This window comes from Mixophyes fleayi, chromosome 11 (assembly GCF_038048845.1).
Source record: "Mixophyes fleayi isolate aMixFle1 chromosome 11, aMixFle1.hap1, whole genome shotgun sequence".
Taxonomy (NCBI): domain Eukaryota; kingdom Metazoa; phylum Chordata; class Amphibia; order Anura; family Limnodynastidae; genus Mixophyes; species Mixophyes fleayi.
In genome coordinates this window covers 59400109-59472197 of record NC_134412.1, presented here as the reverse complement: position 1 = coordinate 59472197, position 72089 = coordinate 59400109, and positions in this window count along the sequence as shown.

Genomic DNA, 72089 nt, shown 5'->3' with positions numbered 1-72089 from the left:
TGGTTAAAAACAATGAATGAAATGCTATTTTACATTGGTGAACTACAGGTCCCAGTAAGACCGGGCTGCCATGAACAGTTTGGGCCTGCTGGTGCTTGTACACTGGTGCTTGTACTACTGACTCCTCTAATGCAATGCATGATCCCCAAGAGGCATCCAATTGTCTCTGCAGTAAACATTTGCAAGAGCAACCAAGTATGACATGCAGCATCCTGTTGCATAGCAGATCCCCATGACAGATATGTGGATAAGCGGTAATGGTCAAACAAAAAACTACATGATCATGACAGCCCAATGGTTAGGTGGATCACCATCAATCTTTCAGCACAGTATTGCGAGCACACAATACCAGGGCAAGCTACTCTCTGTATTGCTGGTTTTATTAAGAAAAATACCAGTGTGATTCTGTTGGAAAAACTCAGGAAGTGATAGCAAAATTGCTCACCCTACTAAGAACGGATTCCTCATTGCCGATAATGAAGCGAAAATTGTGTGTGCATTACAACTGGGTGAATTTCACATACCATACTTTGCACACACAATAATCTGGTATAGGATTTCTTGAAAAATTAGACGTTAATGCAGGAGATGCTGTCTGTGGCCCATGAAATTTCTTGGCATTTTTCCACATTCAGTGACCACATGTATAAAATTGCCACAGCTGCAAAAAGAAATCATCTGGCATGCCACCAGCTGAAGCAAAAGGTAATAACAAGGTGGAGAGAGCATGACACAAAACGATCATTGCTTTATTAAATGTTTTTAAAATGCTATGCGGTTGGCACCTAGATATTCAAAAAGTCGACAACATTAGGTCAACAATTAATGTGTCGAAAGTATTATTATGTTGAAAATTCACATGGTCGACAGTATTAGTAGGTTGACAATTCAAATGTAGACAGTATTATGGTTAGGGATAGGGTTTAGGCATACAGTTAGGGATAGTGATATTATTGTAGACCTAATAATACTGTCTACATTTCAATTGTTAACCTAATAATACTGTCAACGTCATTTTTGTTGACCCTCTCTATATTAGGGTGTGCACCATATAAATGTCGATCATGTAACTGTTGAACCTATATATCACACCTGTGAGGGAGGGCCCAATGACAATTCCATCTTGCTCTATTTTACATTATGTCCTTGGGCTATCATCTTGTGTAAAATATCTACTGATCCCGCAGCTGTCCGTCTAATGACCGCTGATTACTGACTCTTTATTTTCATGATGCACGCTGTTTAATGTAAAATTATTGTGTCTGTTGTCTTACTCTCACAATTCTTCTTGTGGTTGCAACCCACCTTCACCTATCTACTTGTCTAAATAACTACTGATGCTGTTGTCCATCTAATGACCCCTGATTACTGCTTCTTTATTGTGTCCATGGTCTATTTCCCACCATTTTTCTTCTGGGTGCAGCCCACATTTACCTATCTACCTGTCAAAATAACTGTCCTATCAGCCAGTGCTCTGCCACTGTGTGTCATAGAGATTGTTGCATGCCTTGCACACAAAACTTGGTTGTTCAGAATTTCTTAAAAAATGAGAGGTCGGTGCAGGAGGCGCTGTCTGTGGCCCATAAAATGCCTGGGCATTTTCAGCTTTCTGCGACCACATGAATCTCATTGCAGCAGCTTCAAAATAAATGACTTGTTATGCCACCAACTGAAACAAGAGGCAGTAACAAGATGGAATTCCAAACTTTTTGCACACTGATGTATCACTGTTTAATAGGGATTGTATATTTTATTAATCTGCCATGTATTTGTGCTGCTGCTCTGTCACTAAAACCAGCCAGCTCTTCACAGAGTTTGCCCAAAATTGTTGGAAATTTTGACAGTTGTGAACAGATCATAAGAAAATAGATTGTAAATGACTGTAAATGAATGTTAATGCTATAAATACTAATTTAGGAACAAAAACAGCTCAAAAACAGATGATTTTACCTATTTTTAACATTTTTTTATGAAATCTAAATCCAAAACCAAAACCACATGAGGATTTTTGGGCAAAACCAAAACACTGTGGTCTACGAACATCTTTAGTTTACAGTGCTAAGCATAAAAGCATCAAAGTACATTAACCATACACAATCACATAAGCTTATCCAAACATGGTTGTAATATACATTTCCTAAGCAGAAATGTTTGTTTACATTTGTATTGATTGCATAACTCACATTCACTATTTGAAGTAATAACAAAAAAAATGATAACTTACCTTTATAGAACTCAAGTGCTAATCTTCTTTATTGCGTATGTAAAAGCCAATATCAAAAAAGTCACACTAACAAAGGCCACTAAATATAATAATATAGGCATAATAAATGAGAGGATTGCTATTAGCTGAAGCTGTCATTGCAGTCATCCAATCAGAAGCGTCTAGCTAGGGGTGGTGATCATTATCATCATTGAGTCTCGTTGCACCAGCCCTGAGGCCCCCATAAGATCTACGTCTCTTACGTTAGCCCATTCCTTCCCTACATCACTCTGCCTTTATAATTGCAGAAGTCAGATGTAACCAAATCTGCAAACACATGTATGAGCGTGGCTTTTTTGTACATGCGGAGTATGGAAAAGCACAGTTTACTCTAAACAAACAAGATTAGGTTCAGCACAGCATGAGTCCCAATATATATAATGAAACACACATATAAACATTAAAATTTGCCAAATATTTGTAGGCTTGCACTAACTACAAGAACAGAATAGAATTACAGAAAAATGTTTTTCCGCTTATTCTTCTATTACACACTAATGAACAAAAAATTTCCAATATGTTATAAACATTTAAAAAAGCAATATAATGTTCACTAAAATAGATTAAGCATACTTACCAACTTTACAATGTTGGTATCCGGGAGGCTGCGGGGGAGGTGGACTTCATGGGGCTCCAAAATCTGCGTCATTTTGGACCCGCCGCGGTTCACCAGGAATGTGACCTAATTCTGCCCACTTCACTAGGAAGTGGGCAGATCCGGGATTTTGCCACACTCGCTTGGGAGTCCGGGAGACTCTCGCAAAATGCGGGAGTCTCCCAGACATTCCGGGAGAGTTGGCAAGTATGAGATTAACTGATTAAAAGCTATTCCTGCTATCACTGTCACCGGTCATTGTTTACATTTAGCCTGTCCATCTAATGTGCCAAAACTGCACAGACCTCCAGCAGAAAAATGGTTAAAAAGAATCCTTTCTTGTCAGTTTACAAAGACTTTGAAAACTCTGGTTTTCTTATCCATTTTCAGCCACTGTTGATGAGAGGAACAGTTTAGCTATCTGATCATGTCTATCTGCAATTTTGATCAGAGTTGTTAAATGTAACAAGAAACCTGACAGATTGTTGAAAGCTCTCTTTTCTCCCTATTTTAGCTTTCATCATTTTCTTTTTTCTTAACTTTTGTTGGGCTTTTTGCAGTTTTATCAAGTCAACATTTTTGACCACTTTTGATTCTGTCACATCAATTACTGTAAATCTTTCATAAATAAATAATTTCTCTCTATATTACTGATGGGTGCATACTATACATATGACAAGTTCACAATAATGTTTAAATGTCAACTACATATGGTAACTCGACTTCAGTACTTGTACAATATGTAAAGGCCATTTATATTGTAAATGTGGAACAGTCAGTTCAGAATTTGCTTTTTAATTTTTGTGCTTCTTTTTAAATTAATTCTAGCAATACTTGAATGTCTTGATCACTTTAATTTGCTTTCTCCCTTTTGATACTGTGTTTTTAAGAGTAATTGCCCTCTGTGTCTGGCATTCTTGTCATTTGAAATGAAGGGCATCATTAGAAGATGTGTGTGTCTTTAAATTGTATTCAGTCCATTCATTACTATTTCCTTTGGCTGCCTAGAAAATGAACTCAACCTTGGTATAAAGGTTAGATTAGATTTGCAGTAAAGGGCAGAGTATGTTAATCAGTGTGACACACAAACACTTATCTCTGCTGTGATTTTGTTACTGTATGTGTAGGTGAAAGGAATTGCATATGATAACCACTTATGTACAGCATACTTTGTGCAGTGAGCATTGATGGCATGAATGTAAGGTGTGAATTGAAAGAAAAATACATTTGTATGGAATAACAAAATAGGACTAATAATACTATGTGAATGTGTTTAATGTTTTGTCCCCTAGATTGCTTATTAGAGAGGTTAGGCCAACTTTTTCTAATGCACTCCATAGGTTTATACTGGTGTGTATATATTTTTAAATAGTTAATAGTTCATATTGATGTAATTTATAATATTTTCTTTCTGCATATCCATTTTGGCAGAGTGAGATTATTTTTTGTAATTATTAGTATTTATTTTTACACTGAGTGGCCCCTTTATTTATTTATTATCTAATTGTTCAACTATTTGCACACAGAAAAGTCTATATTTGTTGGGCATGGCATTGAAAGTCTGGTTGATATCCCACATTCACTCCCAAAGCCATTACAAATTAACAGATGGGCAGAATTACCTGGTCCATCTCTTCGCACAGAAGCACAGTTGCATTGAGATGTGGTACCTTGATAGGCCACTACATTAAGCTGACTTTAGACCTTGGCCCAACCACATGGTGGTAGGGTTGATACCATGCCAAGTGTCTCCATACAGTGTTTGAACTCCATACAGCAATCAAGAGGATTTTGTTCAGTTTAGGTTATGTTAGATATACTATTATATTAATGTAGACAACTACAACATATAGATACAATAGGTAACACTGGGTAATTTCATTTTAAAAAAACATTATAGGTCAGTTACATGAGTCCCTACATTTAAATAGGATATTTTAGAAAAAGTCCCTTATACTTTAAAAAATACAACAGTTTTGGCATATCTATTACTCATAATTATTATCATGCCTGAGGATCTGTCAGTAACCAGACTGGGTGGCGTCTCTGGAGTTAGGCTGGTGACTTGATACACAAAGCTGGGTGGCCTGATTATGTTCCTTTGCATGTAGATGAAAGGACTGGTACAGGTGTTGATACACTAGCAGAAGAGATCAGGCAGGAACTGGATTGCAGAACCCAGAATGGAATAGGGATGGAACTGGAATGCTGGAACCGGAATGCTGGATGACGGAACCTAAATGCTGGAACTGGAATGCTGGATGATGGAACCGGAATGGAACTGGTAATGTTGGAGCTGGAAGGCAGATGGCACTTCCTGAACTGGAACAAATAAGAAAGACTGCAGACTGCAAATTGCTGGGAACCAGTTTGGCGTTTGGAAATACAACGTTGCACTGGCAACTGGTAAGGGCTCCAGGAAGTTCTTTTATAGTAGTTGTTGATTCCTGATTGGAGATAGCAGTCAGCTGAGCAAAAGCAGCACTGTGAGTTTCTGAGATGGATCAGACCATATCGAAGATGACAGATCCCAGGAACTGGTTTTGGAGGAAAACCTGAAGTGGAGGATGCTATCCCCTGATTGGCTGGGAGGAATCATGTGACCGAATGCAAGATGGCAGCGCCCATACCCGCCCATCCGCAGCGCCACAAAGTTTCTGGCGCTGCGGAAACCTTGTGGTGCCTACCACATAAAAGATAATAATAATAATAATAATAATAATACCCTGATTCTGGAGGGATCTCTGGAGTGGAGACAGACAGGGCAGCATCTTGCAGAGAGATCTGAAACCAGCATAACCTGAGGACCGCAGGGACAGCTTGGATAGACAGCTGAGAGGTAAGTGACAGTACCTGAGAGCCTGGTGTGTGACAATTATATATTATCAAGATTATTTAATGTTATTTACCTCTGTTCAAATTCAGACACATTACTTCAAGATTCTTTGTCAGAAATATAAACATAATATTTCTGTTCATAGATTGTATTATGATCTCTTCTCCCTGCAATGTACATTTGAAGAGTGGGCAGTTAATATGTAAGATTATTGGTAAAAAAAAAAAGGGGAAAAAAGGGGAGGGTGCATCATAGTATTTTCTTCAAATCCATGTTAATTGACCTATACTAGTTAGCACCTATTCTGTAAACTGTATGAGGTGCTGGGGACTCTTTGCTCACCATTTATATTTAAATATAGGACAAGCACCAGATTTGTTGTAAGTGATTTGGCCTTGGAACATATTATGTTGGCCCCCATAGGTCTGGGAGTGCTATAGTGTCTAGTAGTATGCAACACTTTCACTATTATGATGTTAAAAAATAAATAAATCATAAAATATTTTTATTATAAACATCTGAGTAAAATTTTTTAAGAGTAACAATGTATAAATAACAGTTGTACACCCTACAAAGAGGGTGTTATAGTATCAACAGAAGAATACAAGTTACAACATACAGCATGTACAGTAGACTGAAAATAGAATCTTCGGTTCAGATCCATGTGTCTTATTTGAAACAGGGGAAGAAGAGGAGAAAGGGGGAGGGGGCTCTTGAGCAATGAGATTACATCTAGTAACAATAAACCCAGAGGTAGTCACCAGAGTTGAATGGGGAGGTATCAAAACGAAAAATTATTTTTTTATAGTTGTTTTTAGGCATTTATAGAAAGCTCTATGTTGTCACTGCACATCTCTAGGTTTGATAACAGCAGAAGTATATACAGTAACAAAATCTCATGGCAAAGTACAGGGAAACTGAGCATATCTGTTAAAGACCAACTAATTATAAATTATATTAAGGTTTGCATTTAAATGGAAGTTCACTTTACAGAGCTTTCACCTATTTTTAATCTGCCTTGTGTAACAAATAATGAGCCCCTCATTACATGAAGCCAATTGCCACCATAGCCGAAAGTAATGTGTGCTCACAGTAAGGAAGTCAGTCCAATTCTCTCCTACAGAGCTCAAATAAGCTTCCTATTGATCTCTATTGGAAAGGAATAGCCAGATTCCCTCTCTCTGCACCATAAATACACAGACCAAATGGCTTGCAGTAACTTCTGGTGGGGATCCCAGTGGGGACGGAACCATCCCATTTGCCATATGGGGGAGGGCAAATCAGATATAGGGAAACTTCCACTTTCAATTTGACAAATTTTTGCCAAGTTAACTAGGATAAAAAAAATGTAGCCCAGGAAGCATAATTGACAGGTAATGCCTTAAAAACTGAGCTGTTAATCTTAGGAAAACTATTTAAAATAGAGTCTTAAAACTGTAGGGGGAGACTACTGTATTGTTTGGAAATATCAGAAACAGTGTCTGGGAAAATAAGGAGACTGTCAAGGCCTTACATGTTGTAAGGAGAGGCACTATCCAGGCCTTTTGACAGAGTGACGGATAGCCTTGTCCTCATGATGAAAGAGTATTATCAGCTGTATATGTAGTCCGATTATCCTGATCGCCATACATTAAATGCATCGAAGGATCTAGGACAGGACTAGGACACAGGTAGTGAATATGCAAGTTAAGAGTACAAATCACCCTCAATAACCTTCAAAATGACTGCAGAGAGTGCAGGAAAATCAAGATAAGAAGACTGTATATGATTTGTGTCATTCCAACTGGCAGTTTATACATCTGTGTGCGTATGTATTTATACAGCTCTTTCAAGCATTACATAGTGACTGACAGGTTAAATGATTAATCTGTCTTCATTAACCCCCTCGAGGTTCTGATAAAATGCACATTATTTGCAGTGTAAATACCCTAATTGCAATCCTATTAATGTGCTAAAAAACCTATGAGTTGGGGACAGATTGCCAGATGGTCCCTTTCCAATTAATCTGTCGCTGTGTCAGGCTGGCTCCTGCATACAGATACAGCAACTCTACATGATCAGGTAATTACCAGCTCACTATATACCTGGCGACAAAATGTCTTTGCTGCTGTTTTTCATCTCATCACATCGGTGGTTGTAGAGGTTACTCATGCAACAGCATCAGTGTGAACTTGGGGTAAAACTGTTCATAAAGGTAAGACGACATTAGGGGCGCATTTCTTGAATGTGAAGTCCTGGAAAGAAGGGGGGGGGGGGAATTCTAAGTAGGCTCTGTGTATTGAGTCAAATGTAGGTTATTGCCTTTTTTTATTTAAAAGTCGTCTATTTTCTTTTGCAGGCCTTATCCAAACTATAAACCATCATTGTTTAAATTTAGAATGTTATATAGTGCATAAGGTGAGCAAAGCATTAAAAGAGGATATTTAAAATTGCATATTACAAGGCTGCACCTGATCCCATTAACACTTTCTAGTGCAAACTTTGTAAATGTATCGAGGATCTTGTAGAGGTGGACACATTTGCGCTCCGAACATATGCAGTAAAAAGAAATATGTAAAAAGCATATTTACGTGCATACGTGACGTATCTCAAGATGCGTCCAGCTCAAAAATAGTATAATTTGCACCAGCTGTATGCATACATGTGTGTATATCTACACTCCATGATAGAGTGAAATCACAAAGAAAGCATAGAGCTATGGCTTGACAGACAATGGCACCTCTAGGTGTGGTTTCCAGTTGCCTAGAGCCCTCCCCCTCCCAATACTCCAATTACCATAGTTCTGTGGTTTATAAGGAGGAAACAGCTTCTAGGTACCTCCTTCCCCAGCCTGCATATAAAACCATAACACATGCAATACAATGAAATCCCCGGCGCAATTTGAACATGTGGGAAGGGACCTCAGTTGTGATAAATATAGGAGTATGGTGTAGTCACAAATGACAGGGTGCACAGCAAATAATGATAAATAGCAAATATTAATAAATAGCAAATGTCTATTTGCAAATAACAAAGTCCAAGAGCACTGGATACAATTAAAATACATACAAGATAATGGCTGGAATGGTCTCAATAAGTTCAGACAAGCAAATAATTACATGTGATAACACCTTGCTACAAATACTGACCTAGCAGTGTGTTACAAGATATAACATAGTGAGCAGTCCAGCCGTATAATCTCAAACCTCATGCTTCCTGATCTAACAATCCCTGATGAAGCCTGCAAGGGTGAAACGTAAAGGTTTATATCTACATAACCCCTTTTCAACTCATGAGCTCATGGACATTGTGTACGCTTCCACTGCATTACAACGTTGGACCGTGTGAAGGAGCTTCTATATTGCCGCTGATGTCCCGGTGGGCGGAGCTTGAGCCACGCATAAGCATTCCACTGCTGTTTACATGCGCCGAAGTTATGCGCAGATTAAGATATGAACTGGCTGTAAGCCAGAGTATTCTAACCAAAGAAATTGTCTCTCATATGTGGCTCCACAGTAAGTTCTTTGTTTGAACCTAAAAGACAGAGCAGTGAGTCATAATTGCAGGCCGTATCTAGTTGCGTGGGTGTGGCAGAGGTCAACCACTCCCATCTGAAGCAATGCATTATGGGTAAAGGTTTATAAGCCATTGTCGATTACACCACACACATACTTGGAAGCTGGGCACTTCTCTTACACCTGGAGCCCAGAGGACATAATCACTACCAGTAAGCTTCTGTCTGTAACTTTTATCTTCTTATATCTGTCTATATAACTCTCCTTGCTTGCATGTATTTCTATTAACTTTCTTTTGAATCCTTTTACCTTATATGTATTCTGTCTGCAACGTATAATTACTTTACTTGCACATATATGTAAAGTTTTCAATTTAACTCTCTGGATCTTTAAGTAACCTTTTCACATATACTTTCAGGAATGTTTGCTAATTACATTACAATAAATTCCCATCCCCCTCATCACTTTCACCCTTTATGTTCTGATCACATGTTCAATCTCCCTGTATCTCTCTTTATCTCTTTTATCTTATATCTTTCTCTCTCTCTTTCATTTAATCTTTCTTTATCTACCAGTTAAACATATATCTGTTTATTTACAGAATATATACTTACTTACCTGCAACTTCTAATCCCATCCCCCATCTTTCAAGACCACATGGCATACACACCTGCATTCTTAAAACACATTCATTCACATCTATACACACAACTCGATCGAGCAATACTGACAATATACTCACTACTATACATTTCTGTCTTACAGCATATACACTAGTAAATATATATATATATATATATATATATATATATATACATACACACACACACACAACATAATAGGATATTATATACTTACTTCTGAAGTTTTAGCATTGTCTGTTTAATCTATAATGTATTATCTGTATTGTATGTATGCATTTATGTACTGTATGTTTGAATATCTTTGTAAATAAAAGACTTTTATCCTTATGCCTGTTTTGTATGTTTAGATAACTGGAATGAATAGGATGAATGGATGTTTATATAGATAATGCAGTATAGTGAGGTAAATGGTAGATTGGTATTTATTTAGCGATTAACACATAATTGTGGGCTATTTGTATAATATTTAGGCGAGATGTATGTATGTATGTATATATATATACATATTTATATATAGCCTTGTCAAACACAGGAATCGCGAAAGTCGCTTCTACGGATTTCTAGTTGGGATGCGCAAGCATAACAACTGGGATACCTTGTTTATGGTATAAGGCAAAAGTAAAAAAGGTTGAGTGAAATAATGCCTCTAAAGTACATCTGAGATGTCACGGGTGCGCATTATTCGACCTGACTAAAATAGTGAAAATGACGCCAATTACATTATATCCCAATAATTAATGAGATTGGTTATTAATAAGATCAAAGGCATTGTATCATTATTATGGCGGATCCCAGGATCCTATAACAGACCGAGACTTTGGTGCATGCACAAAAGACCGGACCCAGAAGAGAGGCGCGCAACTGCCACAACATCTGTGCGAGACTCAGCGGTGGAAAGGAGGGACGGCGAAACGGACCTGACACTCCGGGGTATCATCCAACGTCAAGGGTGAGTCTTGTACATGACCCCGTCCTGCTACCCACCTGTCATCGCTGCTACAACCGATAAGTGGAACTATTCTCTCCTACCTACAATCTATGTCAGTTTACATTTGGTGATCTGACTGTGGACTTTTAATTTGCTAATACACCTTTAACTCAATCATCAATCTAGTGGGATTTTCTCTCTTATTCTCATTGCTGCATGCATCAGCCACCTAGCAGGATTGAATTATGTAGTCTTTTATACCGCATGACCTGTATGCGACAATTAATGGTCCGGATATTTCTGCATTGTACTTCAGGACATTCATTCTCAGTTACAAACAGGGACTTTTTTACCCAGTACGAGGTTTGAGATTATACAGCTGGACTGCTCACTATGTTATATCTTGTACATACTGCTAGGTCAGTATTTGTAGCAAGGTGTTAACAAATGTAATTATCTGCTTGTCTGACCATTCAACCATTATCTTGTATGTATTGTAATTGTATACAGTGCACTTGGACTTATTTGCAAATAGACATTTGCTATTTATTAATATTTGCTATTTATCATTATTTGCTGTGTACCTTGTCAACATTTGTCACAACTGAGGTCCATCCCACATATTCAAATTGCGCCTGGGATTTCATTGTATTGCATGTTTACCTACTTTTGGGGGCTTGGGACCACTCCCCCTTTCCCTAAGGCAGCATACACACTAAATCAACACTAGGGAAACACGGATTTCCATTTTAGAGTTGTGCAAAGCCATAACACAGTCTACAGTCTAAGAACCATTTTTGTGGGGACCTGCTATTATTTTAATGAACTTTGGCTTCAACAAAATGGTCACCATCATTGTTCTTACTTTTTTGCTCTAGAGCATGGTTCTTACTTATGTTGTGGCTCTAGTGTTCCAGTTAATGTAGTAAAAGTAATTTATTTTAGATATTCTGCAGTTTCTTGGCTGCAAAGAGTCATAGTTACAGTTACTCACTGGGTGAGTAACTGTAACTCTAACTGTATTTTTTAACTGAATTGGATGTGAGGGGGAGATTAGTATTCTATTACTTTGCAAGGTATTACATTATAATAATTTAATAGTGTGAGTTTTTTAATATACAGCATACTTTAGACCTAAACTGTATGCCTTTATTACATTTATATACATTGTACATTATTATTATTATTATTATTATTATTATTTCGGGAAGTTTATTTTTTAGTTTTTTTTCCCAAAGCCAAGTATTTGGAAGCCTGCATTTGCACCTGACAGTGTTAGTAGTAATGTTAAAGTCACATTACCATGTTTGTACAGAATATAATACTGTAAATAAAGTATCATACACACAAAACAGAATATTGTGTGGAGTTATTAATAAATGTGAAAGTAGCAATTTCAATATAAAGTTTAATTACAAAAACAAAATAAAAATTAAATATTAAATTACATTAATATTTAATTGGATTGAATTCAATTAAAATTAAATGAATTTACATTGCATTAAATTAAGTAACCTCTGTTATTTTCCTAGCTAAAAATTAATAGAAATCTTTATTGGTGCAGGTGTCCAAGTGGAAATGTTATTTAAGTAATACAAACAGATGCGGGCATACCTATGTAACATAGCCACAATGCTAATGATTTCAGTACTGTCAAAAAAGGGGGTAATACACAACCAACTAATCAGAGCAGCTAGGTAATAATGGTGATAATCATCATAATCATTTTGTATTGTTGCACCAGCCTTCCAGCACTCACAAAAAGTACACCTCCTAAAAGGACTTCTCATCTAATTGTGTTGCAATTAGATGAATATCCATAGATTGTAACCTTGCGAAGGGTTCTCTCACCTCTCTGTCTGTATGTATTACCCAGTATTGTTTTATTAATGTTTGGTCCCAATTGTAAAGCGCTACGGAATTTGCTGGTGCTATATAAATAAATGATGATGATATGCCATTACTATACTTGGCCTACGCTTACCTGCACCTGCCTGCCCTCACTCCACCTCTTCAAGCATAAGACGATGCAAGTACAAAAATACACAACGGACCTGATTCAAATTGGTTTAAAAAGAGCCAGAAATTGACTATAGTACCGTCTGTATTCAAATCCAAGCGATCTCAAGATCTGTTTCGAATTGAATCTGACCTCTAGGTGTAAGTACGTTCTGCCTAAATGATACTTGACTAATGTAGACAAACAGAACAGACTACAGTATATGCACAAGCATATCTGCAATATAAGGTCAATCAGAACATATACAAAAAATATTATATTATAAAAATAAATGAACAACTCTAAACAGTATAATCAGTAATAAAAATATGCTTTGTTTAAAAAAAATATATTTTGTATATAGTTTTTTTTTTACATTAAATACAAAAATCAAGATGTTCCTAATGCATAATGTACATACAATGCGTTTTTTTTAGTCTATCTTACTTTTATACACATGTTCTGTGCCATCTAGTGGCATGCATACGTGTACTTTTCTAAACAAAGACTTACACCTGCCCTGTAACAGGTGCAAATAATATGTCTGAAATCAAGCATACTTAATAGAAAAACAGAACTTGAAAAAGCCATATCTGCATCAACGAGGCCTTACTGTACTTTGCATATGCCCAACCGTCCCTTCCCATCTCTGTTCCGCCCTTCAAGTCGTAGGCAGGAGTAAGTTTCATTGCATTGCATTCAGATATGAACTGGATGCAATTGGGCTCATTGGTGTAAGGTCCATTTCTGAGCATGTGCAAAACTATTTCACGCAAGATACGGCATGCTAACAGACTTACATCTGAACATGAATCAGGCTCAAAATGTATAAATGGGCGTAGGGGCACACATTTTTTGGTGGACATGCGCAGTATATAATCAAACATATGTCCAACCTTAAACGAGCCCCATTATATCGATTCTTGGCAGGGTTAATTACACTTTTATTCTTAATTCACTACTAAAGATGAATTTAATTATAACAGTAATTTTTACATTTTTATGCTATTTTCAGCTGATGTTCTTTGTATTTGAAATAAATTAGTGCTTTAATATACTCCAAAAATATACTTAGCATTCAGCTTCATTAGCTTTGTTTCAAATCCTAAGAAAACACTCATAAACACATACAAGACTTTTGACTTTAGTAAGTACTTTTTTAAAGAAAACTTTGTTGTTGTAGCTTTAGGTATATTGTTAATATTACATTTTGTTTTTATAGCACCGGAATTTTCAGCAACGTTGTACAGATTAATGATAAGAAGAAGACATACATACTAGCAAACAATAAGACCATCTAAACAGAAAAAAAGGCAAGTGAACTTACAATGTACAGGATATAAGTGAAATATTAGAGATGAAATATATTTTGTATAGCAATATTTGGAAGAAATAAATGATTAACTCCTTCACAGCTAAGGGCGAGAGAGGAACTACCCCATAATCGCAAAGGGCAGGTTTCCATAGAGAAAGTAATTACTATCCAATCACTTAGCAAGGTACTGCTCAGTATTTCTTTCCTCCATCATCTGGTGAAGGGTGTAGAGCCAGATTATGTAATTGTGATGTCACAGAGTATCTGACCCATGCCCAACACTAGGTAAAATAGAGAGAGAGGATAGGGATGGGATAGTCTTTAAAAGACTTTCAATCTCCTCCATTCAGGTTACTACAGAAATTGGAGACCCCACTTCCAAACAGTGGTGCCTACTAATAAGTATATTGACTATGATCAGTTTTGGTCATCCATAATATAACCACTAAACTATAGAAAATAAAAAGTTACAGTGTATACATATACATCCATATATAAAAATGTGGTACCATTCTATTTAGAAAGGAATTGTTATGCAAACATCATCCAAAATTTTATTTGTAAGATGAATTGGTGCTTAGCACTTCTGCCTCACAGCACTGGGATCATGAGGTCAGGTGTTTGTGTAGGTTTCCTCCAGGTGCTCCGGTTTCATCCCACACTCCAAAAACATACTGATAGGTTAATTGACTGCCGACAAAATGAACACTACACTGTGGTTCAATAAAAAGTAAGCCAAACGGTTTATTTCATATATCTCTAATGCTTTATCATAACCTACTAAAACTTTCCCAATATTTAGAGAATTGAACAAACAATATGTTCATAATAATTTATTCAAGAGATAAAAATATACGTTTGTAAACATTATCTGCAGAAATTAAATTTTACGAACAATATGTTTTATATTTTACAATAAAGTATTTTTTACATGGAAATAGTCTTTAATATTTTTGTGAAGAAATTATCAGTAGTATGATTTGATTATTTAATTAAAGAAGATATTCAAAATGTCATCCTTCTCGTGTACACAAGCCTGGAGGCTCTGGCACCATTAGGCAACAGCATCGTCTATAATCCTCTGATCCAGACTCGTCCACACTTCCAACAAACGTTGCTTCAGATCATTTACATCTTGTATTGCTGTCTGGTAGGCTCTTTCTTGCATTACGCTTCACACTTTGTAATCAACAGGATTCAAATCTGAACTGTTTGGAGGCCATAATGTGGGAGGAATGAAGTCTGGTGTCTCCCTTGTTAGCATTTTGATTGTTTCCCTGGCTCTGTGGACTGGCGCACTGTCCTGTTGAAAAACAAAATAGTCTTCTTGGGCCAGATTTCTGATAACAGGTAGAAGATGCTCTGCAAGCAGAACGTCGATATAGAACTCTCGTAGAAATTGACGGCTGTTGTAATTCTTGGATTCCCTCAAACCTTTTATCATGTGTAAATCTTATTTACTAAAGGGCATTTTTATGGAAATTCCAAATTTTTTATTTTTGTTTTCTATCATAATATCGTCTGCCTTTTTGGGCGGGAAATAAAAACCAGAAGTCATTAAAAAAAAAAAGGAAATACAAGGATATTTTTATTTTAAAAATATTGTCATTAAAGTTTTTACTTACTTTTATTGGACCACAGTGTAGTATGTGTGTGTCAGGGAAACTAGACTGTAAGCTCCAGTGGGGCAGGGATAGATGTTTATGACAAACAATATCTCTACAGCGCTGCGGAATTGGTGGCGCAATGTAAATAAATGGTGATGATGATGTATGAAAATCTTATTTTCTCGCTATTTTACCACCTTCTGGAAATTACCATTCCTATCAGTCTTAGCTTATAAAAAAAAAAATATTTTTGGAAAGTATCAAATCAAAGTATGATTTTTGTTGCTACTGCACAGAAACATTGCTAACATTGATGATGAAATATGTACAGCCAAAAATTGTCAAAATTTGCTCCTGCGGTGCATTTTGCCATTTTGTGATGATTTGCATCTATTTTATTTTTAATGCATCTGTTTTTATGGGAAGCACATGGATATGAGTATTGTGATGGCATATGAGCATAAGGCTGTGGAGGTTCAAAATGTTGATAGGATCTGGGCATATTAGTATATAGCTAACTAAATGCAGGCTGGCAGTGTAAATGTAAAAGAGTGTACAACAGCACACATGAACTATTGTGTTAAACACAGAAAACTAAAAAGATCCACAGATATAATAAAAACATTATTAAAACTTAAATTCACAACAAAATATATAAATAAAACAAATGAGCTCATTTGTAATCAATAAAAAGTAATCAAGCGACAATGTTAATATAATCAAAAATCTGCAAAGACTGTCGTTGGAGTCAAATAAAGCAGTTTCTCATGTCAATAAAGGATAATTAGAACATGATGCTTTTTAAAAATGGATTTCAGATGTTCCTTGGGGATATCTCTATGAGTTGAAGACCTTATATCATCACACAAATTGTGGCCGGATCACATAAAAAATAACTTATTGTGGAGTTTATTTCAATTAGTGGCACAGGCACCTCTGTTTATTATTTCAAATGTACTGATTTTTGATATTATAAATGTATTGATATCTAATGCAATAGGCTTATGCTGAATGAAAGGTGTTTTTGCAACTGTCTGAAGAAAGGATCTCATACTAATTAGGCTAGGTACACACTGGAGAATTTTCCGACCCACATGTTATCAACAACGACTTTACCTTTGACCAAAGGTCCGATCACTCGGACGATTAATACGTACACACTAGTCACATTTTAAACAATTAACGGAAGACCGACCATCCCGGCAGCGACTTTTTAAACAACCATATTGTCGTGGGCAAAGATTTGAATTTTGTACACACTGGAAAGACATATGAGATCCATCTAACGATATCCCCCCAAAAATGAAATAAAGGGCAGAGCATGTTCGATAGTAAACAACCCCAAACCTCATAAAAAGCGAAGGTAAAACGTTTTCTTCTTTCGTCTGTTAGGACATGTACAGTGTATGTTTGTTCGCAACTGCACATCAACAATTTTTTTACTAATATGGATACATTGTTTACTCTATAACACTATGCTGACAAAGGTTTATAATTAAACTGGCAGACATATGCTGTATGCATAAATGCAATAGACGTCTGCTTTTGCTTTACAGCTAGAAGCACCTAATTGCCAAATGAGTGACGTGCACACACCACACCACGTGGGACAGGTACAGGCATCAGAAATTAACATACACACCCCCCCCCAATGGAGTCGCACCTTGAGGAACTCATGGATCGATCGGAAACTTATAAACACTACATAGTCGTTAGGTGATTGGTCGGAAAATATTAAACAGTACGCCCAAACACTTTGGAACAACTTTCGACTATATTGTTACTATACAGACTAACCCTACTTCTAACTGAACAGTCGTATGTCTGCTGATTTGCCCGATTATTGGACGAAAACGCTCCAGTGTGTAACTAGCCTTAGACCTTTTGATGTGTGTGTCAAATACATTCTTTAGCCTGAAGGCACAGAAGCGAGTAGTTATACTTGCTGTTAGGTTTTTTAACTCTCTAAGGGACCAATTTATCTTACACAAATTTTCTATTAAATCCCTGAAAAGCTCAGTTTTCTGTGATTTACAGCAAAAATCAGATTTATGAATCACAGCATCTATCTGCTGCTTTGCATCTCTTCGTTTTACTGAGCACTCCCCATAAAAGTGTATGGGGAGTGCTCAGTAACGCTATTTACCCATGAATGAAATTAACTTGTTTTTTAATCCTCATCTATGCGATGAGGATTGAAAAGTATCTTTCATAATATGCTGTGCTGCTTAAATAGGGGCCTAAGACAGGATGCAAGTAATTAAAGGAAACAGATTGGTGTAAATTTTGTTAAATATAAATTACATTTAAAATCCTCGTTTAGAGAACACATTGCATCCTAATGCTAATCTTTGAATGTAATATCTCAGACTTTTTGGTGCCTAGTCGGAAAAAGTTCTGGTTTACTTCCTGCCAACATATGATTCAGAAACTGTATAAAAAGAGCACTGTTTGACCATGCTTTGTATTATTATTTTCATGTAAATTCAGTTGATGAGGGTATGTTTGCAAATACTCATGTAATAACAATATTCAAGCCTAAAAAAGTGACACCTATGATAAAGCATGATTAATTTGAGACATAAATGTGCCTGGAATGAGCATTATGTTAGGAGTAAAATCAAGAAGATTAATTTAATAATTATGAAGGTAAAAAGGTGTTTGTAATCTGTATTTTAAAATTACATTTTTATTTTTACCATTGCCAACATGTGCATTTCCAGCTGTACTCACAATGACTGAAAAATGAATTTCACAAGGGTAGTTCCAGATGTCCATTTTTGCAGTTTTGTAAAGTTTTGTGAACGTAGTGTTAGGCAGAATAATGGAAATGGTTATGCTTTTTATTCATATAGTTCATTGTGTTTTCTAATATAAAATACAATACCAATATGCTGCCAAAATAAACCACCACCTAGCTGCAAAAAAATAAATAAAAAAGAATGCTTCACATTTGATTACGATTACTATTAAATGTAAAGTTTTTCCTGATATGGCAAAAGCATCACAAACCTATGCAAATTGGTATGATGATTGCATTGCAAAACATTTCATGCCACTAAGGGCATCAATGGTTTTTCTACTTGGAAATCAAATTAACCAAATAACTTCCACTACGATTTAATTAATTTATTGGTGTTGCTCCAACACCCAACCCTTTGCTGTATTTTGTCCCCATGATTAAATGTAGCTGGGGTGTCTGGCCTTCACCTTCAATGCTTTCCATGCCTGCGGAGGTCCAAGTCAGCAGATCTAAGTCTTTTAACTAGAGCTGCTGAGTTTGTTCTGTCCTGCTAGGGGTGAACCGAGCAGTGCCAAAGACGATTGGCAGAGGTCTCTAATATATGTTAGTGTCTGCTAAATACAGCAAAAGGTGTGGGTCCCAAAGAAAATTTAATAGAAAACGTTAGCTAGAATCGGATTGGTTGCTATGGCAACACCTCCACTTTTCGTTTTTAGAAGTTTTAGTATATTTACCCACAAAGGTTGGATCTCAAAGGCTGATAGCCAGACTGGACAGGAAGCAGGAGTGAAGCATACGCTGTTCTGGTAATGAATATACTGACAATATATATTGATATTGAAGCTGTGCAACAAACAGGACTGAAGGAGGTGGATATAGTGTCAATAATTGTGGTGAAGCTGCACAGGTAATAAGAGCAAAGTAACTAAATAAACTGGCACACTGGCAAACTAATGAAAGATGAGAATGATGAGCATCAGAAGCAGTAATAATACAAGTATGGCAAAGATTAAGGATTCCAGAAGTTCACAAGATCAGGGTCTAAGTGAAGGTCAGTTTTCTGAAAATTACTCAAGGAAATGCAGCAGCAGGCTGAGATTGCAGTGTTACCAACAATCAGCGACATTGCAAAGCTCTGATGCAACAGGTCCCTATTTAATGGGTGATGATCAGAAATGGTCAGACGTAGCTAGAATTGGTAAATATATACTGAGGATGCTCAGGGAACAGAAAGCAGAAAGTTTATATTTTCTTTTTATGAGTGCAGGTTCATGACAGGTTACTTTGTAAATTTTCTTGTTGGTAAGTCTAGAGAATATGAGAAATAATTATTTCAACCGTATAGCCTTTATAGTAAAAAAAAAAAAAAAAGCCTCAGATTGCTTTTATTAGCAAAAGAGTACCATTCATAGGGCTATCATCAGAAACCTTAATCACTGTAAAAATTAAAAACATATATATAAAATTCTATACATTCTATACCTAATTATATAATTATAATATGTGTATGTATATATATATATATATATATATATATATATATATATATATATATTCCATAGACAAAAGAAAACTTACGGTTTAACACGTCCAATTAAAGGTTCCTTATACTTACACGTCATCTAAAATAAACCTATTGAATCTCTTCCACTCAAACTCCAAAAAGCAATGAAATTACGATGGTTAAGGCAGGGGCCTTAATGGACATGTTCCTTGCATAATACAGACATGGTATGCCATCACATCCTGTGGTTAGCTGCAGATTCAGCAGTATCATGGAGTGAGAGTGATGTCACTCACAATATGGTGGAGCTGCTAATTCACAGATTTGTGTGTTCACTGGAATACACACATGTAGTCTATGGAACTGAAGATCTTAGCAGCTATGTAGCACAAAAGATAGTCCTCACATACATCCCACCCAGTCCCCACAGCCATCTAGACCAGTGGTTCCCAAACTTTTTTAGTTCGAGGCACCCTTAGATAAAGCACCCTCCATAATTTTTTCAAGGCACCTCTTCAAAATAATTACAGAGCAGTCCCGTTTTTTAAGTATTTGAGTCAAAATAACGTAATAAGTATTTAGGACAGGACAGAAATACTTAGTAAGTTGTTTGCAAAAATAATATAATAAATTCAAGGGAAGAGAATATTTTTATAGATTTTTTTTAATTATATTTCTGTCAAAGAATAATTTACAGCTAATATTTAGAGGAATAAGATCAAACAAAATAAACCAACATGTACAAAAATCATCACACTGTGCCCCTCCACCTTTACACTGTGCCCCTTCATCCACACACTCTGTTCCCCTTCATCCACACACACTGTGCCCCTTCATCCACACTCTCTGTGCCCTTCTTCATCCACACACACTGTTTGCCCCTCTTTCTCCACACACTCCCCGCCTCTCTTCATCCACACACTTTCTGTCCCTCTTCATCCACACACTCTCTGCCCCTCTTCATCCTCACACTGTCTGCCTGTCACTCACCGGACCGTGAGTGCCTCTGCGCTGGTGCGTGGTTCTCTATCCTTCCTGCCGGCGCCTGTCCTGAGCCGCGGCCGTCCGCCATCTTGATGGACTGCGCATGCGCAGCATCCATGAACTCTTATGACTTTGCTTTTAACCTAATTGGTGGATCAATCACCTCTCCCTATTTAAGGCACCTGTGGCCATGGTATCGTTGCCTGATCTTGAGTCTCATTCCCTGTGAGTCCCTGAAGGTGTCTCCTGTGTCCTGCTCGTATCTTCAGTTTCCTGCTGGATTACCTGCTCTGCTCATCGGCTGTTCCCATACCCGCTACTGACTCCTGTGTCCTGCTCGTGTCTTCAGCTGTCTGCTGAATTACCTGCTCTGCTCACCTGCGGTTCCCATACCCGCTACAGTCTCTCAGCTCTCCTGCTGTGCCTGCATATCCTCGTTGGACAAGCTTCTCTACTCAGCAGCGGTATCCATACCCACTATAGACTATTAGCCGTCACACTGCATATCTGTTTGAACAAGCTTCTCTACTCAGCAGCGATATGCATACTTGTTATTGACTATCAGTTGTTATCCTGCATATCCGCTTTGGACAAGCCTCTCTACTCAGCAGCGGTATACATACCCGCTATAGACTATTAGCTGTGACGCTGCATATCTGTTTGGGACTAGCTCCTCTGCTCTCCAATTGTATTTATACAGTTATTGACTCTTATCACTCCTCCACTTATCCGCACCTGGACAAGTCCTCACCTCATCACAGCAGTGGTACAACTTGCTATACGCAGACCACTGACTCTCCCGCTACCTACCTACTCCTGGACAAGTCTTCCCTTCACATCAGTGGTACAATTTGCTATATGCAGACGACTGACTCTCCCGCTACCTACCTGCACCTGGACAAGTCTTCTCATAACAGCAGTGGTACAACTTGCTATCCGCAGACCACTGACTCTCCCGTTACCTTCCTTCACCTGTTCACGTCCACTCTACTCTCCTACCAGTACAGCTGCAAGTCGCTGACTCTCCTACCAGTATAGCTGCAAGTCACTGACTCTCATCTGTTCCATTGGCATTCTCTCTCCATTTGCTGTTATATACGTTCCTACCATTCACCCTACTGCCCAGAGGACCGCTGTGTAAACCCCGCCCCTCTGGTAAGCATTATCAACTGGTGAATCCTGGGTAGAACTCCTAGTGCCGTGACACTGCCCCTCCACATTGTCACACTGTCTGCCCCTCTTTATCCACACACTGTCTGCCCCTCTTCACCCTCACTCTGCCTCCTTCATCATTCTTTTGCCCCTCCATTGCTGTTTCCTTTTCACCTTCTTTACTTACCACATTTGGCCTTCTTTCTTCTATTTCTTCTGTCTCCTCTTCTATCTTCTTACCAATTGTCATGACTGCCTATGTTTTGTATCTGGCAGCAGTTCCTATAATCCGCCAGAGGTGCTGCTGTTCTGCTCCTGCAACATGCCTGAAGGAGTTAATCTCCTTGTCTGATGCCTAATTAGAACTGCACCTGTCGCACTGCTTCAAATACCTGCCTCAAGCTGTGCTCTGTGCAGTTCATCTGTTTGTTCCTGGCTGCTGCTGCCCTGTTCCTGTGTTTGCTCCATTGCTTGATCTTCTGTTGTGACCCTCAGCTTGATTCCTGGACCCTGCTCATTTGTCTGTTGCCCTGACCTTTGGCTCGACTTCTGGACTTTGCTTATTCGCTTGTGACCTTGATCTCTGCCTGGCTATTTGGATTTTGTTTATCTGATCTCTCTGCTTGATCCCTGGACTCTGTCTGCTTTCCTGGACAGCCTTGTGCTTTCTGGACTTGGGTAAACTTATAATACCTGTTCCTGCCATTTTACTATACAGTCTCTTTTGGAACCTGTTATCTGTGGATTTGAGTTATCTTTGTTTATGTATTTACCTGAATAAAGACACTTTGCTTTATACTTTTGTTGCTCTTTGTGAATGCACTAGGAATCATAAAACCAATGCGGCAGCTCCCGGGACCCAGCATGCTCCTCTCTCCTGCAGCTTCTCACTGAATATGTTGGGCGTGATGAGAAGTGAGGATGGAGGAGGATGCTGGGTCCCAAGCGCCGCTGGATTGGTAAGTTGTTTTTTTTATCGCCTGGCCGCGACACCCCTGTGACAGCGCCGCTAAACCCCTGGGAACCGAGGCGCACACTTAGAGAACTGCTGATCTAGACATTGGAGTCATTTATCCTAGAAATTATTTATGACAACTATACACTTGATTAATTCATGCGAAAAACAGTAGCTCAACTTCAGAATGAACTATCAATACATAGTTATATCTCATGCCCATGTACATTCTCTTTTAGCTCACATGCTTGTACCATTACATTTTCTGAGTTTAGCTTTATCGCAGTTTAGGACCTAGTTTAGGAAGAGAACAATGCAACTTCATAAATATTTTTAAGTAGACTACAAAATAACATATTTAGAATACATTTAATTGGTGTAGAAGCATATGTTTAGTTTCGTTATCAGTGAGCAATGGTTGCCGCTACATTCTCTTACAAGACCTAAGCTGATTTTGAACATCAGTTTAAGGATATATAAAATCAACATGACAAGACGACTGGGTAAGTCTTTTATTAGTAACTGCATAGAAGTGTACACCAAACGCACAGAGATCACAAGAACAATGCAGCGTGATATATACATAAATTCCAATATGTTCCTACATTACATTGGCAACAGTACTACAAAGTATTTTAAACTAGTGCAAGGAGTGCTCAAATCAGCATATACAGATAGACACAGATGTTATAAATGCTCAGAGAAAATTAAGGAACCAAAATTAGTCCAACTGTGGTAAAAGTAAAACAGGATAAGATTTTATTGCATTATTAACCAGCCGGTTTATTAAATCCTAAGTTAATGAAGGAGAGTACCGACTGACGTTCAAACTTCAGTTATGCACTAGTAAATAATAACTGCTCAACATGGGATTCTGTTCTGCCAAATCCCGGTACATTCACAAGCCAGGCTCCTGTAGATAGCTCCAAATTTGCATACACAAATAAATTGCCTTCCATAAATCAGGACTGAGTGGGATGGTTGTGAGGAGTATCTTTTGTGCTACATAGCTGCTCAGACCTTCAGTTGCATAGACTGCCTTAATCATCCTAATTTCATTGCTTTTTGCAGTTTGAGTGTAAGAGATTCAATAGTTTTTTTACATTTCAAATGGTGTGTAAGTATAAGGAACCTTAATTGGACATGTTAAACTGTAAGGTTTTTTGTCTATGGAATTTTATAGCTTTCTAAAAAGTTACAATATTTATGATTTAGAAATTTAGAAATTGACAGCAGATAAGAACCACTTGGCCATATAGTTAATTGTATTTGTTTTAAAATCCATAATAACCAAGAATTTTTATATTAGAATCTACCACCTATGTTGGCTGCCTTTACCACCTATCCAGTACCATTTTGTAAAGTACTCTTTCCTGGGATATCATCTAATCCTAGTTACCTCCCTTCCCAGTACATGTTCTTTCCTCACATATTCCCCTCTGCTCACCAGCTTTTCTATCACATGCAACCCCTCCTACGCACCATTATTTACCTCACATCCTCCACTGTCTACCAATATTTCTCTCTCTTTCATCCATGGGGGACATTGGATACAATATAGAATGCTGTGGCAGGAGCTTGGCCACTTTTGATATTGCTCCAAAAACTCAATCTCCTCCCTTTGAACTTCAGTTTTTTCTAAGTGCCCACCGGAGCTGGCCAATTTCTTATGTGGCTGCCTTAGGCAGCCTCTACTTTAGATGTAATTTTATTGTACTTGGACTGGCATCCCTCTGCCGTAGCTGGAGTTGCCTAGAGCTCCCTGTGTGAGATTCCCTCAGGAGAGAAGGGAAACACTGATCACTGTGCCCATCAGATGTTCCCTCAACTAATGCCCATTGCTTTCTCCAACATGTCTCTGCCCACCAGCTTTTTCTCTCATAAATCACCCACTGCCACCATCTTTTACTTAAATGCCCCACCTCCCACCCTCATTTTCCTAATGAGCTCTACTCACAAGTCACCACCAGGGCAGATGGTTTTTCTTAACATGCCTCCCTGCCACCAGCTTTTCCCTCATGTGCTCTCCAGCCCACAAGCTTTTCCCTCACATTTCCGCCAGCTTTTCATTCACATGCCCCCCTGCCACCAGCTTTTCTCTCACAAGTCAGTAACTGACCACCAGTATTTCCCCACATGCCCTCCACCCACAAATATTTTCCCTCACATTCCTGCCAGCTTTTTCTTCACATGCACCCCTGCCATCAGATTATTCCTCACATGCACCCCTGCCACCAACTTTTCTCTCACAAGTCAGTCACTGGCCACCAGAATTTCTCACATGCCCCCCTGCCACAAGCTTTTACTCACTTGCATGCCAGATTTTCTTTCACATGCCCCCCTGCCCACAAGCTTTTCCCTCATTTGCCCCTCATTTTTCCTTTACATGCACCCCTGCCATCAGATTTTCCCTCATGCCCACCAGATTTTCTCTCACATGCCCTCCTGCTCGCCAGCTTTTCTTTCACATTCCCCCCTGTCCCCATGCTTTTCCCTCACTTGCCCGTCAGCTTTTCTTTCACATGTCCCGGGCCCAAAAGTTTTTCCCTCAGATTCCTGACAGCTTTTCCCTCACATGCACCCCTGTCCACAAGCTCGTCCTTCACATTCCCACCAGCTTTTCCTTCATATGCGCCTGAGACATGCTGGGCATTCGTGACAAACTGGTTGGCAGCTTGGTGGGATTCATAATATTTTTCTTTTTATTATAAGAACTTAAATGAATTAGAGAGAGTCAGCATCCTAAGTAACCAGAGATTGCACTGAAGGTTTACAAAATTTTAAAAGACATACTGCGTAAATAGTTTCTGTCCCCCCCCTTCTTGTTTTCTATTCTATTTTTTATTTGGCGGAAGTGTGAAGTCCAGCATGGCCACTGACAATAAGCAGATGAAAAAGAATGAGCTTTTGGCTTTGTGTTATAATAGAGAAATTCTCTGCAAGAACCGAGAGCAATTGATTCAAGGGCTCGTGGAGTCTGATCAGAAGCTAAGTGTCAGAGGAGGCAGTGGAAAAACCCCTCTGCTTCAGGAGAGCAGTCTGCACTGGACATTACCATAAATACCTCTATTGAACCAAGCTGGGAGTCTATCCTGGACAGTTACTTTCACACTGTTCTCCAACAGATGAAGGATGCAGACTCAGCAACATCACTGTGGCTGATCCAGCAACTCCAAGAGGTTTCAGAACGCAGAGCAGACAGGGAGGTTACCAAATGCCATGCATACAGGGAGGTTGCCGCTGCAGAGCGAGAAGCTGAGCGCGAACAGCAGCTAGAGCTAGCCAGGCTCAGAAGCCATTCGGCACACCAAGGCCTGGGTAGTAAAAAACCCAGGCATGACCAATTCCCTGTATTGGAAAAAGATGGCGACCTTAATATGGGATTTGAAAGAACTTGCTGGCAGTTTGAGCTGGACCCCAGTGAGTGGGCCAGCTATTTAACCCATGGACTGAGAGGGAAAGCTTTGGAAGCATTTTCAGATCTTCCTCAGGAACTGGACGGTGATTATGCTGCAATTAACAAAGCCTTGTTACGTCGTTTCAACTGAACTCCTGAGGTTTATCGATGGAAGTTCAGAGACTCAAGACGCAGTCCCTCTGATACCTATACTGGACTGTTAGCACAATTATCAGCCATGATGCATCAATGGATTGAGGGATTGCCGGAACTGGACTATAAGATAAAGGATTTTATTCTCCAGGAGCAGTTCCTCACACTGTGCCGAGCTGAGGTGAGTGAATGAATTGTGGATCGTGACCCTACGGCATTGCAAGCAGCTGTTAACCTGGCCAACAAGTATACAGTTACCAAGGCTCCTGTAACGAAGAAGAGTTGGGGAGTGCTGAGTTCCCCGTCAACCAAACCAGCTGTTACTGCACCTTTTGGGGGGGCGGGGGGAAAACCTGTTTTGGCAACTGGCCACAGATGTTTTACATGTGATGAAGTGGGGCACATCAGTGTCAATTGCCCCAAAAAGAAGAAAACTACTCCTTCTCCTGTGTTGAGCCCTGCAGGAAAGCCAGTTCCAGATATCCTGTGTGCAGGAGGACTCCAAGAATGCCCCAGAAACAATCTGCAAGTGGTTAAGGTAGGACACCAAGTCACACTTGGGTTGTTAGACTCTGGCGCAGACCTGACTTTTGTACACCCAGCACTATTGAGGCCAGAGAACATTATTCCTGGGAAGACTATTGCTGTGTGAGGAGTGGGGGGCCTACACACTGCAGTGCCCCTAGCCAGAGTGTACCTAAATTGGGGATCTAGCAGAGGAATTCGAGACGGTTAGGTACTCGATAATCTGCCTGCCAGGGTACTGTTGGGGACAGATTCGAGAAGAATGCACGCTGCCTATATAAATGAAAGTGATGTAATTTCTGATACACTGAAGCAAACTAACCCTATTCTTTCCCAGATGGGCTCTGTTGACCAGCATATCCGGAGTGCAAAAATATATAATGAAATTTCATGTGCTGCTGAGAATACTCATGTAGATTTACAAGTACCTGTGATGAAGAGAGAGGGCTTATGTGCCAATATGTTTGATGATAATGCTCTTGTTGGAAAAACTAACACTTTGAATCCCCTGGGTTGTGAATTTGATGAGGGCACAATGTGTGAGATTGTACCTAAATGTAATATCAATTCTGCTTATGTTTTAGGTAGGCAAGTAAATTTACATGTACCCAATTCTGAAGGTGACCCAAAGTCTGAAAATGTATCAAATGTTTTAGCAGTAGTGACCCAGAGAGCAGCACAGAGGAGCAGTGTATTAACCCCTGCAAGAGTGGAGGGAAGCTCATTAGAAACTAATCACCCTCCACTCCCCTCCCTGTCTGTAGAGATTGCAGGCTCTGACAATGATTTGAATGAGAGACCCCATGCTGTGTGCAGCACTGACCAGTTCAGAACTGGCACTTTCAAAGCAGAACAACACACTGATCCCAGTCTATTAACAGTGAGGGGGAGGGTCAGCCAATCTTGTTTTGAAAGTGAGGAAGATAGAATTGTTTAGGAAATGGCTTTTTGTAGCAAGAGAAAAATGTCACTCTGTGTGAAGAACCTGAAATGATCTGTGATCATTTTGCATACTGTAAGGTGATAGAGATATGTGAGGGTGAGAAGCAGATAGGTGCCAGTGTTAAGTCTTCTAATTATGTGAATTTATGCAAAGATCCAGATGTAATTGGGGATAATTTGGAAATTCCTTATAATAGTGAGATGTGTAATGGTGTGGATGTCACACATGGTACTGTGGTAGAATCTAAACCAGTTTTTCCACTGACCTCTTGTCATGAGGTAGGGATAGGTGACAATGTTCCAGCAACTGTGTTACATTCTGCTGAGATTACCCTTGTTTGTTAACAGGCACCCGGATATGACAGAAAAAATGTATGTCTTAGTATACCTGAAATGTGTAAACTAAGATGTGACAGGGGAAATGTAGGTCTGAGTGTACCTGAAATGTGTAAACTGTCTGAAGTGTCAGTGTTCATATGCCAGCAAGCAGTGCAGGCCAAGTCCTCAGAATTAACCGCTGAGGGGGAAGGAAAGGGACTGCCAGAAGGTAACACTGTCCCTGAATCAGTCTCTCTAATCCCCCTTCCTCCAGCTCCTACAATAATAGATGTGTCTGATGACAATATGGTATATCGTGTTGTGTTGCAATTTAACCCTGTCACTTTACAGACCCCATGTCCTGAGATAAGAGAAGCTTGTGTATTAGCTGTGTTTAGCTTGCCTGAGAGTGATCAGGAACCTGACCCCTTGGTAGATTTAGCAGCTGCTGCCAAAGAGGCAGGGTCACTAGCAGATGCCCACTGCAGTGAAGAGCTCTCTGACTTTCAGCTAGAACATCTAGCTGACATGCCACGGCCCTATAAATCCCATTTTACAGGAAAACCTGGAAAAACACACTTGGTAACACATCATGTAAACACAGGTAACCAGACAGCATATCGTACTTCCCTAAAAGTAATAGAAGCAATGAAAATGGAAACAGACAAGATGTTGCAGCTAGGAGTAATTCAAAAGTTTCACCTTTTCTTGGGCTGCCTCAGTGGTACTGGTCCCAAAGTAATGTGGGGGCACCCGGTTCTGTGTAGGCTATAGGAGGTTAATGACGCCACAGTGTTTGATGCTTATCCTGTGTCTAGGATAAATGAACTACTAGATCAGCTTTCCCAGGCATGCTACATCACCATCATGGATCTCAGTAGAGGGTACTGGCAGATCCCATTGTCACTCTGAGGCACGTGAGTGGTGCGCATTTATCGCCCAATTTTGGCTGTCTGAGTTTTTTGGTCATGCTCTTTGAAATAAAAAATGCCCCTGTATCCTTCCAGCGCCTGGTCAATGACTTGCTAGTGGGTCAGAAGGGACATGCAGTTGCCTACCTGGATGACATTGCGGTGTTCAGCCAGACCTGGAAGGAGCACCTGATCCATCTGAATAGTGTGTTAGACTGATTCACTGAGGCAGGTCGGAATATCCATCCAGAGAAGTGCCAGTATGGCATGCGTGAAGTGCGGTACTTGGGGCACCGTGTAGGGGAAGGTACCCTCCGCACAGAGACAGGCAAGGTAGAGGCTATTACTGCGTGACCGACCCCTACCACGAAAGAGCAGGTCACATCTTTCTTAAGAACAGCTGGGTATTATGAAAAGTTTGTGCCTCCATATAGCACCCTAGCCAAAACTCTGACTGATTTAGCAAAAAAGAAATTACCACAGGTGATTAATTGGACAGAGGATTGTAAGAATGCATCTGAAATCTGCTCTGGTCCAGTCCCCTGTGCTACAGGCCCCAGATTTCAAATGGAGATTTATGGTACAGGCCGACACGTCTAACTATGGAATAGGAGCTGTCCTTAGCCAGGTGACAGAGCAGGGGGAGGAGGACCCTATAAGAGAAAACTACTCCCCCGAGAGGTGGCTTATGCTACCATTGAACGAGAGTGCCTAGCCATCGTATGGGCACTGCAAAAGCTACAGCCCTAACAGTATGAATGGGATTTCACCATTATTATAGACCGTAATCCTCTAAACTGGCTGAATAGAGTTCCTGGGGATAATGGAAAGCTGTTAAGATGAAGCTTAATTTTGCAACCATATAACTTCACCATTCAGCACTGGAAGGGCTCAGAACATGGAAAAGCAGATAGCCTCTCGTGCGAAGGGGCAGAAGTGGTGAATGGGCAGGAGAGACAGTAACAGGTCACAGTTCTCCGTTCCCTATTTTTAGGGGAAGGTGTGATGATTATGTAATATATATAATGACAGCGTTATTTTCTTTTGAATTCATGTATGACAATGTGAATATTTTATGTAACCTCTCAAAGTATACTTGCTGACTGACCTAAGTGACCTGTGTAATTGACCAAGAGTCTTTTGTAACTAGCCAGGCCCAGGATAGATAAGCAACTCGGAGGAATTAAAAGTCCCAAAGTGGTAAACCATCTAGCCACTCAAGCAGAGCAGAGGTAAGAGATTCTCTGAGGTGCCAACATATATCTTATTGTTAAATAATTTACTTCAAAAGCTCTGTGTCATTTTGGGAATCAATCTGACTTAATTGAAAATGTAATTTCTATGGTGGGGGTGAAGAGCCTGTAAGAAGGGTTAAAGATCATCTGCTTTAAGACATTATAATGTGAATTTTCATGATGGGGTCTATTAAGACTGAAATGTCCGATATTTCTCAATTGTTTTTCCTAACACGCGCCAAGACTTAACCAATAAGTTGTGACTCTGGTTTTATTTCCTATTTTATTTTCTGAAACTTATTTGTGCATCTTATTGTATGTCTTGTTATTAACTTTTTTTTATAACTAAGCCTTGGAAACATTTATCAGATTAAATACAGTTAAACTAGCGTGTTCTCCATGATTCTTTGTGAACTTACGAAGCCCAGGGAGGCTCATGCTACATGTGTATGTGATTTAAGTATGACACATTAGTAAGTGGTTTTGGTGAACATAAGGACATTATAATAAATCCTTTGTGGTGGCAGAAAAGGTGTATTCATTGCTAAGTGAGTAAGCTGACACTAGTCGCGGCCAGCTGTTCAGATTGCTGCATCTGAGACAGGCTGGGCATTCGTAACAAGCAGTGCTCCTAGTTTAAAGATATACAGGTGGGGGACATATGTGTGAAAAAATAATAGTATAGAGTTTGATTTAGATTGGGCTGTGGAAGGAGAGTGTGATTTAGCTTGGGCTGAGGGAGGAGAGTGTGATTTAGCTAGTGCTGTGGGAGGAGAGTAGGTAATAAAAGCAAACTACCATCAATAATTTGTCAAATGTGCATCATCAAAAGGGTTCTCATATATATATATATATATATATATATATATATATATATATATATATAGGTATTGACTACAGCATGTGGATGTAAGACTTGAGCACCACCAAGAGACTTGATTATTGATACTAATTAGAATGAATGCACATTGGATTTACCTTTCCGTACTGCACATACTCTGATTATGACATGACCATATAATGGATTATCACAAAGCTTTCCACTCTTTAATGCACTAGCACATCATAGCTGTTACTGCAGTAATAAGACAAGAACATGATAACCAATGCTGTTCATACATGATACAAGGAAATGCATTTATTAATGTGCCATCTGGTGTCCATGCTTATTATTGTCATTTTTCTAACATATACACTCATTATAGGGCTTAAGTTAACATCCGAGAGGCCCACAAATGCCATGCTTCATTTAATGAATCACATGAAAATTCTAATTAAAAAAGTAGTCTATCTGTATACACCTCAGTGGCAAGAAGAGAAAAAAGATTATGTACAGGTATCTGATCTTTTGTCCTGAACACCAGTATTATAACTCTTTAGATACTTGGTAATGTCTGACTCCTCCTTCTGATTGAATAGATAATTCACAAAACTTTTATGTCTTTTGACAAAAATAAGAAAAATAGGCAATTGCTTATTACAAGGGTAGAATGATGATATCTGCTAGCTACCAATATGCAAGAAGAAAGGTAAGCCCTTCCAATTTACCCCATTTCATGTTCACAAATTTCCAATATTTGTCGAATTTCTCTCATGTCTTTTAACCACCTTACTTGGAATAAAAAAAGAGGCTATGGCTGAAGAGAATCACCTTAGGTATACTACACACAGTTAGTAGATTATCATGGGGCAATGGATATTGTAGTGTGCGAATGGTCCTCCAGACAAGAACAAGGTTTGTTACAGGTGCATATAAGGCCTCTTGTTTCTCTATGTTAAATGTCTTTATTGCGGTGAAGAAATCAGTTGATTGACAACCTACCAAGATTGGGGCTAAGTAGCAGAGCTTCATTTCATTCACCAGCATGTCTTGCTCCTTTTCAAGTGTCAAATTTCTCTGAAGACATTGGGAGGCACATGTGCTAACACAGCTTATACAGTGGCGCACGCAGGGGGGGGTTTCTGAGTCTCTAGAAACCCCCCCCCCCTGTGCTAACTAATTGGCCACTGTCCTATACAGCAGCCGCGGCGCTGTCAAAGAAGCGTCCGCGGCGGTGCTGTATTGTATACCGCCGCAGACGCTTCTTAGACAGCGCCGCGGCAGCAGCTCTCTCTCGCTTTTGTTTTGTTTTTTGGGTCGGCGGGGGGAACCCCCCCCCCCGACAATCCTCCGTGCGCCGCTGTTATACTAAAAGAAGCAGTACCAGCACCCAGATCAAACTTCACACTCACAACAGCAGTAAAAGATGGGCTTCCCTGTAAAACTACAAATGTAATTGTAATAGTAGGAACACCATATTTGGTCTTACGCTGTCCCCTTCATAAGAAGCACACCCTCAATACATGATTACAAGCAAATTGATCAATCAAAAAACAATATTACTTGTAACAATTTATTATACATAGCCAATAAAATGATATAGCTTTCAGTGGTACATTACTCTATTTTTTTATTCATACAATTTAATATTTCTATTAGCTTTGTTTGTGTTTATTCATAGTATAATTAAGCAAGTGTGCAAATTGTTTTTTTTCTGTTACAAGATTCATATATTGACCTATTACTGTCACGGGCACTAGGAGTCTTTACCCAGGGATCACCAGGTGATAGGCTTACCAGAGCAGTATAGGTGGTAATATGGTACTCTGGTAGCAGGGTGATCACGGAACAGGAAATAGCAGATGATGAGATGCTCAGGAAAGTCTATGACTAGCAGCACTGGCAATATGGAGGTAGTAATACACGAGGAACTGTATGGACAAAGGACACGTGAAGGTAGTCAGTGGTCTGCGGTAGCAAGTTGTACCACTGCTATAGTGAGGAGGAATGTCCAACAGAAACGAGGAGGTGATGAGAGTCAGCGGTCTGCGGATAGCAAGTTGTACCGCTGTCTGAGTGAAGGAATGGAATCCAAGTGGAGATATCCGGGGAGTCAGTGGTCTGCGTTAGCAAGTTGTACCACTGCTATGTGAGAGGATACTGGAACAGGTGAAACTGTAAACAGGAGTCAGTGGTCTGCCACTAGCAAGTTGTACTACTGAATATATATGTGAGGAGGTGCACGGGGAGAGACTGCAACACAATATATACACGGGCACCTTGACTTTGATCCACAGTAATATGCACAATATAAGTGTATAAATGACTGAACAATACTGCCAATATAGAAAGTCTCTTGAAGTAGTCCAGCATAAGATAACACAGTCAATGATGGCAATAGACTCAGCGGATAGCACACTCCAGAGGAGAACCAACACAGTCCAGCAAGGTATGCAATACACAGCACAGTCAATGAGAAGTATGCATACCGTGGTTCAGGAGGCAGTCAGACAGGAGTGCAGAGATACCTGAACGGCAGGAGGCCGGCAGGATGCGAAGTCCCTGGATGGGTGAAGCGGTGGTCTAGTAGGTGCAGCGCACGGGAAGGTAGACCAGCAGGGAACACAGGAAAGCGTGGAGAGCGGATCAGCAGTAGATGGATGAGTAGTGCTGAGGAGTAGCAGCAGCGGGTCTCTGCGGGAACACGGAGGTAGCCAATAGCAACCAGCAGGTGCAGTAACGATGGGACACGGGAGAGCAGAGTTGAACAGGCACTGTTGATCACGGAGAATAGCGGGTAGCAATAGTGGAGGCAGACTCAAGGAAACACGGGAGCGTTGACAAGGACTGAAGACTGAAGCGCACAGAGGCAGCGGATAGGAATCAGCCAAACAGTCACGATGAAACACAGACGGGTTGCAGGTTGAAGGCTGTAGTGCACGGAGGCAGCGGATAGGAATCAGCTAGCAGTCACGATGATGAAACACAGACGAGTTGCAGGTTGAAGACTGTAGTGCACGGAGGCAGCGGATAGGAATCAGCTAGCAGTCACGATGATGAAACACAGACGAGTTGCAGGTTGAAGCCTGTAATGCACGGAGGCAGCGGATAGGCATCAGCTAACAGTCCCAATGATACATGGTAGAGTTGAAGTGATTAGAAGACTGTAGTGCACGGAGGCAGCGGATAGGAATCAGCTCACAGTCACGATGATTCAGTAGATGGTAGAAGTGGTATGGGAACCACAGTAGCAGAAGTGGTTTGGAAACCACAGAGGTAGAAGTGGTTTGGAAACCACAGGAATCAGCAGGGCTGAATAAACAAGGAAACACAGGAACACCTTCAGAGACTCATGGGGAATGAGACTCCAAGATCAGGCAATGTGGTGATGACCACAGGTGCTTAATATAGGGAGGTTGCCTGATCTGCCAATTAAGTTAAAGGAACATACACTGGAGGTATAGAAAGGGCTGCGCATGCGCAGTCCCTCAGGATAGAGGACGTCCACGGTTCCTAATAGTCCGGGAAGAAGCACTCACAGTCCGGTGAGTGACAGTACCCCCCCTTTTAAAGGTGGGCACAGAACGCCTGGAACCGGGCTTGTCCGGATTTTTGGAATAAAACTTCTTCAGAAGGGCAGGAGCATTAAGATCTTCAGCTTTGATCCATGAACGCTCTTCAGGACCAAAGCCCTTCCAATGAACGAGGAAGCGGAGGACTCCTCGCGAAATTTTTGCATCCAATACCTCAGTAATCTCGAAATCCTCCTCCTGATGAACTTGAACTGGCTGCGGTGCTGAGGAAGGAGTCGAGAAACGGTTGATGATGAGAGGTTTGAGCAAGGACACATGGAAGGCATTGGAGATCCGAAGATTCTTAGGAAGAAGAAGTTTAACACATACTGGATTGATAACTTGAATGATCCTATATGGACCAATAAAACGAGGGGCGAATTTCATAGATGGAACCTTCAAACGAATATTTTTGGTAGATAACCAGACACGATCTCCAATTTTTAGTGGTGGAATAGCCCGCCTCTTCTTATCTGCGAAAGACTTATATTTGTTAGATGTCTTCTTTAAACAGGTTTTGACCTGAGACCAGATATTTTTGAAGGTCTGACAAGCAGTCTCCACAGCAGGAACTTGGGTGGGCGGGAGGGCAGGAAATTCCGGAAAAGACGGATGGTGACCGTAGACCACAAAGAATGGAGTTTTGGATGATGACTCATGGTACATGTTGTTATGGGCGAATTCAGCCCAAGGGAGCAATTCTACCCAGTTGTCTTGGTTGGCTGAAGAGAACATCCTAATAAAAGTCTCAAGATCTTGATTGACTCGTTCCGTTTGTCCGTTAGATTGCGGATGGTAAGACGATGAGAGTGCTAATCGTATGCCCAAGGTTTTACAAAGGGCCCGCCAGAATCTGGAAACGAATTGTACTCCTCTATCTGACACAATCTCAGACGGACATCCATGGATGCGGAAGATTTCTTTAATGAAATGTTCAGCCAGAGTAGACGAGGAAGGTAAACCGGACAGAGGGACGAAATGAGCCATCTTCGAAAATCTGTCTACCACTACCCAAATAGTATTGTGATTCTTACTTGGTGGCAAATCAGTAACGAAATCCATACTAATATGGGTCCAAGGCTTGGACGGAATGGGTAGTGGTCGCAGCAACCCTGCTGGAGTTCTGCGGGAGGATTTGAACTGAGAACATAAATCACAGGAAGCAATAAACTCTTTGACGTCTCTCCTCATTGAAGGCCACCAGTAACTACGAGAGAGAATCTCAAAGGTCTTATGTTCACCGGCGTGTCCAGAAAAACGAGAGGCATGGAACCACGAAAGGATTTTCCTCCTCAGAGTAGGAGGCACGAGGGTCTTCCCAAATGGTAGCATTTTGGTGGATGAAGCAGCCAGAGAAATACATTTGGGGTCTAGAATAGCATGGTTGGGAACCTCTTCTACATCAGAGGACGTCACAAAAGCTCGAGATAGAGCGTCAGCTTTCTTGTTCTTAGCAGCTGGTTTGAAGGTTATAATTAATTCAAAACGGGAAAAGAAAAGAGACCATCTTGCTTGACGAGGGTTCAAGCATTGAGCAGATTGCAAATATGACAAGTTCTTATGATCCGTGAAGATCGTCACCGGATGGCGAGCTCCTTCCAACAAGTATCTCCATTCCTCTAATGCAGCTTTGATGGCCAGCAACTCCTTGTCCCCGATAGTATAGTTTTTCTCTGCGGGCAGAAGACCCCGAGAGTAGAAGGCACAAGGATGTAATTTTTGTTGCTCCGAGCGTTGGGAGAGAATAGCTCCTAAGCCCACATTAGAGGCATCTACTTCTAGGAAGAAGGGGAGTGTCACATCAGGTTGTCGCAGAATGGGAGCAGACGAGAAGGACTCTTTGAGGATTTGAAAGGCTTGGAGAGCCTCAGATGACCATTGCTTAGTATTAGCCCCTTTCCGAGTTAAGGCCACAATGGGAGATGCAATGGATGAGAAGTCTTGAATGAAGCGTCTATAGTAATTGGCAAAACCTAAAAAACGCTGGATGGCACGAAGAGTAGTTGGCTGAGGCCAATGTAGTACAGCATTTACTTTGTCTGGATCCATCTTCAGGCCAACTCCGGAAACTATATACCCCAAGAATGGAATCTGGGGTAACTCGAATGAACATTTTTCCAATTTACAGAACAATGAGTTTTTCCGTAGTCTGGAGAGGACCTCTGCCACATGTTGGTGATGAGAAGGCAGGTCCTGTGAGAAGATCAATATGTCGTCCAGGTAGACAACGACACATACATATAATAAGTCCCGAAAGATCTCATTGATGAAACCCTGGAAAACCGAGGGGGCATTACACAGCCCGAAGGGCATTACTAAATATTCGTAATGCCCATCTCTGGTGTTAAACGCGGTCTTCCATTCGTCACCGGAACGGATTCTAATTAAATTGTAGGCACCACGAAGATCCAACTTAGTAAATATCCGAGCTCCCTTGATGCGATCAAATAGCTCAGTGATCAGCGGAATGGGATACCGATTCTTGATAGTAATGGCGTTGAGTCCACGAAAATCTATACAAGGGCGTAATGATCCATCCTTCTTTTTGACGAAGAAGAACCCAGCTCCAGCGGGAGAGGTGGAAGGTCGAATGAACCCACGCTGGAGATTCTCCTGTATGTACTCAGCTGTGGCTTGAGTTTCAGGTAACGAGAGAGGATAGACCCGACCCCTGGGAGGAGTCTTGCCAGGTAGAAGGTCGATCGGACAATCCCAAGAACGATGAGGAGGAAGACGTTCAGACTGAGCTTTATCAAACACATCGGCAAATGAAGCATACTGAGGAGGGAGTCCCGGGGAGGAAGATGAGATGGAAGATTGCTGTACTTTAAGAGGAATAACTTGAGAGAGACAACGATGGTGACATTCAGGCCCCCAAGACGTAACTTGAGGGGTGCGCCAGTCAATCTGGGGAGAGTGACATTGAAGCCATGGAAGGCCTAAGACAATCGGACTTGTCGTAACAGGAAGAATTAAAAACGAAATTTCTTCATGGTGTAGTACACCAATCTGAAGGGTTACTGGAGACGTACTCTGGGTGATGAGACCATTGATGAGACGTGATCCATCTATAGCCGTCACAGTAATGGGTGTTTTTAAAGTGATCACTGGTAGGGACCATTGATTCACTAGTGATTTAGAAATGAAATTTCCTGCTGCTCCGGAATCAATCAATGCCTGTGACTCAAAGGATTTAGTAGCAAAGGAAATCGTAACATCGAAAGCGCAGACTTTAGATTTCATAGACAATGGAGAGGACTCCAGGGACCCTAACTTCACCTCTCCAGAACTAGTTAGGGCCTGGCATTTCCCGATTTCTTAGGGCAAGAACTGAGCATATGTGTGGAATCAGCACAATAGATACAGAGTCTATTCTTTACTCTTCGTTTCCTCTCTTCTAAAGATAATTTGGAACGTCCTATCTCCATGGGAATCACAGAAGGTGAAACTGGACGAAATTGAGGGTTTAAACGAAGAGGTGCTTTAGCAGAAGTTGTTTTCTCAGATTCTCTTTCACGAAATCTCATGTCTACACGATGGCAAAGAGAGATCAAATCTTCTAGTGACGAAGGAAGCTCTTGGGTAGTCAGTGCATCTTTAATTTTATCGGAGAGCCCCTGCCAGAAGGCGGCAACTAATGCTTCAGTGTTCCACTGAAGTTCAGAGGCTAAGATCCTAAATTGAATGACATACTGTCCTACTGTATGGGAGCCTTGTCGCAAACGAAGAATGCTGGAAGCAGCGGAGGTCACACGACCTGGTTCATCGAACACACTTCGGAACGTGGAAATGAATTTGGCACTATCTTGTAGAATTGGATCGTTTCTTTCCCACAGAGGGGAGGCCCAAGCCAGGGCTTGTCCAGAAAACAATGAGATAAGATAGGCCACTCTGGAACGATGGGTAGAAAAATTTTGAGGTTGGAGTTCAAAATGGACTGAACATTGGTTAAGGAAACCTCTACAAGTTTTGGGGTCCCCGTCATATTTTGACGGAGTAGGCAGGTGAAGCGTAGGAGCTGTAGACACCTGGGATGGCACTGGGGAAACGGAGGAAAGCACAGGAGCTTCAATACTAGCTGTAACAGTCTGTCCAGATGTTCCTTGGGAGGTTAACGATTGGTAACATTGAAGTAACAGCTGTTGGCGAGCATCCTGTTGCTCCACACGACTGACCAGATGCTGCAGCATCTCTTTAGCAGTAGGTTCCGTATCTGGGTCTGTCATGGCCTGATCTTACTGTCACGGGCACTAGGAGTCTTTACCCAGGGATCACCAGGTGATAGGCTTACCAGAGCAGTATAGGTGGTAATATGGTACTCTGGTAGCAGGGTGATCACGGAACAGGAAATAGCAGATGATGAGATGCTCAGGAAAGTCTATGACTAGCAGCACTGGCAATATGGAGGTAGTAATACACGAGGAACTGTATGGACAAAGGACACGTGAAGGTAGTCAGTGGTCTGCGGTAGCAAGTTGTACCACTGCTATAGTGAGGAGGAATGTCCAACAGAAACGAGGAGGTGATGAGAGTCAGCGGTCTGCGGATAGCAAGTTGTACCGCTGTCTGAGTGAAGGAATGGAATCCAAGTGGAGATATCCGGGGAGTCAGTGGTCTGCGTTAGCAAGTTGTACCACTGCTATGTGAGAGGATACTGGAACAGGTGAAACTGTAAACAGGAGTCAGTGGTCTGCCACTAGCAAGTTGTACTACTGAATATATATGTGAGGAGGTGCACGGGGAGAGACTGCAACACAATATATACACGGGCACCTTGACTTTGATCCACAGTAATATGCACAATATAAGTGTATAAATGACTGAACAATACTGCCAATATAGAAAGTCTCTTGAAGTAGTCCAGCATAAGATAACACAGTCAATGATGGCAATAGACTCAGCGGATAGCACACTCCAGAGGAGAACCAACACAGTCCAGCAAGGTATGCAATACACAGCACAGTCAATGAGAAGTATGCATACCGTGGTTCAGGAGGCAGTCAGACAGGAGTGCAGAGATACCTGAACGGCAGGAGGCCGGCAGGATGCGAAGTCCCTGGATGGGTGAAGCGGTGGTCTAGTAGGTGCAGCGCACGGGAAGGTAGACCAGCAGGGAACACAGGAAAGCGTGGAGAGCGGATCAGCAGTAGATGGATGAGTAGTGCTGAGGAGTAGCAGCAGCGGGTCTCTGCGGGAACACGGAGGTAGCCAATAGCAACCAGCAGGTGCAGTAACGATGGGACACGGGAGAGCAGAGTTGAACAGGCACTGTTGATCACGGAGAATAGCGGGTAGCAATAGTGGAGGCAGACTCAAGGAAACACGGGAGCGTTGACAAGGACTGAAGACTGAAGCGCACAGAGGCAGCGGATAGGAATCAGCCAAACAGTCACGATGAAACACAGACGGGTTGCAGGTTGAAGGCTGTAGTGCACGGAGGCAGCGGATAGGAATCAGCTAGCAGTCACGATGATGAAACACAGACGAGTTGCAGGTTGAAGACTGTAGTGCACGGAGGCAGCGGATAGGAATCAGCTAGCAGTCACGATGATGAAACACAGACGAGTTGCAGGTTGAAGCCTGTAATGCACGGAGGCAGCGGATAGGCATCAGCTAACAGTCCCAATGATACATGGTAGAGTTGAAGTGATTAGAAGACTGTAGTGCACGGAGGCAGCGGATAGGAATCAGCTCACAGTCACGATGATTCAGTAGATGGTAGAAGTGGTATGGGAACCACAGTAGCAGAAGTGGTTTGGAAACCACAGAGGTAGAAGTGGTTTGGAAACCACAGGAATCAGCAGGGCTGAATAAACAAGGAAACACAGGAACACCTTCAGAGACTCATGGGGAATGAGACTCCAAGATCAGGCAATGTGGTGATGACCACAGGTGCTTAATATAGGGAGGTTGCCTGATCTGCCAATTAAGTTAAAGGAACATACACTGGAGGTATAGAAAGGGCTGCGCATGCGCAGTCCCTCAGGATAGAGGACGTCCACGGTTCCTAATAGTCCGGGAAGAAGCACTCACAGTCCGGTGAGTGACAATTACTTTAACCGGTTAGAATCCAAAAACACAGTGTACCTTTCAACTTTGTGCCAATCATTTGCAGATCTCTCTAGACTTCTTTTGAGAATTGTCAACAGTCATATAATCCAAATAATAGTGCCAAATCTAGATATATATTATACTCATTTAAATCCTTAATATTCATAGTTCATAAGGACACTGTTGTTGCAAGTAGCAACTTAAAGAGATGAAATGAATAAAGAAAACACATTAGTTAGAGGTTTGTAAATACAGTGCAGCTATACCAACAAAAGTAATGACTGAATGATACAATGTATCTATTATTTATTTATCATCATTTATTTGTATAGTGCCACCATACTATGCAGTTTAGTACAGAGAATATGAACTGCAGCTGGAATGCATCACTGAACTTATTGAGTCATTTATAATTATTTATTTGAAATATCCAATGATCGTTTATATATCTGATTACTTAAGTTCAGTAAGTCCTTAAGCTGCGCTCCTCAGTGTATGGTATAGGTATTCAAGCTAGTTTATATCAGCTTCTGTATGAGCCAGTATTTTAGTTCTAGAGGTGCAGAGGGGCCATTACAAAAGCTCCTCCTAGGTCCTAAGCTACCTTAATTCACCACCGATACTTTCCCATTTGCACAGCTGTTTATAAATGAAGCATGAGAGGTAAAACATTTGAAATGGGTATTCATGTGTTCATTGGCCTATAGTGGGTGAGACAATGAATACAGTGATTTCATTTCATTATTATTGATTAATCATGGGTGAAAATCATCTGATTGTGAAATTTTATGTCCACTACAATCTGGAACAGAAAGCACCTGCTACAAAGTCTTTTCATGCACCATCTCATCAACTGATGGGTGTCAATGTGCATTCTAGGGAAACAGAAGACTAGTAAGTATTTTACCATATATCCTTATATATATTCATTCATTCTATCACTGTACCACATTCTTACCTGTGACTATATAATTATGTAAGCAAGCAGCGCACATGATCTAGAGTGAACACATCTGTCACTCTGATGTAGATGTTTAGAGACTAGCAATCAACAGTAATAATTCATATTGGTTGTAAAAGACAGGTTATTCAAAGGTCAGTTAGCAGTATGTATATATTGCAAGCTATCAGTGTAACTACACTGATCCATCACTAGAACATATGAGCAAAAGAGATAAGTAAATTCTCTAAACCTGGTTAATGGAATATTCCCTGCACAGAGTTGGCTGCAGAATTTCACATATGAAAATGTATACTTACAAATACAGAGTGAAATTCCATTGTGCAAAATGGAGAAGCAAATAAGAACTCCAAGACTGTATTCTGGAGTATTGCACTTCTGAAATCTGTCCCATTCCACCCAAAAAGTTAGATTGTGTGAAACTTCACTGTAACATCCCTAATTAGCAATAACAGATCACTAACATCAGCAGTGAATATGCAGAGGGCAAAATAGAAGAATGTCTACACAGCCCCACCAGATGTGGTATAACGATCCAAGTGCCCTATTACATCTCCAGCATGTCGAGGAAACGGGTTGGGTACGATTTAACTATTCTGACTATGCCGACATGGAGACGGCCTACAAAACAAATCCAAAATGCTGCAAAAGTGAATGGAAAATAAACAGACTTACCTTCAAGATGATGCTGGAGATGTCCGATTGGATCAGCATGATGACAGCAAGTGATTACAATTGAAGAAGTGTTCGGCAGTGCAGGTTGACGTCATCATGACTTCTGTCAATAGAAATTTTAAGCGGCAATGTCAGGTTAAGTGTTGAAACACTTAACCTTAGGGGTCCCGACATTGCTGCTTTAAATTTCTAGTGACAGATGTCACGATGACATCATCCTGCAGTGGAATCACTTGCTGTCAGCATGGTGCTTTCATCGGAGATCTCCAGTGTTGTCTTGAAAGTAAGTCTGTTTATTTTCCATTCGGTTTTGCAGCATTTCAGATTTTTTAGTAGTGTCTGTCCATGTCGGCATAGTGGTAATCGTTTTTACGATTACCACCGAAGGAACCCATGTGGTGGAATTTATGTTAGGAAGATGGGCATCTACACCACATACATTACAGTTTAAGTTTATCGGTTTTGATAACCGATACGCTGAGTGAGCAGCCATGTATACCTTGAGCCAAGACACCTGGGCTCCTTTCCAGGTACAAAAGAGAGCTCTGAAGTCACAAAGAACTGTTGTCAGTCTGGCAGGTTGAACTTTGGGGATATGGAGGGCTGCACGAAAGGATTCCAACTCTTCATGAGCCCAGAGTGTGAGGAACTTGTCAGCGTAGCTCACTTGGTTTCGCAACGGGAAACCCCAAAGAAATCTGATGGAGTGCTACTTCAACTAATCAGTAAGAAGTCTGAGTATCTTTTGCTGCTGAAGGGTGAACCAAGACAAGTCCTGGAATATTTTTTTCTGTGGCCATTAAATTTAATTACGTCTCGGATTCAAGATTTTCAGAGAATAGCTTCTTTAGTCATATTGTTATATGGTATGTAGATGATAACACAAAGTGACTCAAACTGCAGACCCAGAAGCCGCAGGACTCTATTTGCCTTATCAAAAGGTATCTGGTCACTGTGGTTATTATCCAAATGTACATTGAAAATTTTGGTGAGAGCACCTATAATTCCTTGAGGAGGAAAATGTTTCTGATTCCAATGACCTCTGTTGTGTAGGTCATCTATTTTTTGTGGACCTTCGAAAGTTTATATGCTTGTTGAACAATGTTGTCTTGGAGTTTGTCCAAATGAGATTCAGTAACATCTTTATTATCGTCCAGAGAGTGAACTCAGTCAGCAAACTGTGCCAAGTTTGATTGGATTGCAAAGTCTCTTGAATCTTGAGCTCAAAGGCTTGGAAATTCTGCTTAGTAGGAAGAGCCTTAAGGAAATTAAGGATTACTCCCAGATCACCGTAAGATTGTTGGCTAGACTCAGAGGTGTGAGCAATGTTGGATGCCCCCTTTCTCATTCCTTATGTGAGCAATAGAGGTAAGTGTGAGCGGGGAGGTAGAGTGGGCGAGTTGACAAACAACTGTTGGAATGTCATGTGCGTTGTTAACTCTCGACTTTCCTGTATCTTTCTTGGATGTCCCCTTTTTGTCATTCCCCATTTTGAACCTCTAGGCAGGCTGTACTCAAAAGGAGACACATTGTCTCATAATATAGTCAGTTTGATGCTGCTCCAAGAACTATACCCCTAAAGGAATGTTATAAAAGTGTCATTGCAAAATCAGAAAGTTCCAGACATGGGGCACGATCCTAGTTGGTGAAAAGAGCAAAGTCCCTGGTTGTTGGCTCCCAAAAGAAAGCAAGGAATATGGGAGGATAGGGGGTATAATAGATGATACTGAAAAACTGTTTGCAGTCTCTAGTGAGGCCACTGCATGGCAGCAGAATTCTCCAAGAGCCTGGCTGGTAGTAATACAGTGGTTTGGTACAAAGATCAAACTCTAGCCTGAATATATAGGTTTTGTGGTGTACTGTGAGCTGTACATAGATGTCAATGAATGATAGGCACTTTGTGGAAAACAGGCTTGTAATGTCATCAATGTAGCCAGTAATAGAGCCAGGGGTATTGTGATGTAGGGCTATATCTCAGATATCCATCAGGAGGCAACCACTATGGAAAGTTGTTGCTGGCACACAAGAGGGCAAGAGAGAAAGTGCAGTCGCTCGGCTGAGCATAGAAAATGGCCGCCAGTCAGCAAACAGTGAGGGTACTGTACCTGGTGCCAGAGAGCCTGATGGTCAGATGTATCAATGCCGGAGCATGGGGATAGCAAACAGTTCCATTATGCATCAGCAGTAAGGAGGGCAGCTGCAAACCAGAGGTGCAAGAAGTCCTGCAAGGCTGGAGACTGTCAGCGTGGTGCAGAGCAGGAAGGTCTCCCAGCGTGGGCGAAAGGTGGCCAACAAAACTTCCAATAAGGCAGTCAGTGGAAAAGCAGTCTGATGCGGCTGTTTCTCCAGTCAGCGGTGCAGCAGTCAGCGGGTCCACGAGAGGAGAACCCAGCACCATAAAGGTAAGTTTTAGCAGGCTCGGTAGCTCAGTAGCTTTTGGAAAGGGGGGGCTGCTTTTTTAAATGGGGGGGCTGCTTTTTAAAAAAATATATATATATATATTAAAAAAATATTTATTTTAAAAAACACATTAAAATGTCAATCACAATCATAAGGTTAATGATGGTGACTACTGTTCTCTACCGTATGATGCATTTAAAGCATATCATATGTTTTCAATGTATCTTCACCCACCATATGTATTTAACATAGTATGCAGAGTCAAACGTATCTTAAGATATGAACAGCTCAGCATACCCCCATAATTGTGGGATTTTTTTGGATGCATTCTACATTTACATTTTTACGTAAAGTATGTTCAACTCTACATCAGGTGCTGTATGTGTACACTTGTATCTTCACTGGCATGCATGTAAATGGCTGGGCTGGAAATATGCTGTTATAAATTACATTTCTCTATTTCTATTAATTTATAATAAAATACCTAATTTTTTAACGGTGTTGCTTGTGTGTTTTATATAGGTATGATAATTACCAATTTATCACACTATCTGTATGCAAATAAAAGTTCTCTAAGTTAGTTACTCTAAGTTAGTTACAAAAGACATCGTATTATATAATGATAATCAACTTCCAGATAAAATGTAAGAACTGGAAGTTGGTCAACATGTTTTTGAAACGTTGAAGTGTCATACTTTGAACTATCACCTACAGGAAAAGGAGATGAGAATTACTATTAAATATTGCTTAAATTAGACAATAAAGAAGATATGTGGAAGTATAGATGGAGGCGTTACTGTTTGGAGAGGTCTGGAGAGATGATAGCCTGTTAGAGATTTACCCTGGACTGTGGATCTAGTAGAACTGAACTCTATTCCTACATAGTGTATGTGTTTTGTTTTGATTTTGTCCACAATATATTTGTAAACACATATTAGTGCGTTTTATTTATCACGCCTACTTTAAAGAACCAACCAAAAAAAGAGTGTCTGCTCAATATCCCTGCTCCCTCTAGGAGTTTCAAAAATAAATCTAACTTTTATCTATTACAATTTAAGGGTCCTTATGTAGAAAGCTTTTATAAGAGCACTATGGAGGATTTTAGGACTGTATGTTATAGGGTAACTAAGGAACTCTTTAGAGACAACTTAACACCTATGGAATGGAAAACATTGAAAAGCTTAACATTATATATGAATATCCTGATTAAGCCAGCTAAAAACGGATGCGGACTGGTGGTCCAAGATAGAATGTATTACCATACTGAGGCTATGAGACAATGGAACAATGAACATTTCTACACTATACTTGAAAGAGATCCAACATCCTACTCAAAATTCACAAGACACTATGTTCACCTCCTGGTAGGCCTATACTTTCGGATGTAGGTTCCCCCACAAGTAATCTTTCTTTTTTTATGGATTCACATTTACAACCTTTGGTTTTGCACTGAAATCACATATAAAGGATACAATGTTTGTTTTTTAAAAATGAATTCAAGGAATAAGTTGGAAACCAACTTATTATTTCCTCATGTGTAATTTGTAAACATTATACTGCATGTAAATAAATGAAAAAACAATGGTAAATGTGTTTACTTGGAGCTTCCACACTTCACACAAAAATCAGACAAAGAAGAAAAATGTAACAGAACATTCATGATATATGTACAAACCCTTTAAATGTACATCCTCTGACTAATGAATAATATATCAAATTGTTTTGAATTACCTCAAAATAAGTCCTTGACCTGAGAATTTATTTTGATCCAATCCTTTTCAGCAATTTTCCACAAAAAAATAAAACACAACAAAGAAATATGTAAGTTGTAGCAACTGAATTAAAATTCTTATAAAACCAGTGTGGGTTATATGTCATATAATTGCTTTGATAGTATAATAAAATAGGACTTTGTAATACTGTCAAGTAATCACATTATATGCCATAGAAATCAGTCTTTATTCCTTCATAGGTTCGGTACCAGCTGTTGAGGAACTGTACAATTTCTTGAACTCAGAAATCTCAAACAAAATAACATATGCAAAGAGAAGAAAGAAAATTTTTGCAATTGCCCTTTTATTCATTAAAAACAAGACAGTATTCTCCTACATATTCACAATAAAAAAAGAAGAGAAACAAAGCTACCATAATTATGTGTATATAAATCTCTGTTGGGGAAAGCAGTCGCACCTATCAGAACTATTCAATACCTTTGTCTCAGAAAGAAAATGTATAGTAGAATAGAAAAAAATATTTCCTTGAGAAGGATAAAATATTTGATTGTGGTGAGGGGAAAACTGTTGGTAGTGGGTGACATACAGGGCCAAGAATTAGACTAACAGACCTTCTTCTAAAGGTAAACATTACTGCTGCCCCTTCATTATGGTAATTACCTACCTTAGCAATCATTTTCTTTACTTAAATAAAGCACACACCCACTATTTTTAAACAAACAACTTGTTTTACTAAAATAATTGCCATAATATGTCTTCAGAAGATCAATATATTTTTTTTGTTTTATTTTATTTTATTTTATTTTTTTAACAAAACATGGGGCACAGGGATTTGGAATTGTGTGTGGGTAATAGAAAATTGGGATGGTGTTATGGAAAATAGGGATGGGGAAGAAAACTGGAGCTGAGAGGAGTGAAATGGGCTGGGAGGATGTAAACTGGGGCTGGGGGTATGTAATGTTGGGGATTTCTTCATCAATTGTAAAAAAAAAAAAAGGAAAAAAAAACATTGTAAAATTCACAATATTAGTACATTTTAAAAACATATCTTAGCTCTTTGGGTGTACTTTATTCACATATTTCCAAGCTCAGCAGAGTTCTGAAGTGGTACAGTAATTTTAATTCTTTGCAAAGGTTCATGGTACTTGTGATGATACCAGTCTCACTGCCAATAGCAGTTGGCAAATAGCCAGAATAAATTAAATAGGTTTATTTAACAAAATGGTACCACCAAACCACAATAATAGTATTTAAATAGTAACCTGTAACACATAGCACTACAGTCTGGCACATAGAACATACAGGGTATAATGAAAACACCTCACCAGTTTCCTAACCACTCTCATGTGGTGCCATCTAGCCAAACTTCTCCTGGGACGCAGATCCTCTTCCCTTTAAGGCTAACAGTCACTGTCACTCTGCTTTTTGCGGACCCACAGCTCCCTAAAACATGGAGAGAGAGATCAAGACAAAGGCAGTACTCCAGAGACCGATTGTCCCTTCCCTGTCTGCTGGCAGAGACATAGTTCTCAATGCCAATCTTTTTTCATTCAATTTGTGTGATCTGATACATGCAATTTAATCTGTGTGATTTGATACGTACAATTTTAGAGTGTTTACTACAGCCACTGGGTTTTTTTACCAAATTTTGGCTATTGATGTTATATTTACAATAGGTAGGTGTTTATATGTGTTCCACTATCTATCTACAACATAAGTCTGCCTAGTGATCTTAGCAATTTATCATCTTAGTCCCTGATTAAGAATATTGTTACACTTATTGATGGTGTTGTTAACAATTACGATAGATGCAAATAAACTTAAACATTCTGAGCCTGAAAGTGTGGTATTTTACACCCAACATTATTTGTATTAGATTGCCAAATAATAACTACAATTGGATACACATCAGGAAGCCAATACAATGCCTGATTAATGTTAAATATGCTGCTGTGGAACAAAATGCAGAAATGACCTTCTCAGGAGTTTCAGGAGCTCGGTCTGTGGACCTTTTCCCTATCCTAACGTATGAGACCCCCTGGTGTGATGTACATTCATGTAGGAATAGTGGACCATAGTCCTTTTGCCAAGGCTGAAACAAGGGCTAGTCTGCATATATAAACAAAATAAGAAAAATATGTTGCCCGACAGATTACCAGTTAAAAAACAATATATGTAACTTTAAATAGGATTGACAAACATGGGGAACCAGAGGGCTAGAAAAAGTATAAAACAACAATACAAAGTAGGGTGTGCCAAGGGAAATGACCCTGATTACAAAAAATCATATATTAGATGGCGTACTGGATAAAATAGATTTTATCAAATGGATATAAAATATATATAAAATAACCAAAACATATGTATACATATAATATCCTTCTAAATATGAGATGATGATAATATTTGGAAAAAGCTGAAACAACAACAAAACTAAAGGAATAAGTTCAGTCCTTGGATGTAAATGTCCTCATAATATAAAAGGACGATGTGTGTGGCCAGTACACATTAGTATAAATATTTAAAATCCTGGGAATATATGGATATTAAAAAACTTGCTTAATGGACCAGAAAATTCACAAAATAGCGGTGGATAAAGAACAGTCTCACCCGTCCATATGGACACCTGAAGACGGTGTTCGTATGCACAACTGCAGATGGTAATTCCAAATTGTCAGGAAAGTAGAGTGGGCACTATGTATCCCAAATGCGCCGATCTTGCTGCTGGAGAAATAAGACGTCCAAGCTGTTGAGAAACCTTAACCTATATAATTCTAACAGCCGAGTGTGTGTCTTAATCCCGATCTGGAGTACATGCGTTCATAAGGGTGAAGAGAGGAATAGTGTATCCGCTTGTAAATATTTTGTCCAATAATGTCCAATATCAAAAGGTTAGAACGATCTGCTTATCCAAATGTATTTTCATATCCAATTAAAACATATCTCACTGACGCATTTCGTGCACTCAAGGGCTGCCTTTTAAAGATAGTAAGCTGACACTCTTTTCAGTCCTTTTAAATCTCTATTTCCATGTTGATTGGATAGTTTTATAATGATTAGAAACTGCTGGTAATTAGTTAATTAGAGACTCATTTCGGCATTTCAATATATGGTTTCACATAATATAGATCCAAGTATTTATGATGTTTCATGAATTATATATAAATCAAATAAAAAAAGTAAAATAAAAAAAAACATTCCTACAAACAATTTTCCATATACAATTTTTTAATATATATCTCTCATTTATTTATAAATGATGTCAGCTGAAGAGGAGAGAGACACTTGTGTATATTGTGGCTACTCGCCCAAAATAGATCAAATCAGGTATCTCATATACATTCCCTAAATTTTAAAAAGGTTCATATATAAAAAGCAAAATGAGTGTATCCAGAAAGAATAATATAATAGTTACACTTAAAATTATAATTATGAACTTGACTATTCCAGGGATCAAACTCTTGACTCATTTATTATTAAAGCTTGTTGAGCCACAGCTCCTTTTTCCAATGACATATCATGAGAAGAAAATATAAAGAGGAGAAAAGAAAAATGTATAAATGCTAAATAAACAAATGAAAAAATCAAACATATTAATATGTAGCGATGTATAGAACACTCAATAGTAAAGTGAAAATATCTGTTGATTATGGTTTTATATATTAAAAAAAATAACTTAATAAAACAAATAACAATAAATATAATTAAATGACTATTGGAGATAGAGCTATTAATATCTATTGCTATAGAAAAGGTATATAAGAGGGTAAAAAGATATCAACCACTCGATATGAAAAGAAAACCAAAAAAATACATGGATAATTTATTATCTATAATTGAACTCCAGATTCTCATTCAACCCTTCTGGCATCAAAGTCCGTAATTTATAAATCCAAAAAGTCTCCCTTTCACAGAGGGTTTTAAACCTGTCCCCACCTCTAATTGTGGGTTTTATGGACTTCATGATAACTACACTTAAACCTGAAGGATTGGCAAAATGTGTATTGTTAAAATGCCTAGATACACTATGATTTTCCACTTTATTAATTATATTTCGTCTGTGCTCCATAAATCTTTTACTTAAACTTCTGGTTGTTCTACCCACGTACTGTAGGCCACAAGGGCACTGCAGTACGTAGATAGCAAAGATGGTATTACAATTATAGAAACCTGATATGGTGAAAATTTCTTGTGAAAAATGGAATATCACTTTTCTATCTCTATTCCTCATATAATCACAGGTTGTGCAATGTAATTTCCCGCATTTGAAGTTCCCTTTTATATTATCCAAGAACCCAGAATCTTGAGATTCTTTTTCCTTATCTTTTATTGGACAAAAATAACTAGGAGCTAACAGATTTTTTACATTTTTATTCTTTTTGAAAATCACAGTAGGGTGTTCTGAAATCACTGTATTTAAAATAGAATCTTGTTTCAATATGTGATCATTCTTTTTGATAATACGTTTTATCACCATATATTTTGTATTATATTTAGAAATAAATTTAAAATTCCCAATCTTATCAGTTTTCTTATCGATTATTTAGTTTTTTTACACTCTAGAAGAGAGTTTCGATCCAAATTTTTAGTATATTCATATACTTCATCCAGAATTTTTGATGGATATCCCTTATCTTCAAAGGATTTCAACATACCCTCCTGCTTGTTTTTCAAATGAATTTAATATGGAACAATTCCTTCATATCCTACTTAGTTGGCTTTTAGGGATATTTTCTAACCATGGTCTATGGTGATTACTATTGAAATCAGTATAATTATTGGTATCAACTTTTTTTTGATAACTTTCAGTAGTAATTATCGAGTCCTGTATCAAGTGGATCAAATCCAGGAAATGGACAGATCTCGAACTCCAAGTACCAGTAAGCAATAAATTATACTCATTGTTATTAAAATATGTGACAAAACCAATAATAGAATCCACCGTGCCATCCCAAATTATAATAAGGTCATCAATATATCGGCCATAGTACACAAGGCTTGATCTATATGGGCCATCCTATATATATTTGCATTCAAAATGGCCCATGTAGATATTTGCATAACTAGGGGCGAACCTCGTGCCCATGGCCATCCCAGTGATCTGTAAATATTAATCCGAATTAAAGAGAAAATAATTGTGAGTCAAGATATAATTGATAGAGTCTATAATGAAATTTCACTGACCCGCCTTCATGGTACTAACAGACAATAAATCCTGAACAGCTTTATTGTGTGGAATAATCGTCTAAAGAGCTGAAACATCCATCATAACAAAATAGTATGTGGGTTTCCAAGGTAAATCTTTTAAAACTCTTAGTAAATGTGTAGTATCATTAATATATGATTCTAAGGAGGCAGCTAATTCTTATAAATAATAATCAACATAATGTGAAAGATTAGTGCTTAAAGATCCAATACCAGAAACAACAGGGCACCCAGGGGGTGAAGTGAGGGACTTGTGAATTTTTGGTAAAAAAATAAAAGGTGGGTGTGACAGGGTATGGGACATATAAATAATACAAACAATCCCTGGAGATGATCCCCTCAGTCAGGGCCTTATTTAACAGATTTTAAGGGCATCTTTATATTCGTTTGTAGGATCTTGATCCATTTTTAAATAGAAAGTGGTGTCATTTAGCTGCCTCTAGGCTTCTTTCAAATAATCTATTGAGTCCAATATATCCCACTTGTCAATTGTATTGCAAATAAAACCCTGAATTCCTTGGCACTTTTACTGCAACTTATCCAGTTTATTGTACAATCTGACCATGGTCTTCAAGATTACTGACTATTTTCAGTCAAGATCACGTTGTGATTTCAAAAGGATGTCTAGGTAACATTCAACTCCACACACATATATGCTGATCGAAAAATTGATATGTTACCAAGTTACCAAATCTTTGCAATTTTGTAGAAAAAATTACCCCATATATACATGCAACTTGCATTTTAATAGAATAAAATAAGGTTATGAAATCTACTGATATGATACAAAACATAGGATGTTACTGAGTCAAACACAGATGCTTATGCTTTTTTTCTTTCCGTCCACTTTGTTAGGTGAAGATGCAGATAGAGTACAAGAAGGGGAGGACCTAGCGGAGGTGACCTGTGATTTGGAAGAGCCTCAGATGGAAGAGAAGCAGGGGGCAGTGGGCAGGATGCACACCTCCTGGATTTCTAAAATGCACCAATCTAACCAAACATTAAAAAGCACCACCCAGGACATCAGCACAAGCGTAACCCATAAATAGAGATGGGCGGGCTCAGTTACCCGAGATCCGAATCCATCCGAATTTCGACTATCCGAGTACCGAGCCGAGCACGCTCGGTACTCTCCCGCCCGTTCGGTATCGAAATCGAGGCAAAACGACATTGTGATGTATTCGTATTTCTGAGTTCGGTTCTCGCGAGATTTGAAAAGCATAAATACCCGCCTGCACAGCAATCCATCGCCATTTGACAGAGAGAGAGAGCAGGGTTAGGACACAGGCTATATTAGCGCAGGGACAGAGCAATAATTGTACACATTATTGTTTCAATTCTTTTCTATACAATTATAATATTAATACCAATTGTATTAGCAATTGTTAGAGCAGTAAAAGAGGAGGATAGAGGAGGCTTTTTTTTAAAAAAAAAATTGGCACTCCAAGTGCTTTTGGGGTGTCCCATATTCCCTAGTGTTTTACAGTACTGTCACGGGCACTAGGAGTCTTTACCCAGGGATCACCAGGTGATGGACTTACCAGAGCAGTATAGATGGTAATATGGTACTCTGGTAGCGGGGTGATCACGGAACAGGAGACAGCAGATGGTAGAGAATGCTCGTGGAAGTCTATGACTAGCAGCACTGGTAATATACAGGTAGTAGTACACGAGGAACTGAATGGACAAAGGAAACGTGAGGGTAGTCAGTGGTCTGCGGTAGCAAGTTGTACCACTGCTATAGTGAGGAGGAATGTCCAGCAGCAACGAGGAGGTGATGAGAGTCAGCGGTCTGCGTTTAGCAAGTTGTACCGCTGTCTATGTGAAGGAATGGAATCCAGGTGGAGGTATCCGGGAAGTCAGTGGTCTGCGTTAGCAAGTTGTACCACTGCTATGTGAAAGGATACTGGAAACAGGTGACTCGGGAACAGGGATCAGTGGTCTGCCACTAGCAAGTTGTACCACTGAATATATATGTGAGGAGGAGCACGGGGAGAGAAATGCAATACAGAGTATACACGGGCACACTGAACTTGATCCCACGATGATATGCACCATATAGTAATGACTGAACAGCACTGCACAATAATACAAAGTCACAGGAACTATCCGAGCAAAAGGTAACACAGTCAAATGATGGCAATAGTCTCAGCGGATAGTAAACTCCAGAGGAGAACAACTCAGTCCAGCAAGATATGCAATACACCAGCACAGTCAATGAGAAGTATGCATACCGTGGTTCAGGAGAAGGCTGTCAGACAGGAGTGCAAAGATACCTGAACGGCTGGAGGCCGGCAGGATGCGAAGTCCCAGGAGGGTAGAAGCGGTAATCAAGTAGGTGCAGCGCACAGGTAGGTAGACCAGCAGAGATAGGAACAAATACTCAGGAAGCAGTAGTATATAGAACTGGACACCTGGAGAACACTGAAGTGTAGAGATGGTCTAGATGAGATGAAAGCAGCGAGGCGTTGATCCGATGCAGACAGGCGAGTTGACACAGGCAGGAACACTGTAGAAGCATGGAGAGCGGATCAGCTGGCTGCAGACACGAATAGAACTGAATGGTAGCGGCAAGCAGGACACTGCAGGTACACGGAGGTAGCGGATAGGAATCAGCAGGTGCAGTCTCGATGAAACACGGGAGAGTTGAGATAAGCTGGAACTGTTGAGCACGGAGGCAGCGGATAGGAATCAGCTGGTGCAGTCTCGATGAAACACAGGAGAGTTGAAGTGAGTTGATAACTGTAGTGCATGGAGGCAGCGGATAGGAATCAGCTAATACAGTCACGATGAAACACAGGAGAGTTGAAGTGAGTTGATAACTGTAGTGCACGGAGGCAGCGGATAGGAATCAGCTAATACAGTCACGATGAAACACAGGAGAGTTGAAGTGAGTTGATAACTGTAGTGCACGGAGGCAGCGGATAGGAATCAGCTAATACAGTCACGATGAAACACAGGAGAGTTGAAGTGAGTTGATAACTGTAGTGCACGGAGGCAGCGGATAGGAATCAGCTAATACAGTCTCGATGAAACACAGGAGAGTTGAAGTGGTCTGGAAACCACAGGAGAGTTGAAGTGGTCTGGAAACCACAGGAATCAGCAGAGCTGAATACACGAGGAAACACAGGAATACCTTCAGAGGCTCATGGGAATGAGACTCCAAGATCAGGCAACGAGGTATGGAACTCAGGTGCTTTAAATAGGGAGTGTTGCCTGATCAGCCAATTAACTAAAAGGAACATGAACAGAAGGTTTGAAAGGGCTGCACATGCGCAGACCCTCAGGATGGTGGACGGCCACGGTTCCTAAACACACGGGAAGAAGCTCTCACAGTCTGGTGAGTGACAAGTACTTTTTCTGGCTGTCAAAAGTCATATTTGTCAGCAGCATCTAAAACAATATTTTTCACTCCAAGTGCTTTTGGGGTGTCCCATATTCCCCAGTGTTTTACAGTAATTTTTTGGCTGTCAAAAGTCATATTTGTCAGCAGTATCTAAAACAATATTTTGCACTCCAAGTGCTTTTGGGGTGTCCCATATTCCCCAGTGTGAAACATTAATTTTTCTGGCTGTCAAAAGTGATATTTGTCAGCAGTATCTATCTAATACAATTTTTGGCACTACAACTGCTTTGGGCTCATTAAAATGGATTCAAAGCAGTCCGCATATGAGCAGAATCAGCAACCAGTTTCTGTCACCAGTCCTAATGGTAGTGTTCCTAGTACGTCATCTGGGAAAGGCGATGTAAAAATACATAGTCTTTTTAAATGAGGGAAAAAACACACACCCAAAAAAATTTACCGTGTTGAAGCGAAAAAGAAGTGTAACTGAGGAAAAGTTAACTGCCGATAAAAAAAAAAAATGCCAACACGCCATTCTACACACACGCAGTGGCAAAGAAAGAATGAGGCCTTCTCCTTTCTCTATTAGTGGCAGATCAAAAAATGTTACTGAGCCTTCTTCTTGTACGGTCACTCGTGACCAAGCAAGACCAAGTAATTTGGAGTCTAAAAGTGGTGCACAACTACTGTTACGCGTGAAAGCCGAGCTGCAAGAAAACATGAGAGGATAATGTATGCTCTGAATCAGAAATGAAACCAATCCCTGTGGAGAGTCCATCCACCAGTGGTATGTCTAATCATAACCATTCTGTTAGTGACAGTGTACCCATAAAGAAGGGTCCTTTCAGCAGTTCTGCTGATGTGTGCCTTAACTGTCCGAGTGCAGCCGGTGATACACCAATTGAGGATGCAACTATGGAATTAGAAGAAGATGAGGGGGAGATTTGTGTAGGCGATGAGGGCACTAATGATGATGTTGATGGTTATGATGCAGACAGATACCAAATTGCCTTTCTCAATTTATATTTAGATTCTAGACTCTATAACGGCTGAGTAGTTTTCTGTTTTACTCCTAGTGGAGAGGGGGTCTGATGCAGACAGATACCAAACTGCCTTTGTCCATTTTTTTTATTTTTTAAATTCTACAGTCTATGCAGGCTGCATTTTTTCTATTCAACCACAAGTGGAGGGCGGGGGGGGGGTGGTCATAGACAGCCACCAAACTACCTTGGTCCATTTATTTTTTATATTGTTCAGTCTATGCAGGCTGCTTTTTTTCTATTTAACTACAAGTGGAGGGGGGGGGGGCTATAGAGACTGAAACCAAACTGCCTTTGTCCATTTCAATTTATATTGTACAGTCTATAATGGCTGCATTTTTTAGTATTTTCGACAAGTGGAGGGGGGCCTAGAGAGACATAAACCAAACTGCCTTTGTTCATTTCTTTATATATTTAACTATAAGTGTAGGGTGTAATATGACCCAAAGACGATGGCTGCATTGCCAATAGGCTAAGATGAAGAGGAAGACAATCAGGATTGTGTGCAGAATTAAGGACGGCCTACCAGTGATTAAACTGTTTTCTTCATAATTTATTAGCTTTAGAATTACCTTACTTATCCAAGAAACAAATGGAGGACTAAATTAGGTTATTTTATGCCCACAAACATTGATTTTTAAAGAAAATTGCAAAACAAAACCAAACAAAACCAAAGCCAAAACACGCAAGGGCAGTTTGGCAAAACCAAACTAAAACACTACGGTAATCCAGATCCAAAACCAAAACCAAAACATTGGGGTCAGTGAGCATCTCTACCCATAACCCTCATACTTTCCAAAACCTTGACACTTCCCAGACCTGTTTCACTGACCTTTTCGCACAATACTTCACTATCAACTCTCCTGGGCCAATGTTACATGTTTCCCCTATATCACAATTGCTCACTCCTGGCACTATGCCACAATATATCAATTGTTATCTTCCCCAACTTTACCCTCCTTATAATGGCAACTTTACCATGGTTATCATCCACATCTTTACCCTCCTTATCCTCCCCAACTTTACTCTGCCAAAGAATAATCAAATATCCTCCCCAACTTTACCACACTGCCACAAAGCTCTCTCAATGCCCATTGCCCTCTGCTTCCCAATTGCACTCTGTTTCACATGTGCACTTTGCTGTCCAAATACTCTCTGCTTCTCAAATGCCCTCTGCCGCCCAAATGCCCTCTTTGGCCCCACCGTCCTCTTTGGTCCTACTGCCCTATGCTGGACTTCCATCATCTACTGTCCCACTGCCCTCTACTTCTTCTCCTCTGTGCCTACCACATCACGGGTAACCAGAAGTTAGGTCAAGGCCAAATTGACTTTCAATGTTGGCCCAAGGGGCAAGCAGGGCTGGATATGATGAAATATATTGATTGTAGTTTTTGTTGGCACAGGTGGTTTGACTTTGATAATTTGGCTGTTTGCAATAAAACAATTTGTTTTAATTTGAAAAAGTTTGTTTGTGTTTTTGTCCACTTACTTTAAGCATTACATTTGAAGCAAAGGCAAAAAGTACTTAAATAAACAGTATTAGGAAATCACATATTCTTTATAGTCTTAATCTTGTGAATCTGGAGAACTAAGGTTGACATCATCCACCTCCTGGCCAGCAATCTCAGCCTCTTTCACCCATGAAACCCCACATCTTATGGAAATCTTATGGAATATCACACATAGAGCACTTACATCTCATAAAATATTGGGCACATGTCACTCACCGGACTGTGAGTGCTTCTTCCCGGACATTTAGGAACCGTGGCCGTCCTCCATCCTGAGGGACTGCGCATGCGCAGCCCTTTCTAAACCTTCAGTGTATGTTCCTTTAACTTAATTGGCAGATCAGGCAACCTCCCTATATTAAGCACCTGTGGTCAACACCACGTTGCCTGATCTTGGAGTCTCATTCCCCATGAGTCTCTGAAGGTGTTCCTGTGTTTCCTCGTTTATTCAGCCCAGCTGATTCCTGTGGTTTCCAAACCACTTCTACCTCTGTGGTTTCCAAACCACTTCTACTACTGTGGTTCCCATACCACTTCTACCATCTACTGTATCATCGTGACTGTGAGCTGATTCCTATCCGCTGCCTCCGTGCACTACAGTCTTCTAACCACTTCAACTCTACCATGTATTATTGGGACTGTTAGCTGATGCCTATCCACTGCCTCCGTGCACTACAGTCTTTCATTCACATCCACTCACCTGTTCATGATTGTGACTGCTAGCTGATTCCTATCCGCTGCCTCCGTGCACTACAGTCTTCAACCTGCAACTCGTCTGTGTTTCATCATCGTGACTGCTAGCTGATTCCTATCCGCTGCCTCCGTGCACTACAGTCTTCAACCCGCAACTCGTTTGTGTTTCATCATCGTGACTGCTAGCTGATTCCTATCCGCTGCCTCCGTGCACTACAGTCTTCAACCTGCAACCCGTCTGTGTTTCATCGTGACTGTTTGGCTGATTCCTATCCGCTGCCTCTGTGCGCTTCAGTCTTCAGTCCTTGTCAACTCTCCCGTGTTTCCTTGAGTCTGCTGCTACTATTGCTACCCGCTATTCTCCGTGATCAACAGTTCCAGTTCAACTCTGCTCTCCCGTGTCCCATCGTTACTGCACCTGCTGGTTGCTATTGGCTACCTCCGTGTTCCCGCAGAGACCCGCTGCTGCTACTCCTCAGCGCTACTCATCCATCTACTGCTGATCCGCTCTCCACGCTTTCCTGTGTTCCCTGCTGGTCTACCTACCTGTGCGCTGCACCTACTAGACCACCGCTTCACCCATCCAGGGACTTCGCATCCTGCCGGCCTCCTGCCGTTCAGGTATCTCTGCACTCCTGTCTGACTGCCTTCTCCTGAACCACGGTATGCATACTTCTCATTGACTGTGCTGTGTATTGCATACCTTGCTGGACTGTGTTGGTTCTCCTCTGGAGTGTGCTATCCGCTGAGTCTATTGCCATCATTGACTGTGCTGTGTATTGCATACCTTGCTGGACTGTGTTGGTTCTCCTCTGGAGTGTGCTATCCGCTGAGTCTATTGCCATCATTGACTGTGTTAACTCGTGCTGGACTACTTCAAGAGACTTTCTATATTGGCAGTGTTGTTCAGTCATCTATACATTTATATTGTGCATATTACTGTGGATCAAAGTCAAGGTGCCCGTGTATATCTTGTGTTGCAGTCTCTCCCCGTGCACCTCCTCACATATATATTCAGTGGTACAACTTGCTGGTGGCAGACCACTGACCCCTGTTTCCAGTTTCACCTGTTCCAGTATCCTCTCACATAGCAGTGGTACAACTTGCTAACGCAGACCACTGACTCCCCGGATACCTCCACTTGGATTCTATTCCTTCACTCAGACAGCGGTACAACTTGCTATCCGCAGACCGCTGACTCTCATCACCCCCTCGTTTCTGTTGGACATTCCTCCTTACTATAGCAGTGGTACAACTTGCTACCGCAGACCACTGACTACCTTCACGTGTCCTTTGTCCATACAGTTCCTCGTGTATTACTACCTCCATATTGCCAGTGCTGCTATTCATAGACTTTCCTGAGCATCTCATCATCTGCTATTTCCTGTTCCGTGATCACCCTGCTACCAGAGTACTATATTACCACCTATACTGCTCTGGTAAGCCTAACACCTGGTGATCCCTGGGTAAAGACTCCTAGTGCCCGTGACAGTAAGATCAGGCCATGACAGACCCAGATACGGAACCTACCGCTAAAGAGATGCTGCAGCATCTGGTCAGCCGTGTGGAGCAACAGGATGCTCGCCAACAGCTGTTACTTCAATGTTACCAATCGTTAACCTCCCAAGGAACATCTGGACAGACTGTTACAGCTAATATTGAAGCTCCTGTGCTTTCCTCCGTTTCCCCAGTGCCATCCCAGGTGTCTACAGCTCCTACGCTTCACCTGCCTACTCCGTCAAAATATGACGGGGACCCCAAAACTTGTAGAGGTTTCCTTAACCAATGTTCAGTCCATTTTGAACTCCAACCTCAAAATTTTTCTACCCATCGTTCCAGAGTGGCCTATCTTATCTCATTGTTTTCTGGACAAGCCCTGGCTTGGGCCTCCCCCCTGTGGGAAAGAAACGATCCAATTCTACAAGATAGTGCCAAATTCATTTCCACGTTCCGAAGTGTGTTCGATGAACCAGGTCGTTTGACCTCCGCTGCTTCCAGCATTCTTCGTTTGCGACAAGGCTCCCATACAGTAGGACAGTATGTCATTCAATTTAGGATCTTAGCCTCTGAACTTCAGTGGAACACTGAAGCATTAGTTGCCGCCTTCTGGCAGGGGCTCTCCGATAAAATTAAAGATGCACTGACTACCCAAGAGCTTCCTTCGTCACTAGAAGATTTGATCTCTCTTTGCCATCGTGTAGATATGAGATTTCGTGAAAGAGAGTCTGAGAAAACAACGGCTGCCAAAGCACCTCTTCGTTCAAACCCTCAATTTCGTCCAGCTCCATCCTCTGTGATTCCCATGGAGATAGGACGTTCCAAATTATCTTCAGAGGAGAGGAAACGAAGAGTAAAGAATAGACTCTGTATCTATTGTGCTGATTCCACGCATATGCTCAGCTCTTGCCCTAAGAGATCGGGAAATGCCAGGCCCTAACTAGTTCTGGAGAGGTGAAGTTAGGGTCCCTGGAGTCCTCTCCATTGTCTATGAAATCTAAAGTCTGCGCTTTTGATGTTACGATCTCCTTTGCTACCAAATCCTTTGAGTCACAGGCATTGATTGATTCCGGAGCAGCAGGAAATTTCATTTCCAAATCACTAGTGAATCAATGGTCCCTACCAGTGATCACTTTAAAAACACCCATTACTGTGACGGCTATAGATGGATCACGTCTCATCAATGGTCTCATCACCCAGAGTACGTCTCCAGTAACCCTTCAGATTGGTGTACTACACCATGAAGAAATTTCGTTTTTAATTCTTCCAGTTACGACAAGTCCGATTGTCTTAGGCCTTCCATGGCTTCAGTGTCACTCTCCCCAGATTGACTGGCGCACCCCTCAAGTTACGTCTTGGGGGTCTGAATGTCACCATCGTTTTCTTTCTCAAGTTATTCCTCTTAAAGTACAGCAATCTTCCATCTCATCTTCCTCCCCGGGACTCCCTCCTCAGTATGCTTCATTTGCCGATGTGTTTGATAAAGCTCAGTCTGAACGTCTTCCTCCTCATCGTTCTTGGGATTGTCCGATCGACCTTCTACCTGGCAAGACTCCTCCCAGGGGTCGGGTCTATCCTCTCTCGTTACCTGAAACTCAAGCCACATCTGAGTACATACAGGAGAATCTCCAGCGTGGGTTCATTCGACCTTCCACCTCTCCCGCTGGAGCTGGGTTCTTCTTCGTCAAAAAGAAGGATGGATCATTACGCCCTTGTATAGATTTTCGTGGACTCAACGCCATTACTATCAAGAATCGGTATCCCATTCCGCTGATCACTGAGCTATTTGATCGCATCAAGGGAGCTCGGATATTTACTAAGTTGGATCTTCGTGGTGCCTACAATTTAATTAGAATCCGTTCCGGTGACGAATGGAAGACCGCGTTCAACACCAGAGATGGGCATTACGAATATTTAGTAATGCCCTTCGGGCTGTGTAATGCCCCCGCTGTTTTCCAGGGTTTCATCAATGAGATCTTTCGGGACTTATTATATGTATGTGTCGTTGTCTACTTGGACAACATATTGATCTTCTCACAGGACCTGCCTTCTCATCACCAACATGTGGCAGAGGTCCTCTCCAGACTACGGAAAAACTCATTGTTCTGTAAATTGGAAAAATGTTCATTCGAGTTACCCCAGATTCCATTCTTGGGGTATATAGTTTCCGGAGTTGGCCTGAAGATGGATCCAGACAAAGTAAATGCTGTACTACATTGGCCTCAGCCAACTACTCTTCGTGCCATCCAGCGTTTTTTAGGTTTTGCCAATTACTATAGACGCTTCATTCAAGACTTTTCATCCATTGCATCTCCTATTGTGGCCCTAACTCGGAAAGGGGCTAATACTAAGCAATGGTCATCTGAGGCTCTGTAAGCCTTTCAAATTCTCAAAGAGTCCTTCTCGTCTGCTCCCATTCTTCGACAGCCTGATGTGACACTCCCCTTCTTCCTAGAAGTAGATGCCTCTAATGTGGGCTTAGGAGCCATTCTCTCCCAACACTCGGAGCAACAAAAATTACATCCTTGTGCCTTCTACTCTCGGGGCCTTCTGCCCGCAGAGAAAAATTATACTATCGGGGACAAGGAGTTGCTGGCCATCAAAGCTGCATTAGAGGAATGGAGATACTTGTTGGAAGGAGCTCGCCATCCGGTGACGATCTTCACGGATCATAAGAACTTGTCATATTTGCAATCTGCTCAATGCTTGAACCCTCGTCAAGCAAGATGGTCTCTTTTCTTTTCCTGTTTTGAAATAATTATAACCTTCAAACCAGCCGCTAAGAACAAGAAAGCTGACGCTCTATCTCGAGCTTTTGTGACGTCCTCTGATGTAGAAGAGGTTCCCAACCATGCTATTCTAGACCCCAAATGTATTTCTCTGGCTGCTTCATCCACCAAAACGCTACCATTTGGGAAGACCCTTGTGCCTCCTACTCTGAGGAGGAAAATCCTTTCGTGGTTCCATGCCTCTCGTTTTTCCGGACACGCCGGTGAACACAAGATCTTTGAGATTCTCTCTCGAAGTTACTGGTGGCCTTCAATGAGGAGAGACGTCAAAGAGTTTATTGCTTCCTGTGATTTATGTTCTCAGTTCAAATCCTCCCGCAGAACTCCAGCAGGGTTGCTGCGACCACTACCCATTCCGTCCAAGCCTTGGACCCATATTAGTATGGATTTCGTTACTGATTTGCCACCAAGTAAGAATCACAATACTATTTGGGTAGTGGTAGACAGATTTTCGAAGATGGCTCATTTCGTCCCTCTGTCCGGTTTACCTTCCTCGTCTACTCTGGCTGAACATTTCATTAAAGAAATCTTCCGCATCCATGGATGTCCGTCTGAGATTGTGTCAGATAGAGGAGTACAATTCGTTTCCAGATTCTGGCGGGCCCTTTGTTAAACCTTGGGCATACGATTAGCACTCTCATCGTCTTACCATCCGCAATCTAACGGACAAACGGAACGAGTCAATCAAGATCTTGAGACTTTTATTAGGATGTTCTCTTCAGCCAACCAAGACAACTGGGTAGAATTGCTCCCTTGGGCTGAATTCGCCCATAACAACATGTACCATGAGTCATCATCCAAAACTCCATTCTTTGTGGTCTACGGTCACCATCCGTCTTTTCCGGAATTTCCTGCCCTCCCACCCACCCAAGTTCCTGCTGTGGAGACTGCTTGTCAGACCTTCAAAAATATCTGGTCTCAGGTCAAAACCTGTTTAAAGAAGACATCTAACAAATATAAGTCTTTCGCAGATAAGAAGAGGCGGGCTATTCCACCACTAAAAATTGGAGATCGTGTCTGGTTATCTACCAAAAATATTCGTTTGAAGGTTCCATCTATGAAATTCGCCCCTCGTTTTATTGGTCCATATAGGATCATTCAAGTTATCAATCCAGTATGTGTTAAACTTCTTCTTCCTAAGAATCTTCGGATTTCCAATGCCTTCCATGTGTCCTTGCTCAAACCTCTCATTATCAACCGTTTCTCGGCTCCTCCCTCAGCACCGCAGCCAGTTCAAGTTCATCAGGAGGAGGATTTCGAGATTACTGAGGTATTGGATGCAAAAATTTCGCGAGGAGTCCTCCGTTTCCTCGTTCATTGGAAGGGCTTTGGTCCTGAAGAGCGTTCATGGATCAAAGCTGAAGATCTTAATGCTCCTGCCCTTCTGAAGAAGTTTTATTCCAAAAATCCGGACAAGCCCGGTTCCAGGCGTTCTGTGCCCACCTTTAAAAGGGGGGGTACTGTCACTCACCGGACTGTGAGTGCTTCTTCCCGGACATTTAGGAACCGTGGCCGTCCTCCATCCTGAGGGACTGCGCATGCGCAGCCCTTTCTAAACCTTCAGTGTATGTTCCTTTAACTTAATTGGCAGATCAGGCAACCTCCCTATATTAAGCACCTGTGGTCAACACCACGTTGCCTGATCTTGGAGTCTCATTCCCCATGAGTCTCTGAAGGTGTTCCTGTGTTTCCTCGTTTATTCAGCCCAGCTGATTCCTGTGGTTTCCAAACCACTTCTACCGCTGTGGTTTCCAAACCACTTCTACTACTGTGGTTCCCATACCACTTCTACCATCTACTGTATCATCGTGACTGTGAGCTGATTCCTATCCGCTGCCTCCGTGCACTACAGTCTTCTAACCACTTCAACTCTACCATGTATTATTGGGACTGTTAGCTGATGCCTATCCGCTGCCTCCGTGCACTACAGTCTTTCATTCACATCCACTCACCTGTTCATGATTGTGACTGCTAGCTGATTCCTATCCGCTGCCTCCGTGCACTACAGTCTTCAACCTGCAACTCGTCTGTGTTTCATCATCGTGACTGCTAGCTGATTCCTATCCGCTGCCTCCGTGCACTACAGTCTTCAACCCGCAACTCGTCTGTGTTTCATCATCGTGACTGCTAGCTGATTCCTATCCGCTGCCTCCGTGCACTACAGTCTTCAACCTGCAACCCGTCTGTGTTTCATCGTGACTGTTTGGCTGATTCCTATCCGCTGCCTCTGTGCGCTTCAGTCTTCAGTCCTTGTCAACTCTCCCGTGTTTCCTTGAGTCTGCTGCTACTATTGCTACCCGCTATTCTCCGTGATCAACAGTTCCAGTTCAACTCTGCTCTCCCGTGTCCCATCGTTACTGCACCTGCTGGTTGCTATTGGCTACCTCCGTGTTCCCGCAGAGACCCGCTGCTGCTACTCCTCAGCGCTACTCATCCATCTACTGCTGATCCGCTCTCCACGCTTTCCTGTGTTCCCTGCTGGTCTACCTACCTGTGCGCTGCACCTACTAGACCACCGCTTCACCCATCCAGGGACTTCGCATCCTGCCGGCCTCCTGCCGTTCAGGTATCTCTGCACTCCTGTCTGACTGCCTTCTCCTGAACCACGGTATGCATACTTCTCATTGACTGTGCTGTGTATTGCATACCTTGATGGACTGTGTTGGTTCTCCTCTGGAGTGTGCTATCCGCTGAGTCTATTGCCATCATTGACTGTGCTGTGTATTGCATACCTTGCTGGACTGTGTTGGTTCTCCTCTGGAGTGTGCTATCCGCTGAGTCTATTGCCATCATTGACTGTGTTAACTCGTGCTGGACTACTTCAAGAGACTTTCTATATTGGCAGTGTTGTTCAGTCATCTATACATTTATATTGTGCATATTACTGTGGATCAAAGTCAAGGTGCCCGTGTATATCTTGTGTTGCAGTCTCTCCCCGTGCACCTCCTCACATATATATTCAGTGGTACAACTTGCTGGTGGCAGACCACTGACCCCTGTTTCCAGTTTCACCTGTTCCAGTATCCTCTCACATAGCAGTGGTACAACTTGCTAACGCAGACCACTGACTCCCCGGATACCTCCACTTGGATTCTATTCCTTCACTCAGACAGCGGTACAACTTGCTATCCGCAGACCGCTGACTCTCATCACCCCCTCGTTTCTGTTGGACATTCCTCCTCACTATAGCAGTGGTACAACTTGCTACCGCAGACCACTGACTACCTTCACGTGTCCTTTGTCCATACAGTTCCTCGTGTATTACTACCTCCATATTGCCAGTGCTGCTAGTCATAGACTTTCCTGAGCATCTCATCATCTGCTATTTCCTGTTCCGTGATCACCCTGCTACCAGAGTACTATATTACCACCTATACTGCTCTGGTAAGCCTAACACCTGGTGATCCCTGGGTAAAGACTCCTAGTGCCCGTGACAGCACATACATAAGAGCGCCACCAGATGGGTCAAGGCAGCAGAATCTAACCTTTAAAAGGACAAAAGTTTGCTTTATAACTGGTTGGTGGCCATGTGTGACAAATTGTAAACAAATTCTTGCTCTATGTGTGGATTTAAAATAGGAGTTAGGAGCAAAGAGCAGAAAGGGTAAGCCTTGTCTCCTATAAAGGGTAACAAGAGAGAAAATTCTAAATACATTAATAATGAGAATTGAAATATATAAACATTTAGGGCAATTTTTAAACATGATATGGTGCTATTGTAATATTACAATATTTTACAATATATAAGCACACCATACTGCAAAAATTGTTAATATTTTACAAAGGTGGTAGAGCTACCATTTCTGACTACAGTATATATGTCTTTATAACAACAAAGGGTTATTGTTAAATAATTATGTGATATAAAATAGTACCTAATAACCATGTCACTATGTGGCCTTGCACCTCATTGACTCTGTTGCAATCTGTGCCATGTCCCAAACTGACTGAAGGCAATGGAGTAATGGGTGCTTCCTGGCCATCTATCAACCAGGTTGTGGATCTAAAAAGATTCATCACATACAGCCTGGACATTGATAGATTGGAAATGCTTTTTATTGAAATAAATAGAAGCATTTCCACCTGACAGGACCAGGGCCACATATGTACCATCTACTACCCCTATACCATGCAAATGTTTGCAACCATGCTCTGATTGCAAACTGACTTTTTATGGGTGCAAGAGACTCCTCATTGAGTGACAGAAGGAAGAGTTGATGAATTGGCATCAGGAAAGCCCTCAGCACAACCTTCAGCATGCAACTGAAGATGGCTTGATAAATTCCTGCCGTGACACCAACTGTGGTCTGGAATGACCCAAACGCACAGAATTGCAATACCGCCAAGTGTTTGGTCAATGGTGGTATTGGTGTCGGAATGTTGCGAAAAGGTTCTCTAGGTCACACTGCACAATGCGCTGGGTGTCTATGATGATATGAGTTGGTAGTTGATAGTGATGGACCACCTCAGCTTCAGTTATCACAAAATGACCTGAAGACATGCTCCCATGCTTTACTAGGAGGTAGGAGGAGGAGGATGAATACTAAGAAGGAGGAAGCAGGAGGAGGAAGAAGAAGGAGAAGGAGGAAAAGGAAAAGAAAAAGAAGAAGGAAGAGAAGAATAAAGAATAAGGAGGAGGAAGAAGGAGGAGAAGGAGAAGGAAAATGAGAAGGAGAAGGAGGAGAAGGAGAAAGAGGGAGGAGGAAGGAGAAGGAAAAAGAATGAGAAAGGAGAAGGAGAAGGAGAATGAGAAAGGAGAAGGAGAAAGGAGTAAGGAGAGTGGAGAATGGAGAAGGAGCCCACATATAACTATTTTGATCCAGTAGTGGAATATCAGAAACCTTTTTTTAGAGCAGAGGACCTGGTCACTCACGAATGATTTTAATAAATTTGTAAGGTGCCACAGTGCTCCGCAGCACCATACAGTCATGGTCAAAAGTTTTGAGAATGACACAAATATTATTTTTGCCTCAGTTTTTATAATGGCAATTTACATAAACTCCAGAAAGTCATGAAGAATGATCAGATGAATTGCAATTCATTTCAAAGTCTCTCTTTGCTATGACAATGAACTTTTTCCAAAAAATAACATTTCCACTGCATGTCAGTCCTGTCATTAAAGGACCAGCTGACATCAGGTCAGTGTCTCGTTAACACAGGTGGGAGTGTTGATGAGGACAAAGCTGGAGATCACTCTGTCATGCTGATTGAGTTAGAATAACAGACTAGAAGATTCAAAAGGAGGGTGGTGCTTGGAATTATAGTACTTAGTCTGCTAACCATGATTATCTGAAAGGAAACATGTGCAGTCATCATTGCTTTACACAAAAATGGCTTCACATGCAAGGATATTGCTGTTAGCAAGATTGCACCTAGATCAACCATTTATTGGATCATCATCATCATCATTTATTTATATAGCGCCACTAATTCCGCAGCGCTGTACAGAGAACTCACTAATATCAGTCCCTGCCCCATTGGGGCTTACAGTCTAAATTTGCTAACAGACACACAGACTAGGATCAATTGTTAGCAGCAAATTAACCTACCAGTATGTTTTTGGATCATCAAGAACTTCAAAGAGAGAGGTTCAATAGTTGTGAAGAAGGTCCAGCAAGCGCAAGGACTGCCTCCTAAAGTTGATTCAGCTGTGGGATCGGGGCACCACCAGTGCAGAGCTTGCTCAGGAATGGCAGCAGGCAGGTGTGAGTGCATCTGCACGCACAGTGAGGCAAAGACATTTTGAGGATAGTCTGCTGTCAAGAAGGCCTGTAAAGAAGAAACTTCTCTCTATGAAAAACATCAGGGACAGACTGATATTCTGAAAATCCCCTTTCAGATTGTTTGGGGCATGTGGAAAAACGCTTGTTCAGAGAGGTAAAGGTGAGCGCTACCATTAGTCCTGTGTCATGCCAACAGTAAAGCATCCTGAGACCATTCATGTGTGGGGTTGTTTCTCAGTCAACGAAGTGGGCTCACTCACAATTTTGCCTAAGAACACATCCATGAATATAGAATGGTACCAAAACATTCTCCAAGAGCAACTTCTTCTGACCATTCAAGAACAGTTTGGTGGCGAACAATGCATTTTCCAGCGTGATGGAGCACCTTACCATAAGGCAAAAGTGATAACTAAGTGGCTTGGGGATCAAAACATTGACATTTTTTGACCATGGCCAGAAAACTCCCCAGACCTTAATCCCATTGAGAACTTGAAGTCAATCCTCAGGGGGGCAGGTTGACAAACAAAAACCCATAAATTCTGACAAACTCCAATTATTGATTCGGCAAAAATGGGCGGCCATCAGTCAGTATGTGGCCCAGAAGTTGATTGACAGCAAGCCAGGTCCCTGGAGGTCCCTGCTTATTAGAGAGCTACATTTTAAGTGTTCTAAAATGAATCATAAAAAAGTGGGGAGAATCAGGGGCAAAAGAGTTGTGAGCAAAAGAAAGATAGGTTATAAGGATGAAAACACATAAAAATTAGAGATAAGCACTGAACTTCGTGTATTTCGAAACCGGTGTCTGTTCTAACCCAACTTCGTGTTTCGGCTTTACCACCAGTTTTGTCGAAACAAACGCAAAGGTTTTTGGACTGGATTTAATTGAAAACTGAGAAAAATAGATAAAATAATGCTTTTGCTCCTATATTACTATTTATAGCATTGACATTCATTTCCAGTCAATTTTCTAATGATCCCTTCACAAAAGTCCCAATTTTCAGCAATATTGGCCAAAGTCTGCAGCAGGCTATCTTAATGAAGGATTTTGTAACTTTGCCATAATTGCATTTGCTTTCTCTGATTCAATTAAATAATAATAAACTGAATGGTGTTGATATCTCCCTTTTATTGCACCCAAACCTCCTTCGCATGTTCAGACTTACTATCACTGTAATTTAATAAATAAATAACCACAGGGACACCAATGTAAATTTGGCAAAAGGTCACAGTTTTTATTTAAACAAAAATGGTCGTGGAAAGAGTAATGCGAGTGAACTAACAACTAATAGCAAAACCAAGCAGTGTATGGTCAGATTGCTGTTACACCATTAGTTCCAGCAGCTATTTATATAGCGTCACTAGTTCCGCAGCACTGCAGAGAGAACTCACCCACATCAGTCCCTGTCCTATTGGAACTTATAGTCTAAATTCACTAACACACTCACACAGAGATTAGGGTCAATTTGATAGCAGCCAATTAGCCTACTAGTATGTTTTGGAGTGTGTGAGAAAACCAGAGCACCTGGAGAAAACCCACACAAATACGGGGAAAACATACAAACTCCACAAAGATGACCCCAGTGCAGTGAGGCAGAAATGCTAACCACTAAGCCACCGTGCTGCATATAATCTTTACAATGTTACAGCTTCCTTGTAACTGTCATAAGCTTTTAGAACTAGCAGGAGAGGTCTTCACCTATAGAAGATGCATTTCCTGTAAAGTTGGATGCACTCACAGTTGCTCGGATGCCCCCAGGACTTAGCTCAATGTTGTAAAAGCTTTTGAGCAGGAATTGGTAGCATGAAAATAGGAGAAATGGGGTCAAGAGCACACCTCCCACCACCACTAAAGAGACAGCAATAATTTAATTACAGCCACACGTCCCAGCTGCCTGTCACTAGCCAGAAAGCAGCAGCAGTATGAGACATCCCGGTTGGCCTGGCATCAGAATGAGTATACACCACTTCTTGGGAAGTGTCATGCAGTCCTCGTTACCCTGGAGTTGTACGAAGCTTACCCCAGGGCAATGATTTTTCTGTCCTCCCTCCCACATAAATGTTTACCAGTCCCCTAGTTTAATTCAGAAGGGCAGCATTACGGCACAGAGCATATAAGGCTGCTAGTTAATTGATTTTAATCTCTCTCGGTCTGTGCGTATGTCTATGTTAGGAAATTTAGATCGTAAGCTCCAATAGGGCAGGGACTGATGTGAGTTCTCTGTACAGCGCTGTGGAAATAGTGGCACTATATAAATAACATGATGATGATATAAGGAAAACAAGGTAAGAAAGCCCTGCTCTTCGCTGCCAATAAATGCTCTTGCAATGTATTGTGTGCCTAATCTTTTAATTTTTGTTTTATGGGTGCAAGACGCCTATGTCTATTTGCTTTTCAAAATGTCTAACTCTATTCATGTATACCACTGTCCATCCAATGACCTCTGCCTGTTAATTTAATTACAGCCACGCGCATCGGCTGCCTGTCACTAGCTGGGATGCAGCGGCAGTATGAGTTGCCCTGGCGTCAGTGTGAGTACACCCTTCTAGGGGACTGCCTCTGCTTCAAGTCTCAGGCTGACCTCGTTCCCCCGGGGTTGGACGAAGTTTACACCGAAGCAATGATTTTTTGGACCTCCCTCCCACATAAGTGTTTATGAGTCTCCTGGTTTGAATTAGAAGGGCAGCATTATGGCACAGATATTCCTCACTCCAAGGACAATGTCATCTTTACATGCACCTTTATATGCATCTTTAACATTGTGCCCTCTCATCATCTTTTAAATGTCTATGAATGCCGCAGTCCGTAGTTGTCCACTGTTGTCTTAATCAAGGATTTTGTAAATCTGCCACTGGTGCATTTGCTTTCTCTAAGTCAATTCTAAAAATAATTAACCATATTGTACGGTTCTCTAACTTAATCACATAACATAAATCATCATCCATCATATCTACATCTATACATGTATTCTTTTCCAAGGTCACTATGTCCTATTAATTTCTCAGAATGTGGACTTTCAATTGCATTCTCAAGACATGTTTTTGGCAAAGAAATCTGCATCATTTTTAAGTATTATACATACTTGCATGTGTTGGAAGTGTGACTTTTGGCCTATCTGAACTGTCTATTTTACATATTTCTTACATGTCACTAATAGAACATATAAATATAATTTATACATACTCCATATTTACATGTGTCTTGGGGACCACTTCCACTGGAAGTGGTCCCCAACCCCTTTAACTGGGGTTGGACGAAGCATAACCCAGCAGAATGAATTTTCTTCCCTCCCTACCCATAAATATATATAAGTTCCCTGGTTTGATTCAGAACGGCAGCCTTATGGCACAAAGCATATAAGTAAAACATAGTGTTGAAAGCCATGCTCTTGGTAACTGATGAATAATCTGGCAATGTATTGTGTGCCTAATCTTTGAATCTTTGTAGTAGGGGTGCAGGCCACATTCATCTCTCAGCATCCTCGTTTATTTATATAGTAACAGCAAAAGAGGTAATTCTTTACAATTGGGTCTATTTGTCTAAATATCTACAGATGCCTGTGTCCATATAATGACAATGCA